Below are 63,782 nucleotides of genomic sequence, written 5' to 3'. Positions count from 1 at the left end.
TATTTTATAAGATCGGGTTCGTTAAAATTGTTTGGGAGGAGCAAGTAAAAAGGGTAAAATGCATGTTACAAAGACTAGACCCAAAATAGTATTAGACCACAAGTCACTCGATGTGGCCGGTGACATTTGTGTCATGTTTGGATAAAGCAACACAGGCTCTACTTTAAAGCCATCACATATTATAAAAACTGAAAACTTTCCTGATTAATACGTATGCTTTTGGGGTTAATTTGATGTTCTTTTGATACTTATGGAATGAAAGGGAATAAATACTGATTACTGTTGGAATTAGGGACCGGTTCGGGTAAGTCAACGTGGCCAACCGGGTTGTGACCCGTGAGAGTTACACCTTGGGCAACGAACTAAAATTCGCTCAAATTGTTTGATCGATAAATGACGAATTTAATATGACAAAATTATTATTTATAATCGTTATAGATAATATAGTGGTTCGGACTTTAAACGAGTGTTGGAAAGAGTTGGACTTTGGGCCCGGTTAGAATTTATTATTGATAAATAATAAGATTATTTATATTATAATAATAAAAACCCTTTTTTCTTTTACTTGGAGATGACTCCAACTTAATTGGAGTATATATATATATATATATATATACATTCACGTGAACACCAAAAAGGGGTATTCTTGGAGAACCCTTCTACCGCGACCAAAAGTCCAGCCGCCACTCCAAACTGTCGTAACCGACCACCGCTACAGCCAACAGCCGCACCGCTATCGTTGTCGTGTTGTTGCCGTCACCGCTGATCTGGTATTGCAGCCGTGTTCGCGTCACCTGCCGCCAACGCGCCATCACTACCAACCTTCACCGTGTTCGGTTCGTCACCTAGCATCGTTCGTTGAACTTCGGTGTCTCAACCAGTTATTCATTAGCCGAGGTAAACTTAAATATTGTCGTTGTTGATTTATATTTACTTTGGTTGTTTCGTTTAGTACTCGTATTGTATGTAACCGGATCCTGTATGGTTCCGTTTTTGGTGATTACTCGTTTTGTATTCCGCTGCGTATTCATTATTAATATGATTAATAATTATGAAATCTATTTATTAAAACCGGGTTTAAAAGTTAAACCGTTGACTGATCACCACTGGAACCCAACAGTGGTATCAGAGCCTTGGTTACAACATACGAGTCGAATCCGGTCTTTTCACCGGATCTACATCATAAACTTCAAGCTAGTTGAAGTTTTTGATCTAGATATGTTTTTTTTAGCAATCTTGGTTTGGTCAATTTTTATTTATTTTATTTGACCAAAATATTGCTAAACTTTATTTTTTATTAAATATGTAAATCTGGTCCGACCTTGTGTGATTGGTTGTTTGATTTTGGCCATATGGATGGGTCAAAGTGGTATTTTATTTTCGGTTTTATTTTATGGTTTTTGGCCACTTTGATGGTTCAAAATTGTAATAGATAGTGTTTAGTTTTTCATTACTTGTATTAGTGAATATTGTAATGAAGAAGACCCGAAGGAAAACCGAGGACGAGCTCACGGAGTTCTTGAAGCTAGTGGGAGTTAGCAAAGATGACGGGATGCACCAGGAGTCCATCCACGTGGTTGTTTTTGTGTTGTGACCCCTTGACCCGATTGGTCTTTCTAATAGGCTCTAGCAAGACCAATCACCTTTTGGCCATTTAAGTTTTACATATTCTTGTTTGTTATTGTGGTTGCTTGCTTTATTATAATAGGTTATAATACCACCAACCTAATACCAAATATATTAAAATAAATTTTTAATCAACCAATTGAGTTTTTGCAAAATTAAACTAAATTTGATTTTCCAAAACCTTATAACTTAATAGTTTACCTATTAACTTAAAATTGGTTAGTGATATCGCGACAAACTTAGTTTTAATAGGTTATTTAAAACTAAGTGTCCTGAGAGATGAAAGGGTTCATCAAGTTGTCCCGATTAATACAGTAAAACTGGACTTTTACTCTATTCGGTAAATTTTAAAATTTATCCCAATTTAAAACCAATAGTTTATGTCAATCCTACTACAAGTCACACTTGAGGCATACTGCGAAAATTCAAGTGTTTGGAGCTACAACATCGCACTTGTTTTCTAGCCTATCCCATCAAGGTGAAAGCGTTTCGTTGACACATCCGGCCCTTTCACACGTCACTGTACTAGGAAAACTATTACTTTACTCTCATGTTACGTGCTACAGCTGTCTGGAGACTTAAAGTAGACAAAGATGAGGCTAAACGTATCTGTACAGACAATCGTTGCTCTATAGGCCTCATAACCGAGAGTTGTGCTCTATTCACAATTGACAATTGTTGTCAGTCTGCCTAACCACTTATTAATGTTGTGTGCTACAGCTGCCTTTAATAACTGGAAGCCAGATTCTCATGCTCCTATTTCATTAATGTTGTTGGGTCATTAATAATAGGATTACAACGACGAAAATACTAATTAAATTTACTTTTGCTTTATTAATCAGATGTCATCAAACGAAAATTCACCCTACGCCCTTAAGTCTATCCTTGAGAAGGAGAAACTAAACGGCATCAACTTCATTGACTGGCACCGCAACTTAAGATTTGTTCTTACAATGGCAAAGCGCCTGTATGTTCTCGCTGGACCTGTTCCAAACGAGCCTGAAAACAACACAGCCGCTGCTCGAAAAGTTCTTAAGAAGCATAGGGATGACTAGGCTGAGGTCTCCTGTATTATGCTAGCCACCATGACTTCTGAGCTTGTTAAAGGCTTAGAAGACTTTGGTGCCTATGAGATGCTTGAGCAACTTAAGGGCATGTTCCAGAAACAAGCCCGTCAGGAATGGTTCGACACCATGAAACAACTCATTAGTTGCAAGATGGCATAAGGGTATCCCGTCAGTGCGCATGTTCTTAAGATGAAGGGGCACATCGATCAGCTCAAGAAACTTGATTATCCCCTGCCTGATGAGATGGCAGCGGATTTCATCCTCAACTCTCTCCCCAGCTCTTACGACCAGTTCGTAATGAATTTTAACATGAATGGTTGGGTAAAGACAGTGCCGGAGCTGCACAACATGCTCAAAACAGCTGAGATGAACATTCCTTCTAGGATCAATCAAGTTCTGATGATCCGATCTCCTGGTGTAAAGAAGCCTAAACCCAAGAATCAGGGTTATAAGGGAAAAGGCAAGAAGAAAGTTACTGTTGCTGCCAAATCTGCCACCAACACTAACAAGAAAGTTGCAAAGGCACCACCGCTGCCTCCTAAGGAGCGCCGGTGCTACAAGTGCAACAAGATGGGGCACTGGATGCGTAACTGCCCCGAGCATCTAGCTGAGCTAGCAAAGAGGAAGGCAAATGGTGAAGGCTCTTCTCGAGGTATTTCCATATACGTTATTGAACTTTTCACTGTCTCTAGAAACACATGGGTATTTGATACCGGATGTGGTTTCCACATTTAATGTCTTGCAGGAGCCTGAGAAGTAGAAGAAACTGAATAAATGCAGCCTGGAACTCATCGTTGGAGATGGGAAGAGAGTACCAGTTCTGGCAACTGGAGTTTTTCATTTTACTTGTCCATCTGGCCTATTTTTTCCTTTGAATAATTGTTTGTATGCTCCTGGTTTGACCAGAAACATCATTTCATTTTCATTGTTGCTTGAACAAGGTTTTAAGTACATTTTTAATGGCATGGCTATTTCTGCTTACTTAAATGATATCTTTTATTTTGAGGCTAAACCTCGAAATGGTATTTATGAAATTGATGTTCAAACTGATAATAACGTATATCATCTTTCAAAACGTATCAAGACTAGCATCAATGATACTGTTCTATGGCATTTCCGACTTGGCCACATAAGCAAGGCAAGAGTTAAAAGACTCCAATCCGAAGGGATTATTGAATCCACAGGACCGGACTCATTTGATGATTGCGAATCTTGTTTAGCTGGAAAACTCGCCAAAGACTCATTCACTCATAAAAGTGAATGAGCAAGTGATCTGTTAGGACTCATACATTCTGATGTATATGGACCTTTCAGAACCATGACTAGAAACCATAAAGATACTTCGTTTCTTTTATCGACGATTATGGCCGATACGCTTATGTGTATCTTATGAAACACAAGCACGAAACTTTTGAAAGGTTCAAAGAGTTTCAAAACGAAGTGGAAAAACAACTCGGTAAAACCATTAAAATGCTTCGATCAGATCGAGGTGGAGAGTATCTCAGCTTAGAGTTCATCATTCATCTAAAAGAGCATGGAATTTTTTCACAGCTCACTCCACCTGGCACACCCCAACATAATGGCGTGAGCGAGGGGAGAAATCGAACTTTGCTAAACATGGTTTGATCGATGATGTGTAGAACTAACTTGTCTCACTCCTTTTGGGGTTACGCTCTTATGACTACCGCCCGCATTGTCAATATAGCTCCAACTAAGAAGATAGACAAAACCCCATAAGAGATATGGCATAAGGGAAAGAAGCCCAAATTGTCTTACCTTAGAGTATGGGGATGTGATACTTACATCTCAAGTGAGTCTGATGACAAACTTGATCCCCGCGGCGTAAAAGTTGTTTTCGTCGGATACTATAACCAAAGCGGTTATTACTTCTTTCATCCTGATACAAATACGATTTCTATCAAGAGGAAAGGTCACTTCCTCGAGAAGAAATTTCTCAATCGAGGAACTGGAGATAACATTGTCGATCTTGAAGAAATTCGAGAAACACAAACAACCGCTGAGGAAGTTGGAGCGTCTGATCAACAAGTTGTTGTTGCTGATACATCAGACATGAACACGAGCGTTCGTAGAAGTAGTAGGACTCCCGTACAAAATTCTAGATACTTATGGCATCTAGATGGTCCCAAAGTCTTATTAGTAGCCGAGTCTGGCGACGAGCCTACTAACTACAAATCTGCTATCTTGGATCCTGAATCCGAGAAATGGCAAGAATCCATGAACGCCGAGATGCAATCCATGCAGGATAACCAAGTTTGGAACTTGGTTGAGCTACCCCCCGATAGTCGGGCAGTAGGGAGCAAATGGATTTTCAAGAGAAAACCGACATGCATGGAAATGTACAAACCTATAAGGTACGGTGATGTGCTCAAAACAGTCAATTAAATATTAACTAAATTAAACAAGTAATAAAAACTAGACCTAAGACTCAACTAAACAAAACACCGGCAAGTGAACCGATCAATTGTACTAAGCTAAGTAAGTCCGGAATATCGAACCCACATGACTCTATAAATTACGTTAATTAACTAATTAGACTCTACTTACGACACGACTATTTTATTATTAATGTTTTAAGGGGGATTTTAAAACTAATATTAAACTAAGAAAACAAATAAGCAAGTAAACGAGAAACAAACAACCAAACACAAGATCGGAACCAAATAGAGAAGGAATCTACCTAGGTAAGAATCCCATGCATCAACAATCATCAAGGAATGGACAAATAGCATGATTATGGAGACTGATTTCTAAACGTATTCATCTAATAAACCCTAAAGGACCCTTGACTGAATCAAATGAAATCCCAAAGAAAAATTATTAGATTATTAAGCAATCAGTTGAATTGAATTCCGCAAAGTTATCAAATAAGGTTAATTAATAGTATCATAGGCAAGCAATCTTACGAAACACTAAACCCTAGATAACTCGATAAGCTAAACATGACATCATGAACATGGATCAACACAATAAGCAAGAATATTGTCACTATCTACCCTAGCATGCAATTGACCAAGACACATGAATAACTCCTCAGCTTACAGCTATTGGAATTTAGCAAAACATTCAAAATCCTAATTAACAATTAACAAGCTTCTATGATCTAATGGGCCCATTCAATCACAATAATCAAAACACCAAGTAATGATTTAAACATAAACCCTAAATCTAAATAACACAATCAAAAGATAAAAGATATATGTGAAGCAATAGTTAATAATCAACCAAGATAATAAATACTTATACGCATCATGAAAACGAAACCAAGTCTTTACTATTGATATAACGAAACCATAATCAAAACATTATCCAAAGCAAGAATCAAATCTCAAGCATGTTCATCAAACCTAGGTAGACATAAAGTCTAGCCTAGCATAGTCTTAATCAAAGATAAATAACTAAAACCAAGAACAAAGAAAAACATCATGAAATATAATGAACAAGAACAAAGATAAAGAACGAGAGAACCCGTATTAATCGACCCTTGAACACTTGGATGAAATCTTGATTATCTTCCTTTATTACTAGCTTCAAAACCTTCACAAACCCTTGGAAAATCGGCTCAAATTATGTCTAACTCGGCTAGGTTTGCAAGAGATGTTTATATAAGCGAGTAACAGGCTTGGACTTGCAAAGATGGCTGACCAAGGAGCCCTAGGCGCCACGCGAAGGCATATTGCCTTCTGGCTTCGCATGTGGCGGCGCCCTCCTGGGGTGGGATTTCGGATTTTTGCTTTTTTTCTTGTTTAATCTTGATAATTATCTTCCTTAAACTCCAAGTAACGCTTAGAACCTTCTAGAACTTGCTTCCCTTGTTTCTCCAAGCCACCACATATATGAAAACATAACAAAACATTAGTGAAGTAATCATATAATCATTAACGAGCAAAACGAACTCAAACATATTATGAAATGATAGAAAGAATTGGATTTAACATGCAAGACACCAAAAGATGAAAAACACGATAAATATCAAATAAACTTGACTCAAGACCTTAAATAATAAAAGATTAACGAAACATGAATCAAACCGAACTCAAAACATTAAGTAAACATAAATTTACAAGAGAATCGAGATGTATAAATAGACGTATATCACACGGCTAGTCGCGAAAGGTTTTACTCAAACTCAAGGTATTGACTATGATGAAACCTTCTCGCCCGTTGCTATGACTAAGTCAATATGGATATTGCTTGCCATTGCTGCATACTATGACTATGAGATATGACAAATGGATGTCAAAACCGCTTTTCTTAATGGACATCTTTCTGAAGATGTCTATATGGTTCAGCCTGAAGGTTTTGTCGATCCGAAATATCCTAATGGGGTTTGAAAATTGAACAAGTCCATTTATGGACTTAAGCAAGCATCTCGAAGCTGGAATCTTCACTTTGATGAGAAAATCAAAGAGTTTGGTTTTATAAAAAAAATGAATATGAGCCTTGTGTTTACAGAAAAGCTAGTGGGAGCACTATATCATTCCTCATCTTGTATGTGGATGATATACAGATCATTGGAAACAACATTCCTATGCTTAAGGAAGTTAAGCACTAGTTGGAATCTTGTTTTGCAATGAAAAATCTTGGAGAAGCCGCATATATTCTGGGAATAAAGATCTATAGAGATAGATCTAAGCGGATTCTAGGGCTAAGTCAAAGTAAAAACATAGACAAGGTCATGGAACGCTTCTCAATGGTTAACTCCAAGAAAGGAGCTGTTCTCATGCTAAAAGAACCGTGTTGAGGAAATTGCAATCTCCGGCAACGGACATCGAGACAAAACACATGCAAGAAATTCCATATGCTTCAGCAATTGACTCTATCATGTACGTTATGTTATGCACTAGAAAATAACCAAAGATATGTTCTTAGTGTTTGGAGGTGTGGAAGATGAACTCACTGTAAGGTGTTACACTGATGCTAACTTCTAGAGTGATCGAGATGTTTCTCGCTCATAATTTGCTTGGATGAAGAAATTCATAGCCAACCTCGATCTGGTTCCAAGTTTAGGAAAAGGATTGACGTAATATGTGATAACACAGGTGCTATTGCTTAAGCCAAAGAGCCCAATTATCATCACATGGCAAGCACATTTTTAGTTCCACTATATACGGGAGATACTAGAACGAGGTGACATCATAATAAGAAAAGTAGACACAGATCAAAACCTAGCAGAACCGTTCACTAAGCCGATGACTCAGGACAAGCATGACCAACACAGGGATGCTATCGGTCTTAGATTATCTAGTAATTTGTTTTGATTTAGTATTTGGATGTATGAACATTTAAACAGTTATACTTTTAAGTTCACTTTTGATTGAATGGTTAAATGAAAATGTTGAATACTATAACTGTGTTTGTTTTAATACGTTTAATCCATGAATATTGTATTCTAAATTATCCGTAGTCGGTCAGACTCGTGGGAGCGATTCTGAATTAAGACTATTCTGACTTTGGACTCAAAGGGTTGACTTCCAAACTCACAGACCTCATTATGAATGACGTTGGATGTAACTCGCATCAAATCATCTTCATGGATCTTAGTCATAAGATGAATTTGATATTAATATGCTCATTTAGTATCCTTAGACCTGAGATACATATTAGAACTTTCGTTTACTAAAGGTATTCTTTGATCAATGTCAACCGTTGTCGCGTAACTGCCAGTCATAAAGGCATCGGTTGGGAGTATTCTGAAGTTCAGTGGGAGTTGTATGTAATCAAGATGGGATTCCGTACCTTTACATGATATGTAACAGTAAGACATCTTGGCGCCTTCGTTAATTCAAACTGGTAAAGTGTGAGGCATCACCCAAACTTACTGTGTGTTTGATTGGACCACTTTGACTCGAGAACGAAAACGATAATGATTGAACGCCATATGAGATTGATCTGATCCATGTCTCATTGTTCAATTGGTGTCGTATATGGAAAGGATAGATGACAACGATTACTATATTTTCATTATCTTGCAATAGTGTATTCCAAGATCTTTTGGTTAATGAATTTAAAATGTCATAACCTGTTGGGGGCAACCATGTGTAGCTAGAGCACCGCTGGTTGTCAGCGTTGAGAAACTTAACCGAATCCGTCCAAGTGGGAGGCTGTTGGAATTATGGACCGGTTCGGGTAAGTCAAAGTGGCCAACCGGGTTGCGACCCATGAGAGTTACACCTTGGGCAACGAACTAAAATCCGCTCAAATTGTTTGATCGATAAATGACGAATTTAATATGACGAAATTATTATTTATAATCGTTATAGATAATATAGTGGTTTGGACTTTAAACGAGTGTTGAAACGAGTTGGACTTTGGGCCCGGTTAGAATTTATTATTGATAAATAATAAGATTATTTATATTATAATAATAAAAACCCTTTTTTCTTTTACTTGGAGATGACTCCAACTTAATTGGAGTATATATATATATATATATACATTCACGTGAACACAAAAAAAGGGGTATTCTTGGAGAACCCTTCTGCCGCGACCAAAAGTCCAGCCGCCACTCCGATCTATCGTAAACGACCACCGCTACAGCCAAACGCCGCACCGCTATCGTTGTCATGTTGTTGCCGTCGCCGCTGATCTGGTATTGCAGCCGTGTTCGCGTCACCTGCCGCCAACGCGCCATCACTACCAACCTTCACCGTGTTCGGTTCGTCACCTGGCATCGTTCGTTGAACTCGGTATCTCAACCGGTTATTCATTAGCCGAGGTAATCTTAAATATTGTCGTTGTTGATTTATATTTACTTTGGTTGTTTCGTTTAGTACTCGTATTGTGTGTAACCGGATCCTGTATGGTTCCGTTTTTGGTGATTACTCGTTTTGTATTCCGCTGCGTATTCATTATTAATATGATTAATAATTATGATATTTATTAGAACCGGGTTTAAAAATTAAACCGTTGACTGATCACCACTGGAACTTAACAATTACAATTTCATTTATTTTATATTATGTGTTATATTATGTTATTCTAGTGTAATCTTATAATACAAGTACAACAAATGCGAAGCATAAAAAATAGAATAATGCATCTATATCATTTTCATGTTTGATAACAAGAAACATCTTGGCATATGTACTCTTTGATTAATTTATATCTTATAGCATGTGTGATTAAGGCCGTTCAGTTAAAAAAATGTGCGATTTAAGAAAGTGTCAGCTGATCAAATCCAGGTAAAGATGACGAGTCACCAAAAATAAGTAGTCAAAATAGTTCGTAATTCCTTTATCTTTAAACCAAATATTTTATAGTGATTTATAAATGCCAATTTGAGGAAAGTATGTCACAGTTTAATAGTTTATCATATCAAAAGATTTAATGTCATGCCTATCAAATAATTCATATTCTTTGTTGTCTTAAATCGACACATGTCTTTTTAAGAGATCAAAGGCACGAATCTTAACCATTCATGATTGTGCTTTCAAGATTGTTGTTGGCTTGTTATTGTATCCTAAAAAAACAAACTTCTATAATTCTCCACATTTTTAACACAATGAATCAATGATTGGATCGACATAACTCATATAATAAGCACACAAAAAGAAAAATAGGATGATTCCCAATATTATAACTAAGAGAAAGTATGACTCCCATACATATATTAGGGTGTCAAGACAACGCTCATAAGAGGATGGCAATGTTGTAAGAAAAATGATTGCTTTATCCTCATCATTTAAGACCACCTCAATATTCTCAAGATCTAACACAAGTTTATTAAACTCGTTTGTGTGATCTTTTAGGGATTTACGAGGATTCGTATTGAATGTATACAATCATTTCTTCAAGTATAAACAATTTGGAAGTGACGTTGTCATGTGCAAGGTCTCAAGCTTAGACCAAACCCAATTTCTATGATTTCTTTAGACACTTCACGACATACTCGATCTCCAAGACTCAAAGTGATCGTATTATGAGCCTTTTCAACATATCCTTCTTCTCATTGTCTGTAAGACCTTCAGGCATGTTTGGTTCCCCCGCAGAGCATCGGAGACGCCCTGATGAACCAACAATGTACGCATCTTAACCCTCCACAGACTAAAACAATTTCTACCATCAAATTTCTCCATATTGAACTTCGTGAACACTATCTTGATCTCTAGTTAAAGATTAATGGATAGAAATCGCCGAATCAAGCCAACAAGTCTCTAATACCAATTTTTGTGAAACACCAACGATTATGAACAAAATAAATATCAAGAACTACTCATAATTGATAATTACCAATAAACGAAGATTATATAAATATACGAAAGAAATAGAAACAAGTAATCACAAGTCACAACTAATTTGTCTATTGGCATATAAAGCCCTAATCACCAACTGTGTGTTTTAACTGCTACCAATTTACATCTTTAGCCCATCCAGTATCGAAACTGTTTTAATTCTAACCCCAAACTTGTAACTATCCAGAATTGACAATACGACCCCTCAAGTTAAGGAATACTAAACAATTAGGTCTTTTCCTTTAACAATCCGATGGATGAAAACTTGAAATTGATTCCTAGTTGAAAATTGGCATATTGGATTGGACTAAACTTCCTACTGGACTGGATTGTAGCCCAATAATCAACACTAAATCAAGCCCAAGGCAATTAATTATCTACATAAACCGATAAAGACAAAAAGAAGATAACGATAGAAAATGTTTTGTCTTCTATTCGTAATAACAATTTATTTTTGTTATGGTAAATTATGAAATAATTCATACATTTAATGAGCTCGAATTGCAGCTGCGGATAATAATAACGATTATGATGGGGGTAGTGACTGTGAATAATAATAATAATAATAATAATAATAATAATAATAATAATAAATAATAATAATAATAATAATAATAATAATGATAATGCTCCGTAATAGTTTATCATCATTACATAAATTTAAATCACAATTGATATTGTTGTTATTAGTTTTAAAATGGATACTTTTTTGGTTTATAATCTTAAATACCAATTAAGTATTTGATCAAATTGTAATTTTCTTACCATTTGACATGATCGAGCGTTGTATTATTAACAAATTATTTTAGTAGTTATCACTGTTTTAAATTACAATTATTGGCATAAGGGATTTTTATTAATTGTGGACATAAAAAAGCATAAACACAATACATGTTTTGGTATGGAAGAATTTGGGTCAGCCTGAAATGACAATATGACATATCAATAACAAACCCTACAAGACAAAGGAGTATTAATTCCATTAAATATCACAAAAAAAGAAGGAATGATCCAATAAATCCAACAATTCCCAATCATACATCTATTTCAAGAAACATTTTAGCCCCACTCTTTATAATGAACAACCAAACCACCAAAACTTATCCATCCTCTCGAGGAGGGGTGGGGTGGTGTTTTGTGGTGTTAAGCAAACCGTGACTAGAAGGAGGACGGCGACAAAGTTAATGGACCATGATTTGATCGGCCAAGGGTGGATGGGTTTAGTTTGGAGGAAGATTGACGCCAAAGTTAGGGTAGGTTTGGTAATGTGGTTGGTGCCATGGTGGTGCCAAAGCTCAAAATCTATTATGGACCATGGTCTAATAAAGGCTTGTGGATGAGGTTGGGTGACTAGCCATGGCTTAGTTAGAGGTAGGTTGATGTCCAAGTCCATCACCTATTATTTATTAATTTATCTATTTAATTTTGGTAAAAGGACCATGCTATTGAATAAAAAGAATACCATCATGAAATGAGATTACAAACAAGGGATTCTCTACCCCCTTGCCATCATTTATTGTTTTATTAGGGTAGGTTGGTGTAGTGGTGCTATGTTGGTGCCAAAGTTCATCATGAACAATTATGGACTATAGTCTAACAAAAGTTTAGGGTGTGTATTATTAGAGGGGAGGAATGTGTGGGGTGAACTTGGAAACCATGGCTTGATTAAAGGTGGGGTGATTCCAATGTCCAAAATCCATTATGGACCATGGTTCAATTAGAGCTTTGTCTTATACATTATGCCTTATTTCCTTGGCTTAAAGATACACTATTATGTGGAACAAACCAAGTACACATGGCTCATGAAAAGAGATATGTGGTGTAGAAAAAAAAATATTTTGATGTGTGTATATGTTATCAAACTTAATGGTCCTATAAAATTGTCTTTTTGATTAGGGATATGGCAGACTAAATAGAACCAGGTGAACTCTTATTTACTCGAGTTGTTTGAAATTTTAATTTCACATCAAAAAAAATTTTTACTTGCTAGCTAGTAGGTAATGGTATCAAAGTGTTAGATAAGATGAAGTGTTCTCGAGTGGTGAAGGCCCGGTCTCATTGTGGATTAATTAGTAGTAGATTATGAACATAGGCGAAGGATAGTTAAGGACAGGGGAGGCCCCGGCTCCCTCCATTTTTTTTTTGCGTAATAGTGTAAGTTCACCCATTTTCGTCCGAAACAACACTATTTTTAAATTAAGCATGTTTTAATTTTATTCGTTTTAATTATTATTTTTTTCGTTAGAACTTTAGTAACAAAATATTTTAAATATTGTTATCACAATTTTATGATGAAACCAATTGTAATGATACATGCAATAGCAAAAGTTAATAAAACTTAGCACTGAGTTCATTTAACTCGACATATTACACTTGGCATTACTCTAGTCTCTACTCCTATTTTCCTACATTCATTGAATAGAAATAATCATAATTTCAATAAGTGGATTCAGACGATTTATGCATATAGTCATGCACTCAATAATGTTAACTTAGCTTTTCAAGTTTTGTCTACTTCTATTTCTTTGTAATCCCCTTACTAATTATTACTAAATACTATCTTTAAATTTTGAAATTAAACAAATACTAAATGAGCTGTATATTCTAAACATGCATAATAATTCACTTCCATATAATGGTTGTTTACTTGTTTAAGAGAGAATATTTAAACACAAAATACAGAAAATGTTAACCTTTTAATTAAGTCCTTCAACTGGTTAATGATAGTAATGTTACGAGTGCTAAAATACAAATTATAGAGTCCATGTATACATATGATATTAGAGTGTGCCTAAAATAGGGCCACACCCTTCATATATGAATCCAACTATAATACATCCGTTAAAACTATCATTGACGAGCAAGATATACAAAGAATGTGATGTCTATCAATTAATCAATCATATTCAGTAAAATTACACCAATAACAAAACTATTAATAGAGTCTGAGGAAAGTTGGATGTAAATATACCATATCACTTACTCGGTCATTGCAACTCTCTATTTCATCACGTTCATTATGTTGTATCACTTATTTAGCATGCCTTTTTGATATGTTATTAAAGCTAGAATACCATAAAGATGCTTCCAAATCCTTCTATCTTCTTGAAGACTGTTGATCAATATAGAATTTTTCTGAATCATGATATAATCGACTTTTACTTAACGTATCACGAGTATAATTGTATTTTCTTACTTTATAAGGAAACTATTGCCATGTAGTTGAAACCTTGCATGTTGTAAGTTTGGGGCCACACTTCTCATTCTTAAATTCATCTCGTCTCTCTCAAATACACGCATGCATACTAACACGCATGTTGTGCTTTAAAGATAAAATATGAATAAGATGATTGTCCAATTACAAATAGCCGTCTTATCTTATGTATCAATGATTAAAATAATATATACAAGCGTTTATTTAGTTTCCTAGTTTTCAACTAATTAAAAACAGTTATATTCCCTAGATCGTTTGAGAATGTACCATCTTATAATCTTGTTAGTTTTATTCATCTTGTATATTAGATGTAACTAGAATTTTTCCTTTGTAGGGGTTGTGATGCAGTTTCGGAAGCAATCAATGACTTGAGAGACTCATAAGTAATCAAAAGACGATAATTGAACCGAAGTTCCAAGAACAATGTTCTTATCAATATAAAACTTAATCTAAAACTAAATAATACATAACCTTAAACCCTAACTTATACTAAAATAAAAATGAGATAAACTTGGAAACAAAATAAACACAAAATATTAAAAGATAATAAAAATCATAATTTAAATTAGGAGATGCTCCTGCATCATACTCCCCATCTTTGAAAAACTCGTCCTCGAGTTTTGCTTTTAGAATCAGCCCACACATGGGTCGAAAGGGATATCAACTCGATTCTTATTTGGTGTCATCACGACTTGCCCAAACAACTCAACTTCACAAATCATCTCGCGCGCCTCTGAACATATACCACATGGGTCTATTGGGTTGTTGGATCTCTCCACTTCCTTCTCCCCATCTTTAAAAAGGACTCGTCCTCGAGTCTTGAGAACACCGAAAAAATCGGTTTCTTTCTTTGCATTTTGATCAATATGGGAAGAGTGGTATAACAATCGAGTTTCCTCGTTCTCCACGGGTTCACCACTTCTCAAGTTGTAAAATAAATATTCATTCCACATATTTGCACCCATACCACAATTTATTTCGGTATTTCCATTCTCCAAAATAAAAAATACATTAACAGTAGTAGCTTGGCCTCCAATTTTCCCATGATCTAAATTCCAATTATTTATTTCCAATGGCGCTAAACTTTTAACCGACATTGTAGTGACTTGCCATGGGATTTTGAATCCATGTGGCCTACATGACATTATATCATTCATATCACATATTCCATCATCAAGATCATGTAAATCATCCACTGATTTAGGTATAATCTTTGTATTAATTTGAATGGGAGATTTCAAAAAATATCCCACATATTTTGTCTCGGCGTTCCATTTAAACACAACTACCGGCATGACATTCGGGCTTTCTAAACAAACCGGTTTTACGTCGGTTTCAATCTGACCACAATAAACCACCATTGAGCCACCGATGTTAACCACATTGCAGTCCCACTTATCTCTTTGCGGAGGTGGTTTTTTTATTACTACCGGGCCTGAAGAAACACTAACCGACCCCGGGCAGATTACAGGTAACCTAGGGGTTGAATAGATGTTTCCCACGAGGGGTTAGATCCGGCAAAGATGGTTCTTCTGATAACCTGCAAAACAGACACCGTGAGCTCGTCACTGAGAAGGGGGGGTTCCTCCTTGTGACCACCCTCCGGCGTGAGAATCAAACTAGATTGCTCTTGAATATAAATGTATATTAAGAGATTGCTAGAGCAGATATCAGGTATAATATGTAATACGAGATAGTATATGATGATAAGATGATAAGATCATACCATTTGGGGTATTTATAGCCGAATGTAGGTTTCCAAGAAGGTGCAGCCGGCTGAATAGTATTCCTGTTCTACCAACTGTGGCCTACGCACGTGCCATGCTGGTAGTTGGTGGGTAGGCAGCGGCCGACAGTGACCAGGCCTGCTGTGTACTATTCCTTTTCCACCAACTGCCGGCTATGCACGTGGTATGACAGGAGTTGGTGAGTAGGCAGCGGCTAATAGTGACATACAGTACAAGAGCATGCTGCTCGCCACACTGTTGTCAATGAGCTGTCGTATCTTTGGTCAGATCTTTTGCCCATACCTCGTCAGGTACAATACAAAAGATCTTCCCGTATCGTACGGACTGGCTTATTTGGGCGGGAGTATTCCCCCTCCCGCCTTTGTGCGGGATTGTTCCCGGCTTTGCTCATTCCTTCAGGTGACAACTGAATTATTGAGAGCTAAGTGCCTTGTGCGTGTAGCCTTGCTGCGCGGGTGGCCTTCCCCGATGGCTTGTATCCGCAGCTGCGGGAACAGGCAGAGTACTTCACCATTGGGAGGCATTTCCTGCGGGAACAGCTTGCGTACTGCGCGTAAGGACGTCACGTCTCTGAACATGGTGGGTCCTGCGGATCCAGTTGGTTTCTGCGCAGACGTCTCTCTTCAAGGTGAGTCTTGCGGGTCCAACTAGGCTCTGCTGGGACCTACCTCTTCAAGTCCCCCCAGTCCAATGTTCTTCTCATGAATGTTTAATAAAGTGAGGTGAACTTTTGGACTTAAGCAAAGGGTTTTGAAAAGGGTTTAGTTTTAAGGTTTTCCATGGAGATTCTTCCCGCGGAAGTCCTTGTCACTTGCAGAAATTCCCGACTTTCCTGCTTGATCTTTGGGTATGATGCGGTAGGTCTGTAACCTCCTCGCAAGTCAGGAGCGTTGAGTCCCACTTGTGTGGATTCTCCATGAGGTTTTGGTAGTTTTGAACATAGTGATCAATTATGTTAAAACCACCAATTCCATCCTGGAGCTTCAAATAATGTAGTTCTCGACGTTCCCGCTATGCGGGGATGTTATTCCCGTTTCCGCAAGCATTGTCCAGAAGATCCTTCTTGGTTTCAATTCCCTGCGGAGCGCTAGGTATGTGAAGGGGTTTTGCCTTAACACTGTACCCGCGCTCGTCTTACGGTTACTTTACTTCCAAGGTATTCCTGGCTTCAATTCCCTGCGGGTGCTAAGTATGTGAAGGGTTTTGCCTTGACACTGTACCCGCACCCGTCTTATAGTTACTTGGTCGCCAAGGTATTCCTGGCGTCAATTCCCTGCGGGTGCTAAGTATGTGAAGGGTTTTGCCTTAACACTACCCGCACCCGTCTTACAGTTACTTGGTTGCCGAGGTATTCTTCGCTTCAATTCCCTGCAGGTGCTAAGTATGTGAAGGGTTTTGCCTTAACACTGTACCCGCACCTGTCTTACAGTTACTTGGTTGCCAAGGTAAGGGGTATTTTCCCGCTTACTTTTGAATCTTTTTGAAATTTTTTGAAATTCGAAGAGTTGGTGAAAGGATAAGAACAGTCCAATCCTCTGAAACGTCGTGCGACAGTTTCTTCTGACTGTGTCAGGACGTGCAGGAAGTTATGGTGACGTGACAGTACATGGTCATTCCAGACGCTTTTTCAGGCGCGTGGGCGCGATTTTTCGGGCGCGTGGCCGCGAAATTAATGGTACGCGTCCTTTCAACAGCTGTTGCCAGCTTGCTTTTTGCCACGTGTCATAGTTTCATTGCACCTTCGATTTCTCTCTCTTCCGCATTAAATTCATTGCATTAATTGCGATTAGTATATAAAGGGGGAGAGGGTTCTTTGTAATCCACACTTTCACTTTTCTCTTCATCTTCAAAACGATTTCCGGCGAATACTCACCTTTTCAGTCGAGCATTCTCTTGAAATCGTTTTCTTCTTTCATCTGCAAGATGTCTTCTCACGATCTCGAAGCTACAGCCCAGGAGGCTGGGGTGTACGCCGATGACAAGAGTACTGCTGGCAAGTGCCAGTGTGCTCTGCCTGTCGATCTATATCAGTACATCGTCAGGAAGTTCATGCTCGAGTCTCTCGAGCCTGAGTTTCCTGAACCCCATCAGACGGTGTATGATGCCCCCAGAGGCAAGATCGGGGTATATGCTGCATTTTTTGTTTATTGGAATCTTAGGTTCCCATTGACAAAGTTTGTGTACCGTGTCCTGGAGAGGCACAGTGTGCACCTGACCGAGGTGCACCGATGGCGATCGCGAAGATTCGCCACTTCGAGTGGGTGTGCCGGATTCTGGGCATTGAGCCCTTCGTCGATCGCCTGATGACCTTCTACTCTTGGAGGTGCATCCAGGGGTGGTATACTCTGATAACCCGGATCAAGGGTTTGAAGATTTGCGCAACCGAGCGCAGTCTTCGCTCATGGAAGCGGGAGTTCTTTTTTGTCTCCGCTCGCGCCATCCCCCTTGCCATGAAGTTCAATAATGGGCAAGCACTCCCCAGCCTTCACGCCTCCAACTACCAGGAGGCGGAATGGTTCTCGAAGATATCCCGAGTCCAATCTCCGGTTTACCGGTTTGCGGAGTCCGGGATGGTGATGCTCGGGATGAGCCGGGTGTGGAAGGATGCGGATGCGCAAAAGATCCCGATCGTCCTCGAATACGGTTTGAACTCTGTTCCTTACGGTATGCTCTGTTTCTTTTTGTTGATTTAGAATCTCTTCTAGCTTCTTTTCTGTTTAATTCAGAGGGGAACGACTTGCAGTCGCTCCTGTATCCGCGGGAGGCTGACAGTCCCGCTCGGATGGGTACTCGCGCTCTAGATGAGAACGAGTTGCCCATCCTTGAACAGACGGCGGATCGGTTCGTGGAGGTCTACCCGTCAGGCCACGAGATCCTGAGCGCCAGGCGGCCAGGTAAGGCGTTATTCAACCCTCGACCCCTCAATGCTGAAACCTCTGCTGGAATTCCTCTAATATTATGTTCTGATGAGGAATCCGCAGATGGTCCTCCGTTGGTGCGGAAGAAGAAGGCTGTCGGCGGGAAGGGGAAGGAGAAGGTGGCCTCCACTGCCGATCCGGTGCCTCGGTCTGACTCAGAGGCCGAGAGCGAGGAGGTGGCGGGGAACCCCGGTGGTGATAAGACCACCGCTCCGGAGGCTGCGACGACTGTCACCTCCTGAGAGCCCAGGATGATAATGGTGAGCGGCGTGAAGAGGCCGGCTCCATCGGGTTCATCCCCGCCTCTCCGCACTTTTAGGCTCAAGAAAACCCGTAAGTACAAACTTTATTTTTAACTTCATAGTTTTCCATCATTAATACTTATCTTCTTTGTGCAGGCGTGGATGTTGACGCATTCCAGGGTGGAGCGCGGAGGAGTACCCCCCCCCCCCCCCGCCCATGACGGTAGGCTTGGTCAGCCTACCTGAGGCGACGACCCAGGCGGCTGCGCCTGCTTCCGCTGGTTCAGTTGCTCACTCCATTGAGCCAACTGTTCCAGCTGTGATGACATCACCACCGGCTGTCAGTGCCATTTTTACCGCATCTTTCACTGAGCCGGCGGTTACTTTTGCTGCGGATTCCGCAGCGGCGACCGCGGCGGCTTTTACCATGCCTCCTCCGTCATCGGCAACGACGGCCGATCCTTCAGGTATGCATGGGGCTTCTCGCCAACCTCTGCCTCATTCCCATCTACCTGACCTCTTGGACGGATTTCCCTTGGGTTCAGGTGATGGGTTTGGCGGCTATCGGCTTGTTATTGACCCTACAGGTGCGTAGGGTTCTCTTGGCCTATTATTATTATTATTTTTTTTTTATATATCATCTTTTCCTAACTGCTTTTTGTTTTTTGCAGTGTCGGATTCCAATGAAGTGTATGTTCCACGATGGAACATCCGCCGAGGAACAACCCTTCGCACACCTGTGGAGTGCGTGGAGTGGGCTCGTCACGCAGCTCCCAGTGGTGCGTTGGGGGAAGCCATGGCTAGCTACCAGGAGGGTAGGCTAACCAATGAGCTTCGGGTTCTCCTGGCCCGGATGCAGCCGCGCGTCGAGCTGCTTTGTCGTGAAAACGACAAGTTAAAAGCAGCTCGCATTCAAGAAGTAGCTCAGGCGCGGGCTGTCCGGGAGGAGAATAGGAGGCTCTCCGCCGCGGCTGCGGAGAAGGAGAAGGCGTTCAAGGCTCTTGAAGTTGAGGTTCAGGCCCGTCTCGAAGCCCGTTCCAAGGCTGCCCAAGCTGTTAACGAACAGCTTCGGCTGGCTAAGGAAACTGCTAGGAACGCAACTGAAAGGGCCACCAAGGCTGAAGCTGTTGCCGAGCCTCTACGCCTCGAGAATGAGGAACTTAAAGCTAAATTAGAGGCGCTCCAACAGGCTCATGATGCCTTGGCGATGGAGGACGCGAAGAAGCTCCAAGAGATCCTGGACCAGAGGGGCATGCTTGACCACACTGAGCGGAAGCTAAAGGGCGTCGAAGAGGCTGCTGCAAAGGAAGTGTTGCTTGCCAACCTCAATAAAAGTGAAGCCGAACGCGCCTGTAACCAAGCTCAAGCCGCCCTCCAAGAAGCTCTGGTTGCCAAGGAATGGCTTCTTCGAGAAGCGTTGTCTCAGGTATGTTTAGCTTCATGTCTTCACGCTTTTCTTTGTAAATAGAAAAGGTTTTGATACTTGTATTTTTTTTTTCTTTTTGTAGGTTGTGCATCGGGTCTTCACGGAGACATCTTATGACGATGCTATGAGCGCAGCCCTCAACGCTTCTCATGAGGATGGGGAAAAGGCCGGTTTCCTGCTTGGTCTAGGGTTCGTTGAGAAAGGCATCCCGCCTTCCAAATTCCCTTTATTTGATGTAGATACTGAAGCTGTATACGACCAAGCAGTGAATCAGTATGCCGCCTTCCCGCATCCGGTGGTGGAGAAGGTGAACGAAGTTGCTGCTGCTGATGATGGGCTAGCTATCCTTAAAGCTTTCCTTGAACCGCCACACTCTACTGATGGTGCTGGTCCAAGTGGAAGTGGCCCTGAAGCTTGATCCTGAAGATCCCTTCCCACTGCTAGGATAGATTTAGCTTGTATAGATTTATATTCTTGTAGGCGGGTAGTTACCCGGCCATTCTTGTAATGAATATTATGAAATATAAATCTTTGTGCGGGTAAGACCGCTACTTTCACTGGATTCCTTGCTTTATAAACGTTATATGACTTGCATACTTTAGTTTAAATTAGCAATTTTCCAAGTGTTTAGAATAAGTTAACCTTTTGAACGTGGTAGATAATAGGTTGAAGTTTTGCTTCCTCTTTCGTGATTGTGCGGGTAGGACCGTCACTTGCACTTAGTAGGATGGCTAAACTTTACCTACATCTGACCTGCGTGGAGGTTTTCCTCATCTTTTTAGAAATTTCTAAGTGTTTAGGATAAGTTAACCTTTGAACGTGGTAGATAATAGGTTGAAGTTTTGCTTCCTCTTTCGTGATTGTGCGGGTAGGACCGTCACTTGCACTTAGTATGGCTAAACTTTACCTACATCTGACCTGCGTGGAGGTTTTCCTCATCCTGTTAGAAATTTTTTATAAGTATTTTGAATAAGTTAACCGTTCGACGCGCGGTTGTCAATAGGTTCGGTTTCCTCTCATGATTTGTGCGGTTAGGACCGGCACTTTCATTTAGTTGGATGACCAAAGTTTACCTATGACTGACCTGCGTGAAGGTTTGCCGTTTTTTGGGTTTATGCGGGTTTTGCCGCCTTCCCCACCAACGACTTTCACACTTATGTATGCGGTGAAAACCGGCATCAGTGTTGAATAAATTAACCGTTCGACGCGCGGTTGTTAATAGGTTAGTGTTCAGTTTCCTCTATCATGATTCATGCGGATAGACCGGCACTTTCATTTAGTGGGATGACTGAACTTTACCTTTAACTGACCTGCGTGAAGGTTTGCCATTTTTTTGGTTTATGCGGGTTTTGCCGCCTTCCCCACGCAACGACTTTCACACTTATGTATGCGGTGAAAACCGGCATCAGTGTTGGAAGTTCATAAAAGTATAAATGTAAAATCATCAGCGTCGATGTTCTAAGGAGAATCATTTCCATTAGAAGTGGCTCTGGGCCTTTACAAATTTGGAATTGATCTACATGCAAACTGTGTAACTGAGCTCCCTTCCATGTTGTTGGGATGGGAGTGCCATCGAGCCGATATGCACCTGGTTCGGGATCTCGTTGTTTACGCAGTATGTAGTCTCCAACATTGAAGCTGTAATTTTATTCGTGTTTTCCCCAACTGGGGTTCTACACGCATCAGCCTGCTCAGCGTTCATTGCGCCACGAGGTGCGCGAGCGTCCCATCTCTGACAAATGCTTCGACCATGTCCTTAACGTCTGTGCATTCTTCAGTGTTGTGGCCTTTTGTCCTGTGAAAGTCACAGTATTTGCTCCGATCAGCATTGTGACGATGTCGGATTATTGGAGCCTTTGGCCATGGGAGCTCCTCAGTGGCGAATATCTCGGTGACGCTTTTGGTGAGTGGCGTCCATCTGGAGTTCTGGTTCGACCGTACGTTATCCCTTCCGCCTAACCGATGTTGCAAGCCGGATGAGGTGTCAAAGTTTACCCTTGACTGCCAAATGCCTAGCTTCCGCTTTTTGTTTAGTCGGGCGGTAAGGACGTTGTCTTCTCTTGTTTTCTGGGTGTAGAGGTTTGTGCTCTGGGGGAGATCTCTACCCAGTTGCTTCTCCGTTTCCGCAAAGCGTTTTGCTGCTGTCATGATGGCATCCCATGTGGATGGCATGCCATCTTTACCCGTTAAGGTGCGGATGAGCTCTGGGTCGTTCGCGCCCTGGATGAAAGCAGCGCGAACAAGATCTTCGCTAATATTACCCAGACTTAGCTTCTTTGAGTTGAAGCGAGTGATGAAGTCTGGCAAAGATTCATCTTCCTCTCGAATGCATTTGAGGATTGTCCATTGTTCCTCGGTATACTTTCTTTGCTGGCTGAAGTGTTGGCTAAACTTTTGCTGGAAGTCTTCCCAATCGTAGATGTGGTGGACCGGTAGACGATCGAACCACGCTCTAGCTGCCCCAACAAGCGTCATTTGGAACATGTAACACCACGTAGGTTCCGTCCAACTACTGACGGTTGCCCCCGCTATGAACCTGTTCAAATGATCGTCTGGATCAGATATACCATCGTAAGTGCCGATGTTGGACATCTGTTTGGCACTTTTCGGGACGATTGCTTCCGCAATATCCCTTGCAAATTTGGACGTTCCCGCCTTTGCAGCAGTTGGTGTAAATGTTTTCGAGAAGTCACGTGGATTTCCACCTGTGTTTTTTGGTTTGAAGGTTTCTTCAAAATGCCTTCTCGGTTGGGAGTCCGTTTCCTTACGCTTCCCATTCGCCCTATGACGAGGGTTTGCGTCACTATCGGATTCCTCCGAATCATTGTCCCAGTACTCTCCGAATTCGTCAGCCTGTTGGACGGAACGCAAGCGTTCGTCCAACTCAGCTTGGAATTCCTTCTGACGTGCCTCCGCCCACGATTTAACTTGTTCAAGTGTTTGGCGGGGGAGTCTCGTCTGTTGTCTTTCCGCCTTGGTATTATTGAATCCCAGGGGATGGTTGTTTACTGCACTTGCCCCAGCTTGGGTAACTGGGGTAGTGTTCGAAAAATTTACTGCACTTGCCCCGGCTTGGGTAACCGGGGTAGTGTTCGTAAAAACTGTGTAGTCGCCGGTATCCCTCCCAGTAGGTGGGGTTGTGGTTACCGGAGTTTCTTTAACCATCTTTCCAGAAGTTTGAAAAAACTGAAAAGAAATGAAGTTCTAGCTTTTATGCACGGATGGCGCCAATGAAGAAACACTAATCGGACCCCGGGCAGATTACGGGTAACCTAGGGGTTGAATAGATGTTTCCCACGAGGGGCTAGATCCGGCAAAGATGGTTCTTCTGATAACCTGCAAAACAGACACCGTGAGCTCGTCACTGAGAAGGGGGGGGGGTTCCTCCTTGTGACCACCCTCCGGCGTGAGAATCAGACTAGATTGCCCTTGAATATAAATGTATATTAAGAGATTGCTAGAGCAGATATCAGGTATAATATGTAATACGAGATAGTATATGATGATAAGATGATAAGATCATACCATTTGGGGTATTTATAGCCGAAGGTAGGTTTCCAAGAAGGTGCAGCCGGCTGAATAGTATTCCTGTTCTACCAACTGTGGCCTACGCACGTGCCATGCTGGTAGTTGGTGGGTAGGCAGCGGCCGACAGTGACCAGGCCTGCTGTGTACTATTCCTTTTCCACCAACTGCCGGCTATGCACGTGGTATGACAGGAATTGGTGAGTAGGCAGCGGCTAATAGTGACATACAGTACAAGAGCATGCTGCTCGCCATACTGTTGTCAATGAGCTGTCGTATCTTTGGTCAGATCTTTTGCCCATACCTCGTCAGGTACAGTACAAAAGATCTTCCCGTATCGTACGGACTAGCTTATTTGGGCGGGAGTATTCCCCCTCCCGCCTTTGTGCGGGATTGTTCCCGGCTTTGCTCATTTCTTCAGGTGACAACTGAATTATTGAGAGCTAAGTGCCTTGTGCGTGTAGCCTTGCTGCGCGGGTGGCCTTCCCTGATGGCTTGTATCCGCAGCTGCGGGAACAGGCAGAGTACTTCACCATTGGGAGGCATTTCCTGCGGGAACAGCTTGCGTACTGCGCGTAAGGACGTCACGTCTCTGAGCATGGTGGGTCCTACGGATCCAGTTGGTTTCTGAACAGACGTCTCTCTTCAAGGTGAGTCTTGCGGGTCCAACTGGGCTCTGCTGGGACCTACCTCTTCAGGGCCACTAGAAAAATTCAAGTTACCTTTTATCGTGGTTCGACGATCTCTAATTATGACTGAACCACCATTCTTTGCCATCGTCTCGCCACCAGAGACCACCGTATCACCACCAACAACTACATTATCCTCCTTCAAGAAATCGAAAAACATGCTAGGAGGCTTTCTCGTGTATTCTGTCATCTTCGTCATCTTCTGGTCCAAAGATTCACCATACATCCATGAATATCAATCCTCGTCCCGGTAATCATCATACACGGGCAGAGAATTATAGATAGTGTCACCACTAGGAGGATGCTCCTCATCCCCGGTTAACTCGTCCCCGACGGGTTCTTCCGGTTCCGTTTCCTTCCAAGTCGATGATGCCTTAAGATCTTGGATCCGTTGCTTGAGTCGCCGAATCTCGTGCCGTAACTCGAGGTTGTGTACTCGTTGTCGGAGTCTTTTAATCTTAAGATCCCGCGGGTCGGGATAGATTCCATTGCTGCCTCTCGTGGCGACTCTGCAAGTAGAATACCAATCTCTACCGTGGGCACGTGAATCAAATATACTTATGTCGTTGCCTCGGGCGGCGAATCTACGAGCAAACAAGTATTCATCATCACGTCGAGCCATTTGAGAACCAAAAGCTCTTATACCAAATGATGCAGTTTCGACTAGCAATCAAATGGCTCAAGAACACAATGATTTCATTCAAACAATTCGAACCGAATGGTTCGGTTAACAAGCTTAAAATCTTACAATCTTTATTCAAAATAATCAACTGAGTAAACAAAAGACCTAACACCCTATTTATAAATAAAAATAAAATTGGGCCGGGCCGACTTAATGGACTAGATGCTCCTGCATCATACTCCCCGTCTTCAAAAAAACTCGTCCTCGAGTTTTGTCTTCGGACTACACCCTTAGCCCCCTAGATCGAATGGAACATCAGTCCGTCTTTATTTATTATCATCACGACCTGCTTAAAAAACTTCACACGTCGTCTCGCCCAAGTTGAACACGTACCACCTGGATCAAAAGGATTGTTTTTATATGTTGGAGCCAGGGGCGGACCTACATAGTAGCCGTCGGGGTCCCGGGACACCAATGTTTTTTAAAATTTATTTAGAAGCGATATAGAAAATTTTTGAAGGACCCCATATAAATTAACATTTGGACCCCATATCAATATTACCATTCTAGTCTGGTGGAAACCCCCTTCCAATACCACACGAATGACCCGAGTTCGAGCCTTGCTCTTTCCCGTTTTTTTATGTATTTCGTTTTTTAAAAAATTACTTTATATTAATTTTAGTTTTGACTTTTGGCCCATGGGTTTTAAGTTTTAACATATCCCAACCCAAGTACCTAACCCAGTAACCCAACTCATCAGAAATTCAGACTAACACCCTCCTGGCCTCCACACACATCTCAATTCTATTTCTCAACCCCACTGGCCACTGCTTATCCAGTTATCCCTAACTCACGCCTCTCCTCTCTCAGTTTTTCCGGCCAGCCTCCGCCCATCTCCGTCCATATCCGCCAGCCTCCGCCTCACTCCAGCCACTGTTCACCCCTCTTTGGTCTTATAAGTCTTTGTTTCCTCTGATTTTGTCTCAAACTAAAGGTAATTTTAGGGCTAATTAGTTGATTGATTTTATATATAATTATACATTTATACTCATGTTGGTTATTGTATGTTGTATATTGTTGTTAGATTGTGACTTAGTTTTCTTAAAAACTTGAACTTTAGGGTTAATTATGCAAGAATCATTGAAAAGAAAGTTTGAGCCCTCGTCTTCTTCAAGTAATACATCTAAGAAAATTGATTTGGAAGACCTTCCATCAGATTACGTTCATGTTTTTCGGGTATGAATTAAAAGTGTATGTTTCATCTAGTTTCTAATTTAGATTCTTTCTACTTACTCGTTTCCAATGACACCATAGTTCCGTGTTTTATTATGTTCCTCGCCTCGACCCGACCCGAATAACGACCGACCCGAAAAATTTTGTAAACCGAAAAATTGGGACCCCATCGACAAAAAATCCTGAGTCCGCCACTGGTTGGAGCAACAATATGTGACATCAACTTCTTCATGTCAACTTCATATATTTTCCCATGCAATGCCCTTGAATGTTGAATTAATGTACCCAACCCACGTTTGTTATTCTCTTGCATTCTAGCCTCCATATAAGAAATTAAATCTTTATCTTTAGAAACCAAGATATTTTCTATCATTTGAATATTAAAGTCACCTTTATGATCGGGAAAGTCAACCATAATTAAAGGAACAAATTTTCTTTTTTCAGATGAGATCTCATATTCCTTTGGAATTTGAATAGCCAAATTTTTTTGATGGATAATCACATCCGACGCAATATTCTCCTTTAATTTATGACCTTCCAAACAATCATAGTAATTCTCATCAGCAATCATGCTACTGATAGCCACCCTAGAACCACCACCTTCAACACCTTCAATTGGTTGAACGATAAAACCGTTAAGAGCCATGCGCACCAACAAACATTCTTCTTCATCGAAATCAATACCGTCTTCATCATACTTTGGTTCGTCTTCCGATACACTCTCATGATAGATCGGTTCGTCAAACCGAGGTGGGTGATGGTAAAACGGATACTCCTCTCCGTCGTCACCTTCGTCCCAGACGACGGTGCTAGACTCGGTTTCCGCCTTACGCATATCCCGTTGTAACTCGAGATCACAGACTCGTTTTCGGAGCCGTTTGATCTTCTCAAGATCACGTACTCGTTGTCGGAGTTTTTTGATCTCCTCAAGATCGCGGACTCGTTGTCGGAGTCGTTTGATCTCGTAATCCCATGGGTCAGAATAGACTCCACCGCTGCCTCGTTCGGCGAATCTGCAAGTAGGGTGTCGATCTTCTACACGGGCACGCGAATCACCGATGTTCTTGTCGATGCCTCGGTCGGCGACTCTTCGAACAAGAAAACAACCGCCTTCACGTAGAGCCATTTGAACAACCAAAGCTCTGATACCAACTGATGCAGTTTCGGAAGCAATCAATGGATCGAGAGACTCATAAGTAATCAAAAGACGATAATTGAACCGAAGTTCCAAGAACAATGTTCTTATCAATGTAAAACTTAATCAAAAACTAAATAATACATAACCTTAAACCCTAACTTATACTAAAATAAAATGTGATAAACTTGGAAACAAGATAAACACAAAATATTAAAAGATAATAAAAATCATAATTTAAATTATAAGATGCTTCTTCATCAGGTTGAATACTAATTTGCACTTAAGTGAGATAGGTGATGATGATTTGAATGATAATTGTCTTGTTCCTGGTGACATTCATCTTTGTTTTGAACTTTGAGAGTGTCGGACCCATGTTGTTGATAAGCAACAAACAACAAATATGGACAAATACCCGTCGACAAAAATAACCAATCATCTTCATAATTTATATAACATTTTGCTCTACAAAAGGTTATAGCAAAAAGTAAGCCACGAAATGTATTTTTGTCATAATGGAATTGTAGTCAAGAAACAAAGAAGAAATTTAGCACTATGTTAAAGATAGATAATTATATATGAATTAAGAATGTGATATATATTTTATTTGAACGGTTACACATACTCATCTACTCCTGAAGAAACCCTAGGTGACCCCGGGCAGATTACGGATAATCTGGGGGTTAAGTAGATGTTTCCCACGAGGGTTATGTCCGGCAAGATGGTTATTCTTCTGATGACCTGCAAAACAGACACCGTGAGCTCGTCACTGAGAAGGGGGGGTACCTCCTTGTGACCACCCTCCGGCGTGAGAATCAGACTAGATTGCTCTTGAATATAAGTGTATATTAAGAGAATGACTAGAGTAGATATCAGATAATATATGAAGATATAAGATGTGATAAGATCATAATACCGTTCCAAGGTGTTGGAGTATTTATAGCCGAAGGTAGGTTTCCAAGCAGGTACAGCCGGCTGAATAGTATTCATGTTCTACCAACTGTGTGCTACGCACGTGCCATGATGGTGGTTGGTGGGTAGGCAGCGGCTGATAGTGACCAGGCCGGCTGTGTACTATTCCTTTCCCACCAACTGCAGGCTATGCACGTGCCACGACAGGGGTTGGTGAGTAGGCAGCGGCTGATAGTGACATAAAGTAGTAGAGCGTGCTGCTCGTCGTACTGTTGTCAGTGAGCTGTCGCTGCTTTGGTCAGACCTTTTGTACTATACCTTGGCAGGTACAGTACAAAAGGCCCTCCAGTAGCGTACGGACTGGCTCATTTGGGCCGGAGTTTTCCCGGCTTTGGGCGGGAGTATTCCCGGCTTGCTCACTCCTTCTTCAGGTGACATTACTGAATTATTTAAGAGTTAGTGCCTTGTGCGTGTAGCCTTGCTGCGCGGGTAGCCTTCCCTGATGGCTAGTATCCGCTGCTGCGGGAACAGGCGGAGTACGTCGACCATTGGGAGGCTTTTCCTGCGGAAACAGCTTGCGTATTGCGCGTAAGGACGTCACGTCTCTGAGCATGGTGGGTCCTGCGGATCCAGTTGGTTTTTGCGCAGACGTCCCTCTTCAAGGTGAGTCTTGCGAGTTTAGTCTTTGCGCAGACGTCCCTCTTGAAGGTGAGTCTTGCGGGTCCAACTGCGCAGACGTCCCTCTTTGAGGTGAGTCTTGCGGTTCCAACTGGGCTCTGCTGGGACCTACCTCTTCAAGTCCCCCCCAGTCCAATGTTCTTCTCATGAATTGTTAATAAGTGAGGTGAACTTTTGGACTTAAGCAAGGGGTTTTGAAAAGGGTTTAGTTTTAAGGTTGTCCGTGGGGATTCTTCCCGCGGTTTCCCTAATGTCACGTGCAGAAATTCCCGACTTTTCTGCTTGATCTTTGTGTATGATGCGGGTAGGTCTGTAACCTCCTCGCAAGTCAGGAGCGTTGAGTTCCACTTGTGTAGATTCTCCATGAGGTTTTGGTAGTTTTAAACATAGTGATCAATTATGTTAAACAACCAATTCCATCTTGGAGCTTCAAACAATCTAATTCTCGACGTTCCTGCTATGCGGGGATGTTATTTCCGTTTCCGCAAGCATGGCCCAGAAGATCCTTCTTGGTTTCAATTCCCTGCGGAGTGCTAAGTATGTGAAGGGTTTCGCCTTGACACTGCGGTTTTGCCTTGACACTGTACCCGTACCCGTCTTATAGTTACTTGGTTGCCGAGGTATTCTTGGCTTCAATTCCCTGCGGGTACTAGATATGTGAAGGGTTTTGCCTTAACACTGTACCCGCACCTGTCTTACGGTTATTTGGTTACCAAGGTAAGGGGGTAAAGTCCCGCTTACTTTTGAATCTTTTTGAAATTCGAAGAGTTGGTGAAAGGATAAGAACAGTCCAACTATTGAAGGGACGTCAGCGTGGTCTGACGGTTTCTTCTGACAGTTTCAGGACGTGCATGAAGTTATGGCGACGTGACAGTATATGGTCATTCCAGACGCTTTTTCAGGCGCGTGGGCGCGAGTTTTCGGGCGCGTGGCCGCGAAGTTTACGGCACGCATCCTGTCAACAGTTGTTGCCAGCTTGCATATTCCACGTGTCATAGTTTCATTGCACCTGCGCTTTCCTCTCTCTTCCGCATTAAATTCATCGCATTTATTGCGATGAGTATATAAAGGGAGGAGAGGATGCATCTCAACTCACAGTTTCACTTCTCTTCTTCTTCTAAACGATTTCCGGCGAATACTCTAACTTTTCTGTCGAGCATTCTCCTGAAATCGTTCTTCTTTACATCCAAAACATGTCTTCTACTCATGATCTTGAGGCTACCGCCGAGGAGTCTGACGTGTACGTCGAGAACCCATCGTCCACTTCTGACAAGGACGATAAGAGTACTGCTGGCGAGTGCCAGTGTGCTCTTCCCGTCGACCTCTATCAGTACATTGTCAGGAAGTTCATGCTCGAGCCTTTCGAGCCTGAGTTTCCTGCGTCTCATCAGACGGTGTACGATGCCCCCAAAGGCAAGATAGGGGTATATGTTGCATTCTTCGTCTATGGGAATCTCAGGTTCCCATTGACGAAGTTTGTATACCGTGTTTTGGAGAGACACGGTGTGCACCTGACGGAGGTACACCCAATGGCGATCGCCAAGATCCGCCATTTTGAATGGGTGTGTCTCATTCTTGGTGTGGAGCCCCATGTCGACCGGCTGATGACCTTCTACTCCTGGAGGTGCATCCAAGGCTGGTACACCTTGGTCACCCGGATCATGGGTTTGAAGATCTGTGCTACCGAGCGCAGTCTTCGGTCTTGGAAGCGGGAGTTCTTCTACATCTCTGCCCGTGTCGTCCCCATAGCGATGACATTCAAGCACGGGAGAGCACTCCCCAGCCTTCATGCCTCCAACTACCAGAGGGCGGAATGGTTTGCCAAGATTTCCCGGATCCGGTCTCCGGTTTACCGCTTTGCGGAGTCCGGGATGGTGATGCTCGGGATGAGCCGGGTGTGGAAGGATGCAGGGGCAGAGGCGCCGCAGATTCCCATCGTCCTTGAATACGGTTTGAACTCTATCCCTTACGGTATGATTCACATCGTTTTGCTGATTTAGGTTTTTTTTTCTAACTGTTTCTCTTTTTATTTCAGAGGGGAATGACTTACAATCGCTCCTGCATCCGCGGGAGGCTGGTGGTCCCGCTCGGATGGGTACTCGTGCTCTTGATGAGAACGAGTTGCCCATCCTTGAGCAAACGGCGGATCGGTTTGTGGAGGCCTACCCGCCAGGCCACGAAATACTGAGCGCCACGCGGCCAGGTAAAAGATTATTTAACCCTCGCCCTCTCAATGCTCAAACCTCTGACGGAATTCCTCTAATTTTGTCATCTTCTGATGAGGAATCCGCAGATGGTCCTTTCTTCGCGAGGAAGATGGCTGCTGGCGGGAAGGGGAAGGCGAAGGTTGCCTCCACTGCCGATCCGGTGAATCGGTCTGACTCAGAGACCGAAAGCGAGGAGGCGGCGGGGAACCCTGGTGGTGGTGAGACAACTGTCTCGGAGGTTGAGACAGCTGCCACTTCCGCGCGACCAAGTTCCACGACGGTGATTGGCGTGAAGAGGCCAGTTCCATCGGGTTCGTCCCCGCCCGTCAGATCCTTCAAGATTAAGAAAACTCGTAAGTACTTTTTGTTTCTTACCCGTAATTCTTTCCGTCATTGTTTTTAATATCTTGTCTTCATGCAGGCGTGGATGTCACTGCATTCCAAGGTGATGCGGGGAGGAGCAGTTCTGGACCCATGACGGTAGGTTTGGTCAACCTACCTGAGGCGACGACCCAGGCGGCTGCGCCTATTTGCAGTATTGGTTCAGTTGCTCATCCTGTTGAGGCAACTGTTCCAACTGTAACGTCATCTCCGCCGGCTGTCAGTGCCATATTCACGGAATCCTTCACTGAGCCGGCGGTGATTTCTCCTACGGGTTTTCCCGCAGCGACGGCCACGGTTGTGAGTTCACCTCCTGTGAGTTCACCTCCGTTGGTTTCTACTGCGGCGGCCTCCACCATGCCTCCTCCGGCGCCGGCGACTACGGCCGGTCCTTCAGGTATGTTCGGGGTTGGGGCGTCTAACCAATCTGTGCCTCCTTCCCGTCTCCTTGACCTTTTGGATGGATATCCCTTAGGTTCAGGTGATGGGTTTGGCGGCTACCGGCCTGCTGTCGACCCTACAGGTGCGTAGGGTTATCTTGGCCTCTTTTTTTTATCATCTTTTCCAAACTGTTTTTTGTTTTTGCAGTGTCGGATTCGAATGAGGTGTATGTTCCGCGGTGGAACATCCGCCGGGGAACCACCCTTCGGACGGCTGTGGACTGCGTCGAGTGGGCGCGCCACGCCGCCCCCAGTGGTGCACTGGGAGAAGCTATGTCAAGCTACCAGGAGAGTAGGCTGACAAACGAGCTTCGAATACTCCTTGCCCGGATGCAGCCGCGCGTCGAGCTGCTTTGTCGTGAAAACGACAAGTTAAAGGCGGCTCGTATCCAAGAAGTAGCTCAGGCGCGGGCTATCCGGGAGGAGAACAGGAGACTCTCCGCCGTTGCTGCGGAGAAGGAGAAGGCCTTCAAGGCCCTTGAGGTTGAAGTTCAGGTCCGTCTCGAGGCCCGTTCCAAGGCTACCCAAGCTGTTAACGAGCAGCTTCGGTTGGCTAAGGAAACTGCGCGGAACGCAACCAAGAGGGCCACCAAGGCTGAAGCTGTTGCAGAGCCTCTGCGCGCCGAGAATGAGGAGCTCAAAGCCAAACTAGAGAGGCTCCAGCAGGCTCATGACGCCTTGGCCATGGAAGACGCCAAGAAGCTTCAAGAGATCTTGGACCAGAGGGGTATGCTTGACCATACTGAGCGTAAGCTAAAGGGCGTTGAAGAGGCTGCTGCTAAGGAAGTGTTGCTTGCCAACCTTAACAAAAGTGAAGCCGAACGCGCCCGTAACCAAGCTCAAGCTGCCCTCCAGGAGGCTCTGGTTACCAAGGAATGGCTTCTACGAGAAGCGTTGTCGCAGGTAAGCTTAGCTTCATAACGTCTTTACGCTTTTCTTTGTACTTAGAAAAGGTTTTGATACTTGGTATTTTTGTTTTGTAGGTTGTGCATCGGGTCTTCACGGACACATCATATGACGATGCTATGAGCTCAGCCCTCAACGCTTCTCATGAGGATGGGGAAAAGGACGGCTTCCTGCTTGGTCTAGGGTTTGTTGAACAAGGCATCCCGCCTTCCAACTTCCCTCTGTACGATGTAGATACTGAAGCTGCTTATGACCAAGCAGTGAACCAGTATGCTGCCTTCCCGCATCCAGTGGTGGAGAAGGTGAACGAAGTTGCTGCCGCTGATGATGGGCTAACTATCCTCAAGACTTTCCTTGAACCGCCACAGCCAACTGATGGTGCGGGTACGAGTGGGTTTGGAGGGAGTGGTCCTGAAGTTTGAACCTTGAGATCCCTTCCCACCTTTAGGATAGATTTTTTTTTGTATAGATTTATATTCTTGTATGCGGGTATGTGCCCAGCCATTCTTGTAATACTTGAATCTTGATGGAATATAAATCATTTGTTAATGCCTTGCGTTGTAAACCTTATATGTTTTGTTTCACGCATATTTTGGTTTAGCTTAGCAATTTCTTGAGTATTTTGGATAAGTTAACCTTTCAACGTGGCGGATAATAGGTTAAAGTTTTGCTTCCTCTTTCGTGATTGTGCGGGTAAGACCGTCACTTTCACTTAGGATGGCTAAACTTTACCTACATCTGACCTGCGTGGAGGTTTTCCTCATCTTTTCCTTAGAGATTTTCTAAGTGTTTTGAATAAGTTAAACCTTTCGACGCGCGGTTGTCAATAGGTTAATGTTCAGTTTCCTCTATCATGATTGTGCGGGTAGGACCGTCACTTTCATTTAGTGGGATGACTAAACTTTACCTATAACTGACCTGCGTGAAGGTTGTCCTCATCTCTTAGAAATTTTTGCCGTTTTTTGTGTTTATGCGGGTTTTGCCGCCTTCCACACGCAACGACTTCTTTTCACACTTATTTATGCGGTGAATACCGGCATATCAGTGTTTTGAATAAGTTAAACCTTTCGACGCGCGGTTGTCAATAGGTTAATGTTTAGTTTCCTCTATCATGATTGTGCGGGTGGGACCGTCACTTTCATTTAGTAGGATGACTAAACTTTACCTATAACTGACCTGCGTGAAGGTTGTTCTTATCTGTTAGAAATTTTTATCGTTTTTTGTGCTTATGCGGGTTTTGCCACCGTCCACACGCAACGACTTACTTCCCCACTTATTTATGCGGTGAAAACCGGCATATCAGTGTTTTGAATAAGTTAACCGTTCGACGCGCGGTTGTCAATAGGTTAATGTTCAATTTCCTCTATCATGATTGTGCGGGTAGGACCGTCACTTTCATTTAGTGGGATGACCAAACTTTACCTATAACTGACCTGCGTGAAGGTTTTCCTTATCTTTTCTTTAGAAATTTGTCGTTTTTTTGTGTTTATGCGGGTTTTGCCGCCTTCCACACGCAACGACTTTCTTTCGCACTTATGTATGCGGTGAAGACCGGCATATCAGTGTGGAAAGTTCATAAGTATAAATGTAAGACCATCAGCGTCAATGTGATAAGGAGAATCATTTCCATTAGAAGTGGCTCTGGGCCTTTTCTTTACAAGTTTGGAATTGATCTACATGCAGACTGTGTAATTGAGCTCCCTTCCATGTTCTTGGGATGGGAGTGTCATCGAGCCTTTCGAGCCGATATTCACCTGGTTCGGAATCTCGTTGTTTACGCAGTATGTAGTCTCCAACATTGAAGCTGCAGTTTTATCCGTGTTTTCCCCAACTGGGGTTCTACACGCGTTGGCCTGCTCAGCTTCCTTTACGCCACGAGGTGTACGAGTTCTCCATCTCTGACGAATGTCTCGATGATGTCCTTCAAGTCTATGCATTCGTCGGTGGTGTGGCCTTTTGTCTTGTGGAAGTCACAGAATTTGCTTTGATCAGCGTTTGGACGCTGTCGGGTAATTGGAGCCTTTGGCCATGGAAGCCTCTCGGTGTCGAATATCTCGGTGACGCTTTTGGTGAGTGGCGTCCATCTGGAGTTCCGGTTCGACGACTGCATGTTATCCTTTCCGCCTAACCGAGGGTGCGAGCCGGATGAGGTGTCAAAGTTTACCCTTGACTGCCAAATGCCTAGCTTCCTCTTTTTGTTTAGTCGGGCGGTAAGGATGTTGTTTTCTCTTGTTTTCTGTGTGTAGAGGTTTGTGCTCTGGGGAAGATCTCTACCCAGTTGCTTTTCCGTTTCCGCGAAGCGTTTAGCTGCTGTCATGATGGCATCCCACGTGGATGGCATGCCATCTTTACCCGTTAAGGTGCGGATGATCTCTGGGTCTTTCGCGCCTTGGATGAAGGCGGCGCGAACAAGATCTTCGCTAATAGCGCCCAGACTTAGCTTCTTTGAATTGAAGCGCGTGATAAAGTCTAGCAAAGACTCGTCTTCCTCTCGGGTGCAGTTGAGGATTGTCCATTGCTCTTCAGTGTACTTTCTTTGTTGGCTGAAGTGCTGGCTGAACTTCTGCTGGAAGTCTGCCCAATCGTAGATGTGGTGGACCGGTAGACGGTCAAACCACGCTCTAGCCGCTCCAACCAGCGTCATCTGATATAACACCACGTGGGTTCCGTCCAGTTGCTGACGGTTGCCCCCGCTATGAATCTGTTCAAATGATCGTCTGGGTCGGATATACCATCATAAGTGCCGATGTTGGACATCTGTTTGGCACTTCTCGGGGCGATTGCTTCCGCAACGTCCCTTGCAAACATGGACGTTCCCGCATTTGCAGCAGTTGGTCTAAAGGTTTTGGAGAAGTCACGTGGGTTTCCCCCCGCATTCCTTGGTTTTAAGGTTTCTCCGAAATTCCTTCTCGGTTGGAAGTCCGTTTCCTTACGCTTCCGTTTCGCCCTATGGCGAGGGTTTGCGTCGGTGTCGGATTCCTCCCGATCATCGTCCTAGGACTCGCACTCACTGCTCATGTTGAGCTGTTGTCGAGTGCTTCCGAATTCGTCAGCCTGTTGGAGTGAACGCAAGCGTTCATCCAACTCAGCTTGGAATTCCTTCTGACGTGCTTCGGCCCACGCTTTAACTTGATCGAGTGTTTGGCGGGGGAGCTTCGTCTGTTGTCTCTCCAACTGGGCATCGGTGAATCCCAGTGAAAGATTGTTTACTGCACTTGCCCCGGCTCGGGTAACCGGGGTAGTGTTCGTAAAATTTACTGCACTTGCCCCGGCTTGGGTAACCGGGGTAGTGTTCGTAAAATGTGTGTACTCGCCGGTGTTCCCCCCAGTAGCTGGGGTTGTGGTTACCGGGGTTTCTTGGTTACTCCCTGGCCTTGGGACAGGAGTAACGTTAACCATCTTTCCAGAAGTTTTGAAAAAACTGAAAAAGAAGTAGTTCTAGCTTTTATGCACGGATGGCGCCAATGAAGAAACACTAGGTGACCCCGGGCAGATTACGGATAATCTGGGGGTTAAGTAGATGTTTCCCACGAGGGTTATGTCCGGCAAGATGGTTATTCTTCTGATGACCTGCAAAACAGACACCGTGAGCTCGTCACTGAGAATGGGGGGGTACCTCCTTGTGACCACCCTCCGGCGTGAGAATCAGATTAGATTGCTCTTGAATATAAGTGTATATTAAGAGAATGACTAGAGCAGATATCAGATAATATATGAAGATATAAGATGTGATAAGATCATAATACCGTTCCAAGGTGTTGGAGTATTTATAGCCGAAGGTAGGTTTCCAAGCAGGTACAGCCGGCTGAATAGTATTCCTGTTCTACCAACTGTGTGCTATGCACGTGCCATGCTGGTGGTTGGTGGGTAGGCAGCGGCTGATAGTGACCAGGCCGGCTGTGTACTATTCCTTTCCCACCAACTGCAGGCTATGCACGTGCCACGACAGGGGTTGGTGAGTAGGCAGCGGCTGATAGTGACATAAAGTAGTAGAGCGTGCTGCTCGTCGTACTGTTGTCAGTGAGATGTCGCTGCTTTGGTCAGACCTTTTGTACTATACCTTGGCAGGTACAGTACAAAAGGTCCTCCAGTAGCGTACGGACTGGCTCATTTGGGCGGGAGTTTTCCCGGCTTTGGGCGGGAGTATTCCCGGCTTGCTCACTCCTTCTTCAGGTGACATTACTGAATTATTTAAGAGTTAGTGCCTTGTGCGTGTAGCCTTGCTGCGCGGGTAGCCTTCCCTGATGGCTAGTATCCGCTGCTGCGGGAACAGGCGGAGTACGTCGACCATTGGGAGGCTTTTCCTGCGGGAACAGCTTGCGTACTGCGCGTAAGGACGTCACGTCTCTGAGCATGGTGGGTCCTGCGGATCCAGTTGGTTTTTGCGCAGACTCCCCTCTTCAAGGTGAGTCTTGCGAGTTTAGTCTTTGCGCAGACGTCCCTCTTGAAGGTGAGTCTTGCGGGTCCAACTGCGCAGACGTCCCTCTTTGAGGTCGGTCTTGCGGTTCCAACTGGGCTCTGCTGGGACCTACCTCTTCAACTCCTAAACTCCTCAAGAGAAAAGTCTACTATAACATTCGGTTTTGAACCATACTTTTCATATATAAACAAAATTTAAATATTAAGGTGAGTTGTAGCTATATGTTTTGAGGATAAAGAATTTCAATATGAATGATCTTGACATTTAAATTGTTTTACATATTAAAACGTTAAATAGTTAGTTTATTTATATACTTTCTTGTACCTAGGAATAGTATACTTTTTTGTTCCTGAATATAGACTATGTGTTATATCATGTTCCATTCCTCGGCGTAAAGCACTACTAGAAAACAAGTCATTTTTTAACAAAAATTTCCTATAAATTTCCTATGACAAATAGTTCCAACAGATTTCCAACAAAAAAAATAAGCTCCAACTTTACTACAATATTATCTAATAATAAGTCAAATAGTTTTTGTAGGAAAGTTGTAAGAAGTTTACAACCACATATTTTTGTAGCAATTTTGTAACAAAAGTTGTTGAAAAATGATTGAAAACGATTTTTAAGCATTTGTTTTTCCAACAACTTTTTTATTGAAAAACTGTTAGAAACTGGATTTTTCCAACAAGTTTCCTACAATTTGATTGTAGAAAAACATCTATTTTTCTAGTAGTGAAGCTTATTCATTATCCACCCGGTTTGCGAGTTTCTCCATAAGTATAAGGTATACTCGATTATAATCTTATGAGGATAAAAAATACCCTCCAGTATTCTTGTTACCTGTAACCCGAAACTCAAATCATTTAACCCACCCATATGGTATGGTTAAAAAGATAGTAAGCATACGAAAAGAAACCAAACCTAATTACTCTTTTAAGTTTTTAACAATGATGTTTAAATTTGTACTTTACCCACGTATGTTGATCTAGTATTTTAATATAGTTTCTTTTTTTTAATTTTCATTGTTTACTTACGCATATATACACATATATATAGGTTATAGGTTATAGGTTATATGTATGTAATATGCAACACATGTAATACATCATCATCGTACTCATTATATCTTACTAATAGCAAAGCTATGGTAGGGTTTGAGAAGGGTAAGATGTAGACGCCTTACCTCTGTACCCTTTAGGAATAGAGAGGCTGCTTCCGGTGAGACCCCCGACTCGATAGTAGTTTTGCATCAAACCTTGGACATAAGGCACATAGCACTCAACCATCGGGGCAACGCCGACTGGTACATGTACCCTTGTCTTTCGGCTATCAGCGGCACCACATGATGCCTGATTAACCTTCCGTCGCTTTTAACGTTATTTTCATGAGATTAGTAATATAACATCAAAATTAGTACAATCTCACTTTTGCTCACCCGTGAGTACACACAGATATACATTATATTACGTCTAGCTAGCATTGTGAATTGATCATCTAAACCCTATATATATTCATTATTATATCTTTATGTGTCTTTCTTTAATTCTTCTTAAGTTTAATCCATCATAATCTTCCACTTGCAATATCCAAAATGTCCACCAATAAAAAAGGAGTCATGCATGTATACAAACTTGACACCGGCAACCATCAACCATCAACACCACCATCAACCACCACCAAGAAAATAATAATCCGGAGCTTAGGATCACTACTCCGGCGATCAAAAACCTACCGCGAAACCAATCACAATCATATTAATAATAATATTATTAATAACAATTTAACCAAAGAAGATACAAAAGAAGTGGTGTTAGAAACATCAAGAAAATCACTTCCGGCGGCGGTGGACGGCGGCCGGAGACCGGTTCCGGCGGTCAAAGATGGCCGGAAGTCGGCTTCGGTGGTGGAAGAAGGAAAGAAAGGGAAAGTGGGAATTGAGGTAGGGGTGGTGGCGGGGCGGCGGTCGGCGGAGAATAGGGCGGAGATGGTGATGATTAATGTCGGCGAAGTGGCGGATTTGTATCAAGTGAAGGTGTTGGTGACGGACATGCCGGCGTTCATGCAAGTTCATGCATTCCGGTGTGCTAGAAGGACGTTTGATAGTTTGGATAAGTCTAGTCCAAGGCAAATTGCTTTTAATATGAAAAAGGTACGTATTTTGTTATATAAGATTATATAACTTTTGAAAGTTTTTTATTGGGTCTATTATGCACACGTCATCTTTAATAGTCATCTTTAATAAAATACCATACAGTCTTTTGAAATTTTGTCAAACGGTTGTTTGAAGGTTAAGATGTTAAATCATAATTTCTCTACTTTTTAAACGGTTGTTTTAAAGGTTCGTTAAATTGTAGTCATTTAGTTTTTCAAACGGTCATTTGAAGAATTTTCAAAAGACTGTCTGAATTTAAGAGTATCATACCCGTTTAGGGGTAGTGTAGAATAGTATTTGCTGTTTTTATAGCATGATGTTGACAAAATGACTACTATCATTTTTGTTCTCCCAAAGTTTAGAATAAAATAATAAGTTATTTTTTTTAGTTTAACATAAAATTGGCAAGTGAAAAAATATACAACTTTTTTTTTGTCTGTATTTCTATTTCAAGTTAATCAAGTTGCCCTTGATATTAAATTGATTTAATTTGTTAGGTGTATAAAAAGATACGAATAAAGTTTACAAAATAAGCATTTTATTGGTTTTATCTATACGTTAATATTTATGTCCCCTACAAATTTTTTTTAGCTTTATAGCATGAAATACGTTTTTACATGTCAACTCTATATGACTATATCATAAAGTCATAAACAAGTCTTTGAAAGCACAATATTACGCACTTTTTATTTTCTTTCATTTCACTAATTATATGCAACTTTTTATCTAAGTTTCTGTTTTTTTAATTTCATCAAAGTGCCTACTTTAACCTATAAGTAAAAATGTTGGTATTTTTATATTTAAAGACGTTTTTAATAATGACAACAATACAAGGTTCTTTTTATAACATCGAATGTTATCTATGTTATCCCTAATAACTCTTAAATTGCACAATAATCTACTCATTTTCTAGGACTGTATACAAAACCTCCAAGGGGCTATACATAAATTCTATAATGTAAAATATACTATGAATATGGCAGACAAAATCAAGTAAATATAAAAAAATAAATATTTTAATTTTATTTCTCACGATTGGTGGTTTAGGCTACCAACTCATCATGTGGATATGATTCAAATCTTGCTTTTTGACTAACCCATGTGTTCTAAATATAATATTCTGAAAAAAATAATTGTGTATTTTACGGTGTTAATTAAACTGATTTTATTTTTTTATTTGATTATTTTGTTTGAACAGGATTTTGATAAAGTGTATGGGCCGGCTTGGCATTGCATTGTGGGCTCAAATTTTGGGTCATTCGTGACTCATGCAACCGGTTGTTTTCTTTATTTCACCATGGAAGATTTATATGTTTTAGTTTTCAAGACAAAAGTTAGAAAAGATGTGAAGAATTCACATTAAAAAAAACAAAATTATAAATTTTAAAATATTGATATGGATATATAGTTACAATTTTGTTTTCTTTTTTTCTTTTGTTTTGTTTTCTATACATTTCAGTTATTTGTGTTTGATCATGTATAAAGGATGATGGTTTGACATGTAAATACATTTATTTAAATTGTAAGATTAGGGTTTCTACAAAATAAATGTATTTCCCTTCATATCGTGTATTTTTAAAATATAAGAAAGAGGATTATAGGACATAAAGCATACGATATGGACTACTCGATCATTCACAATAAAGTATATCAGTAAGTTAAAAACTCTGGGCACCCGGCTAATGTATAGTTTAACCGTATGTCAACCACAGAAAGAGTTGGTTGAAACATAAGGAACTAAGTAACAGAAGAACCACGGCCAATAGATAAATTGTCATTACATAAAAGAAGTTGATTTTTGATTCCTCAAGTTAATGAGTCTTCAATCATTGTGTTCATTAGACATCTAGTTAAAGATTGGTGATTTGTTTTTAAACTAAGTTTAAGACTACTTAAAAATGAATGTATTTTTTATAAAACTCATAAACATGTATTTAGAAAATAAGCTAAACCTTTATAAAATAATCTAACAGTTTATTAAATGTTAGTTCGAATGTTCTAAACTACCTTTATAAACTACCTACAAACCCCATTTTGGAGGCCCATTATGTAAGGCCCAAATTGTTTTAACCCAAAAAGAAAATTTGTTATTTTTTTATAACACCCACCATTATGCTAGGAGAGCCGTGTTCGCGGTTTGTAGGCTACACGCACTGTAGAGGTGTACAAATCGGTTAACTATTAACCGGTTAATATGCTAACCGGTTATTAATTTGACGAGAAACCAGTTAGACCGGTTTTTCGGGTCGGGTAGTAACTGGTTAGAGAAACGGTTTTGACTGGTTAGACCGGACCGGTTAACCGTTTAATAACCCGGAAAAAAACCCGACTTTTAATAAAACAATAATTAAAAAAATCGGTTAACCGGTTTGAAATCAATAATATAAATCGGTTACTAACCAGCGGTTAGGATCGGTTAGTAACTGGTTATGATTGGACCGGTTACTAACTGGTTACAAAATTGGATACAAACCGGTTAACCGGTTTCTATGTGCACCTCTAACACGCATCGAGACCTCTACGGTCTCTTAAAAGGATGATTCTCTTCCATAAGACCCAACTTATTTTCTTATTCTCATTGTTCTCTCCCTATAAAAAACATTCTTCTTTTAATTTCCACAATTTTAATACTTTAACCGATGCCTTGAAAAGTGAGAAATAATATGTTCCCAAGCTACATCGATTTAGTTAATGTTAAGTCTTTCTCCTAAAATAGGATGTCAATACTGAAAACAAAACAAAATAAAATAATAATAATAACCACCGACTTCACCAATTTTAATAGAGGAATACAAATAAGTATTTTAGCCATTCACATTGGTATTACCAATTTGAATTCAAGTAACCCAAACGCTAAGAGTAGAAAAAATAATAATGCTTAATTGAAGTATCTAAAAATATAAATATATAAACGGTCTGATCCAATCAAGATTATGATTGTTTTTTTGTTGTAAACTGTAAACAAAACCATTTGTATGTTTTGAAATTTTTTAAAACTGATGATTGTTTGGATAGTTTTACGGTATTAAACAAATTGTAAACACCCCTAAGTATTAGACAGCCCCCTTCTACCTAAATGATTAGTTTGGTGGAGTTTATATCTGTGTTTTTAACTTCGGTTGATTTGTACTCTTTAATTTTGTATGTTTATCTCAACAATATTATCTTACTCTTATAAATATTTAACCTTTTTAAGGTAAAAGGAACTAATGAATGTCTGTCTATAAACTCTTCTTTTTATTATTATTTTGTTTTCGTTCAACTACTACTTTTTAACAACTTTATATTTTATTTTGGATTTTTGGGTGCAGTGTTTCCAGACAATTGTTAGATGCATTGATACATTTTGGACCTCCTGGGCAACAAAGGTTAAGGAGAAGGATGGGTGGTAATATTCATGATAAAACCCTTTTCTCACCTTTTGTTGTTTATTTAATTAATATTGTGTTCTGTGTTTATCCTGCTTTGAGGTTTTTAAATTGCATAAGGTAATGAACATAAGAAGAAAGAAATGACTCAAGCCTTCCTTCTCTTCTAAACCACGTTGATCATCTTGCAAGCTTAAAAAGACAAAACAAGTCATTTTACACTTTATGCAATCTGTCTTTTCAGTTTTGTAGTAGTAAATGTAAACTAATTTTTCAGGTTGCTGCAAGGTTATAACTCAGGGCGATAAAGATGAGTCGTTCATCTTAATACACTTTGATAGGAAAACACAAGAGTAAGTTGAAAGAATTGAATGCATATGTTTGATTTCAACACATGTTGTAAACTACGTGCAGATCCGGGATCAAATAAACAGATGACGTATGCGCTACCACAAACTTTTTGTCGAGACGGTAACAACTGGTTCATCGCGTCGTTGCAGCAAATATAGAACCTTTCCTTTTGGCAGTACACACTAACATGTATTGAATACCAAATGAACAGTTTTTTAATTAATGTCTTGTAATTAGTAACATTTTGTTAGAAAGACACTCAACTGTGATGTAAGGAAGGGTTATAAGTTTGCTATGTAAAACTTCGATTATGCAAGCCAAGGATGTGCTACTGCTTTCGTTAATAGTTATCGACATACCCCGCCGCATCACGGCGGGTCAATCTACTAGTTCATATATATCTAGAAAATGACTTTCATACTACTTTTATCACTAATTTTTATAGCAATTCGAAATCAAATATATATCATAAATAAGTATGCTACAATTTTTGTTGATGTAAATCTAAAGTTTTATTTTAGGGTTTTTAATGTGACTTAGATCATTGATATGAGCTTTATTAGTCTTATATAAATTCAGTAATGGTTTCAAATCCTGACACAACCCGAAACCCGATACAAAAAATATAGGTTTTGAGTCGGCTGACACGACCTGTTTTCTTAAAAAGGTCAACCCGAACCCGATACGTTTAAAAAAACATGTCAACCAGAACCCGACCTGTTAAAAAGTGGGTTGACATGTTAACTCGTTTAACAATTTTAGAGAAGTTAATATTTTTATTTAGAGATAAGATGTTTTAAATTTTAAAGTTAAATACTTAATTTGTTAATTTTTCATATGTCACACCCCAACCTACGGCGGATATGCCGGGGCGTGAACCGTTTGTTACAGCTCTCAAGGTACTATCATGCAATATTAAATGTGGCAATATCTATTAGATTTAATTAAATAATCATTTACATCAAATTAACCAAAGTACATAAATTAAATTTAATCAAATAAAACAAAATCGAATATTTTAATTCTTGTATCTTCTTCTCTAGCATGCAACCTAAGTTTTCTTCAAATACAAGCTTGAGAATCACATCACACGATAACCTGCATATGCGTTAAAAATACAATAGGTTTTGTCAACACAATGTTGAGTGAGTATAACACCATATTTGAGATACTATAATATAATAAGTAAAAGTGCAAACTGTTCCTGTGAGATATACAGATAAGCCATAGCACATAATAATCATCACAACTATAAAGAAAGCAAACCATAAAGAAAGAGCTCAACCAATCCATATAAATGGACATTGGCTACCAAGCAAAGACTAAACTGTACCATAAAAATGGACATCGGTTGCCGAATTAAGCAAATAGCGTTCAAATAAAGCAAGTAAGCAAATAGCAAGTTAGGCATAAACCGATATACACACAAGGATTAACAGTTGCGGTTTTGAATATTAGATAATAGTTAAATATATAAGGTACGCACATGTTCCCAAAAAGGTTTAAAATAAGTAAACATGTGAGTGAAATACTCACCTTAGCAAGTAAGCAAGAGTGAAAGTGCGCGATAAAAATGAAGATATAAGAGACGTCACGCTTGCCGAGACGTAGCAAAGAAAGTCCTAACAGGTATAATAACGAGGAATACGACATATCAATGAATAGATTAATAAAAAAATGAGTTATGGACGAGTTTTGAGGGTATACAATAATTTATTTAAAAGTTTATGATTAAATAAGATTACTTATAAATTAATATTGTATAAAATATAATTGTTTATAATTATTTGTACTTATACTATTAAATATATAATTTTTATAAAATTACCTCCGGTTTATAAAATACCTAACCAAATAGTTATAATAATAAGGTATATTTTTTATTTTAATTATGAGTTATAAATAAACACCTTTTAAAACGTTCATTATATAAGCATTTACTAACTTTTAAATAACTTTGATATATACACATATATATATACACAAACACATAGATCTAACCGAGATTTGGAAAAAAACTACGAGTTAATAAGTCGGTTTTAGTAAAATATCGATTAATTATGTACTTATAATAAATATAATTAGATTGATTAAACATGTTATTAAAATACTTTAAATTAATTAAATCAAAGAATACTGTAACATCGTGAAATTTTCGAGTTCAAAATGTCAACTTTCCAAAGTATAGGGACTGAAAATGCCAAATTCCAAACCTTAAGGTTTAAAATAAAAAATCTGATTTCTTGTCCTATCGCGATACGCGATGGACAAAAGGATAAGCTCATCGCGTACCGCGATGGAGCTTCTGACACAACGTGACACGTGTGCCACGTGGCACACGGTGGCATCACCTGCTGCCACGTGGCAACACTGTCGCGACGTGGCAGGTCTACGCAGTGAGTCATCAGACCTATATCGCGATACGCGATAGGTCTGCCCAGGAACTCATCGCGTACCGCGATGGGGTCCAAAATATTGTCTATAAATAGCAGGTCCGGGGTATTCACAATTCACACTTCAAATACACACATATATCTCTCTCTAGCTTCTCTCTAAACCCCGAGAACCCGACTCACGATCCACCTCGAAAATCGTGCCATAGTTTCCTTGATTTACGTGTCCCGAACCTTCATTTGTGTACCAACGTTTCCTCGAAGTACGTGCCACCATCCACCCACACTCAATCAAGAAGGCGTTGTTATCATGGCGATAAGTCTCGAAGAATGTGCCAACAAGTGTTGAAGATTTGGCGTTCGTTGATTTGTATATCAAGAAGTAAAGCGGCATCAGAGTGCTGCTCGTTTTCGTAGGGTTTCTATTACGCCAATAAGGTTAGGCGTAACGACAATTCAATATAATACAATATTATATTCAAGGCTTAAACCTTAAGTCGAGGTTATACTCGATACCTCGATAAAAGAAAAGAAAAGAAAACATAACAAAGAAATGAACGAAAGTATGATTATTGAATATTGTTAAATACATATATATGTGTGAAAGTATGTATGTATACTCTTTGTTATGAAAATATTATTTAATGAATAATGAGTATTCTTAAATAATAGAAGAAAAAGATTACGTTTCTTGGAGAAGAAGAAACGTCGGGTTTTAAATATAAACTAAAGGTTTATAATTACTTTTAAACTAAAGGTTTTTAAGTAAAAGAAAATGAACTAAAGGTTCATCGAGGTTGAGATATAAAATAAGACTAAAGGTTTTAAGCCGGATCGTGTATCCGACTAACAAATATTTATACTCGTACTATAGGTGCGAGATAAATAAGGGAAAGACCCTTGGACGGTGAGTGAAGCCGATCCTAAAGCGAAAAGGTGAATGCGCCCCCAAACTTTTATAAACTTGTTTTCAAATAAATCAAACGTGTTATATGAAATTGTTTACAAGGAACTATGTGTTCCTAAAACCATTATAAATAAAGGTATGAACCTAGCTCTCAGGCTGTGGTATACGTGTGTCTGGATTCTTACATAGGTGGTACTACGCGATGAATGGGCACATCGCACCACCCTTGGTCGTAGGATGCTCTCCTGCAGGGAGTACGACCGTTGTGTATATTTACGAGAACTTAACTAAGTTGAACGCTGCGGTGTTTGCTGAGGTGACCTAGAGTAGAGGCTCGAGTTTATAATGTGTTATTTAACTTTGTTATTCCTAAGCCACGTTGGGCCGAGGCAGGCGTAGTCTCGAGGGGTAATAAAGTAAAAGAAAATATTTTTACGTTAGCGTGTTCACCAGCATTTGTTGCTGACGTATTTTCTTACATTTTGCAGGTGAACAAGTTTAGTGCTTGGAGTATCGAAGTGCTACTTATATAAATCCGATGGCTCGGATTTCTTTTGTAAACTTAACATATTAATATGATGGTTTGTAATTATAAAAAAGTAAATGTTTTGTTAACTCAAACGGGTATTTTATAACCCCGTCTTTTGAATGTATATATATATATATTATACTTTTGATCCTTAAAGTTTTATAAAACTTTCGCAAATTAACGCAACTCTGATTTATTTACAATTATGGTACCAACTATTGGATCACACTCCTAGGCCTTAGATGGGGTGTGACAAATACAAAAAAAAATACGGGCTAGGGGGTTCAAACCCATGACCCCAGCCACACAGATCTTAACCTCTTAACACATGCCACCTGGGCTGGCTTGCAATTTGCTTAAAATGTCATAACGAAACAATATAAGCAGATATTTCAATAAACCCAAATATCTATGAACCCTAGAATTAAGAATCGGCCATAATTTTAATTAAATGCCCGATTAATGATAGGGGTTTTAGAATACAGAAAACGGCGAGCACAATGATGTAAACAATTACCGCAAACGCTGCTTGAATAGAGATTAATTACGTATAACAGTCGTCGGCCAAGAGAGGATCAAGAACACCAGAACCGATTGGTTATAATGAAATTAAATATAGGGGTAAGGACGATTAGGGTTGGATGATTGTGACTGCAAATTTAATTAGGTTTATATGGACGTTTACTTGCATAACAAGATCAATCTTGATGTCGGCTGAAATATAATTAGAAACGAATCGTGTTTGATCGATTTAACCAAATTAGTGTGTCGGTTAGGCCGAGAATAGAAGGTATAACATAAGATTGATTCAATTTCCAAGTTAGTAGCGAGAATTGAGGTCCAAGAAATCATAATTGTAACCGGGTCTTCATGAAAACGGGTTTGGGTTTTAAGAAACGGGTTAGGATATTGAGAAACTTATAATTTGCATCTTAGTCCTTGTAATATGATGAGGGAAACAATCTGGACTTATAGTTTGGTTTTTGGGTGGTTTTTGTCAAGGTAAGAAAATATATATATATATATATATATATATATATATATATATATATATATATATATATATATATATATCTTATATAAATAAATAATAAAAAAAATAATATAATAATAGCTTATCTTCTCGATAAACGCGATATTTGTAAATGAAATAACCCGAATATTGAAGCGGGTGGGGTTTTCAATAAAAATAATAATTTAAAAAGTCCGAGTTGCTACATCATATATCAATTAATTTTTAAAATTAAAACTAATTTTCTTTTACACTACTTTATCTACTTTTTACTTCTAATAATTTCATTTTATAATTAGTTTTAACAGTATACTTTCATTCATTTGTTCTTATCTTGAGCTAAATATGTGAACCCAAGTTTATTAATTAGGAATAAGAGATAAATATACAAAAACAGTTACGTTTATCATTAATTATTTACAAGTTTTATATAAATAAGAGTAATTAATTATTTAATTTATTATTAAGTAAATAAATATTACTCATATTCGTATATGAACGTAAATGGGTTAACCCGAAACACAACCCGAACACGACACGAATTTAAATGGGTCGACACACCTGACACGAATAAAAATATGGGTTGGGTTAGGGTTGAAGAGTCTCAACACTCTAACCCGCCAACCCGAAACTCATCAATTCGTCAACCCGCCAACAAAACACGATTGACACCGCATTAAATTGGATTGAATCGGACTAGTTCCACCTGTTATTTGAGAAACCGCTGGTGATTTACTTATGAGATAATGGACATGGCTATAATAAAAACCTATTAAAACCATAACAACTAGTTCAAATGGGTGAAAAATGTCGTTGAACGCCTCATCGCTAACTTTTGAAGACTAAATAACTTGTTGTCATAGTGTTGATTCAATTTAAAAGAAAAATACTATTTTTTCGTCAATACTTTTCATAAGTGCTAAACAAAAATGAGAGTATTATAAACCCAAAAGATAATTGATAATTTGATATAACGCAAGACATGATTTGATTGTGACTATGTAATCATATAACTAATGTAACAAGTAATTTTGTTGTTTCTTTATTCGTTTTAAATTCATCTATGTATTTTACATAATTTCACTTATTGACAGAATATGAATAGAATTTCCTAAGTTTTTTAGTTGCAAATTATTCTACTTAAATAAAATAATAACTTGGTTGTCAACTCCTTAGATGTGTGTTGTAGTCATGATATTAGACAACACAATTATTTAAATTGTACATTTAATTACAAAGATAATCTTTCAATAAAAATAATAGACACATATGTAGATATAAATCTATGACTCAACAAAACAAAAGAAAATAATGAAATATAATATATAATAACTTTTTGAACGGGCAATTAATCCCTTAAATGAGATACTGGTTAAATTTATCACATTGGGATATACCTCCCCTTTCGATTCAAGGAAAACCCCAGCCTAAGGCCAATGCCTGTGAACACTCGCCCGAAGGTATGACAGTGCGGTGAGATAAAACTCGTTTAGTTCAAGGATCGAACTAGTGAATGACATTTACTCACCTAGTTTCTCATCATCACATGGTGCCGCCGCAACTAAATTATGGGTGCCGGAATCGAACTTGTGTCACATGAAATATCAAACCTCTTCCTTATCACTACCACAAGCTCGTTCGCTAATAATAATAATAATAATAATAATAATAATAATAATAATAATAATGTCTTTTCCAATGTGATGTAGTGGTTGGAAGTTTGGGTTTTTAAATGGAGACTCACGTTCGATTCCCACTAACAACACTCTGGGGAAGCATGGGTGGCTCAATGAAGGAGATCAAGATCTTTATGATCTCCGGTTCGATCCTAAGGGCGCATGGTTGCAAAAGTCGTTAGACGCTCTCAAGGCGGTCGACTAAGGAGTTGCGAGTACTCGGTCTAGACGGGTGTACTCGGGGAGTACTCGGGCATGGTATCTTATAAAGAAATTCATTTTTCGAAATTATATATATGTCAAAAATCAAAAGTTTACTAAATATTCTACAAATTACAAACGAACAATACAAAAACAATCAATAGCACGCACATATTAGTTCAAGAACATGTCTCAGTTGATGAAAGACATACATCAATCGAGCTTAAATAAGAGGTTTGCGAGTTTAGAACTTCGAATCGAATGATAACAGTGGTGGTTGTGAGTTTAGAACTGGAATTATGTTGCGTCTTAGCGTGGAAAGGAAAAAAAGCAGTGGTGGGCTCTTGGAGAAACTGAGTTTTTTTTAATAAAAGTCAATTTTTGTTAAGACTGAGTTGGACCGCCTAGGGCCGTTCAAAGTTTTTTGACCTTGGAAAAGAAAAGCTGTGCAGTGAAGTGCCGAGGAGTGCCTAAGCGCCGAGTACTCGACCTCTTAGACCGAGTTTTACAACACTGTAAGAGCGTCTGAGTTTTTTCATCAATGAGCCTTTGGGCATGTGGGTTTTTTCTCGAAATTGGAGATAACTTGGGGGCGTCTCAAGGCTTTGTACGGCTAGGTTGGTTCAGCTGGTGGTAACATTTTGTCATTGGGTCACCCCATGCGTAATACCTAGTCAATTATCTGTTTGTCGGTCGTTTAAATAATAATAATAATAATAATCTTTTGCATTAAAAGAAAAAAAAACCCAAGACAAAAAAAACAAATCTTTTGTGCCAAACTCGTCCTCCTTGTTTCCACCAGCCGTTGCCAAGATCTTCTTCACACCTTAATTCCATTAAAATAACATCAATCTCTGCTTCAATCATACTAAAAACAAAAGTTAAAACCCATCTGGGCTTTGTTTTGTTTTGATTGATTTCATCAACAAAGCACCCAGATAATGGGTTTTTAATTTTTAATTATTTAATTCCAATTTTATTAATTTAATCAATTCTTGATGTGGGTTTGCTGAGATTTGAGGAAATTAATAATGGGTTTTATCAAAGATCATGGGTTTTTGAAATTGAGTTAAAATCTTGAAAATCTTGAAATTTGTTCTGTATTTCAAGATTTTTGATAATTAAGTTTTAGGGTTTCAGTATGCCTTTGATACTGCTCCATTAGCTTTAAAGCTTCAATCTTTATATAAAATTTTCATCAATTTTGTAAATTTTAAGTTTTTGGAGCAGTGAAATTGATATTTTTTATTTTTATCTTTTATATAAAAATATTGAAATTAAAATATTAAAATTATTAAAATGTCTGGTGGAACACCAACTGCTGGTGGACTAATGAGGCAAAGGCATAGTCAAGGGTATGCAAGTTCAAGTGGTGATGATCTTGAAGATGATGCTTGTTCAAGAATTCGGACTCAATCGCCTCGGGCTCAATCGCCGCCTAAATTTGTTGAAACGAGAACATGGATTGAGGTTTTAGAAAATGTGATTTGGCTTGGTTCCGCGGTTTTTATAATATATTTGGGAGATTGGCATTCCAACTTTATTAACATCTTGATTCATGATGACAGGATTAAAAGGTTAGTTTTTTATATGATTATGTTGTATTTTGTCAAAAAGTATGATGTATTTTTGTGCTTATGTTAATGATTATAACAAATTTGATTTTTTTTGTAATAAAGTGTTGTTTTATGTAATTTGGACTCTAATTTGATGTTTAAGATAATTGAAAGAAATTGAGTCATGGGTTCTTTGGTGAAGTTATGCACATAGGGCTGTAAACGAGCTGAACGTTAAGTGAACCGTTTGTGAATTGTTTGTCTGGAAGTTCGTTTATGAACAAAACTTTTTGTTCATTTAGTTAAATGAACGAACATGAACACATGTCTCGTTCGTTTATGTTCATGAGTGTTCATTTATTATGTTCATTTGTTTACGTTCATTTATGTCCATCAGTTTAAGTTCGTTTGTATATCCATCTATTTTTTTAGGTCCATTATGTTTTATTTTGGTTTTATGAAATTAATATATCATCTATTACGATTTGTTTTAGTTAAAAAAGTTAGAATCCACAGATTAATGTTCATATTTACATTTAATTGATGTTCCGTAAGTTATGTTCCTTCATACATGCTCAATTATGTTCGTTCGTTTACATTCGTGAGCCGTTCATTTATACATTAAAGAACGAACATAAACAAACACGGACACTTTCATATTCTTAACGGACAAGAAATCCCTGTTTGTTTAGTTGTTCGTGTTTGATCGTTTTTTCAGTTAAAGTTAAAACGAACGAACACGAACATATCTCGTTCGTGTTTGTTCGGTTCATTTACAGGCCTAGATGCACATAATATAGAATGAAACTAGAAGATAGAGCTAATAAGGGATATTCTACTTTTTTTTTTGAAATATTCTTGATTTAAAGAAGTTGTATTTTTTCCTTTCATGATAGTGTAGTGCATAAAGATAATCACATAATTTTAAGTGGCTTATTTCATCGAAAGGGTAATTTTGTAATTCTGAACCAACAAGAATAATCATATTGAAACAAATAATCCTAAACTGCTTATCTCACCAAAAGGGTAAATATTTCATGTTTTTTTTTTGTTTGTTTGGCTTATTGTTTATATCTTGTATGCAGAACACCATTATATCTTGGGTTATTTGGTGTCAGCTTAAATGTCGCCTATTTCGTGTATACAAGTATGTTAGTATTTGGTGTCCGAAAATCAAGTGAAAGGTGGGAGTTATCCAGTATAGACGCCCTACCATATCTTACAACAGTCGGACTCTTATCTTTTTGTTTGTAAGATTTATGTATCCTTATGTCTCTAACTCTCTAATATGGTGTTTGGATGTGCATTTAAACTGATTATAAGATAAATGTAAAATTACCAAACTACCCCTAACGACTTCCAAAACACACAGAAGAGCATGTTTTTTTTTCAAGTTTTAATTTTTATTTTCTTTTTCCATATCCATTTGCAGGTTCTGTTTTGCTTTGTGGCCAATTTGGAGTTTCTTGACTCTCCCACTTGTGGTAAACGAACACAATCACTCGTTACGGTCATAATTTGAAAAATGGGCAATTTCATATGTAAACAAAATGATATCAAATATACCCATTCTAAAAACTTAAATTTCATATTTTCTCGTTTCTGTAAATAAATATTATCGTATGACCATTATACCCTTCTCTTTGTTTACTCTCAAAAACTCTCATGTTCTGATGCCAGTTTTAAAGGAAGGGTATAAATGTCATAAATTTGAAAGTGCGTATAATTTGATGTAATAATTTTTTTTATTGGGTAATACTGTATGATACTATGCAAAGTTATGAGGGTGTATATGAAGTTGTTCCTTTAAAGTGTGAATTACCAAACTACCCTTAACATTCGGCTCTCGGTTCTTTGCAGTTCACATTGTTCATGGCAGGCATGGTCATACTGCCATACATGGTTCTTGGGACATTGAAGCAGCAGCAACCATCAGATATGTTTCGTATCGATTGAGAATCATTTGTGCATATTATTCATAGTAAACGATACTAACAACAGAACAGACGAGTGTTTCTTGAATCAGTCGACGTCTTTTGTTTTAGAAAAACAGAACAGAAATTTGAGGAAGTCGAAAGAATCCCAGGTCAGATTATGATAGAACAGATAGAAATGATACGAGGTTCGTAGTAATTGATATATAGGTGTTATATGCCTCTGGATTTTATATATGATATGAATGCAATGATACACAAACTTTTGGTACAAATATTTGAGATGCTCATTATGTTTGGATGTATGATTGATTACAAAAGAATAGAGCTATACACACACTTCATACCTGCATATGAATTTTTTGCCATATCACACGGGTCGTATGACCTATATGGTCTATGATATGGTTCAAATGGACCCGTGTAAGGTGTTGTATGAGATGAGTTATGGGCTTGTATAACTTTATTGAAATTGATTGATGTGATGGTGGTGTGTTGTGTGAGAAGTCATACAGGTCGTTTATATGGCCTGTATAGTGTGACAGGTTTGCAGTTTGCAAAAATCGTATAGCTCATATAACCTCATACGGCTCATATAATGTGACTAACACATATGATATGACAAGCATGATGGTGTGCAAGTTTGGGGGTAGATCACCGTTACAGAGTCAATACGGCAATTCTTCCTAATCATCGCTTAACAATACAAATAAGTTTTTGAACGAATATTATACTTGTTAGAATGAAATATGATGTCAAAAAGTTTAGTAATTTTCCGTTAAAAGAATATAATATTTATTTTATACAACTTAAATTATTTTATAAAATTCTAGATTAGTTTATAAAAGACATATATATAAGCTTTATAAATATCTTTTTGTTTTTAAGTGATCAAAACTCAATTTAAACACATCAATGTCTTAAGTTTGATGTCTTGAATGTCCATTGATGTGTAAGCTTGATGTTTGACTTGAAATCGAAGTTCTAACTCGTTTGGTTGCCCATCAATTCATTGAGACCTATATCTTCCCATCTTGCTTATTCGTTGTGTGATTTAGATATGTGGTCGACATTTTAAGAATATAGATATTGAAATCTGACTCGATCAATTCGCCCATACTCGGTACAACTTCTTTTCTTGATTTTTCAACAAATGTTCGACTCGAACATGATTATTCATACATACCTAACAATTGTATCTCGTTTTTACATTTTCATGTTATACTGGTGCAAAATGTCACAAAACTTCAATATATTAATAGTTTTAAATCGTTATAACTAATCATAAAAGCCCAACAAACATACAATTTAACAAAGAGTATATAATTATTGTCATTAGATTCACAATGTATCACACAATTACAAGCAACATATAAATGAGTTCAAATATAGAGTTCATGATTACAATCAAGTATACAATCAACCATCTTCAAATTGTTTTAAAACCCATTTTTATTATATATTTTCCTAAAAAGGTTTTAAATGATTTAAATCTGAATGTCAGGATAAATAGATGGTAGATTCTAAATGGTCTTAGATTGAGATAGGTAAGATTTAGCCAAGATTTAGCCAACGAGAAACACTCGTTTTTTCGCCTCTTATATTCGTTGTATCTCGGGAAGAAATATTCAAGATAATTGAATTCTTCAATGTCTGACATTTTCGCCTGCCATGTAATAATTCAAGCCGTTAAGATATGATATTAAAACACGTGTTCAAAGTCTAGGATAGACGGGTTAACAGATCAAACAGGTCAAATGAAAAATAATGTCCCAAGATTATTGTCCACAATACACAAAAACACAATTATAAGATACGTGCAATCTAGGGGTGTTCATTGGTTTGATTTTCTGTTTATTTGAGTTATTTGATTCTGTTTGTTCGGCTAAAAACCAAACTAACCACTTTTAACCGATTATAAGCAATATGACACTCTTTAGCATATCCTAAGACCTAAAACCAAAATAAAAGTACAAAACCCGAAGATAGTCATAAAAATAAAAAAAAACTTTTATAAACGCAGGTAGTCGATTATTTAGTTAAACCGAATTAAACAAATTGCATAACCAAACCGAATAAGAATTCGGTTTGGTTTTCGGTTTAATCGGTTCCTAACCAAATGGACACCTCTAGACTACAATCAATGCATATTTCAGTTAGTATAATGACAAGTTTACCCTTAACGAGTTTAAGATATCAGTTGATGTGGAAAACTGTTAAAGGAATTACTTTTGATGAAATAAAAACTTTAAAATATATTATGTTGATCTGAAAACTAAATATTTATTTAGAAACAGAAAATGTTTCAGGTCAACCCAACATATTTTGATGTCTTAACCAACCCATTCAACAATCAACCCACCCAAACATCACTTTAACGATAAAGTGCTTCAAGATCGTTATCCAGTACCTGGATTAAAGCCCATAAAGCCCAATACAAGTGTGAAGCCAGCATGTAGCATGTAGTCTCAACATAGAGTGATTCAAGATCGTTATCCGGTACCTGGATCAAAGGGTATCTTCGTCATTCTCCGAAAGTGTTCTTCACTTTCAAATGATTTTAATCTTCTATATTGATTCATTCAAACAAATTATATAGCATTTTAATAGCATAGTAAGTAAATGTTGTTTGGTCAACACAACCATGCCCGACCCGTTGACCCGCACAAAAACTACCCGTTAAAAGAGCACGCGTGTATTACATACCTCGTCCGGTTTATCAGGGTTCAAGTAATGCCTGAAGAAATGATATTGTTCATCCTTTGACGGGTAACTGTATAATTTATAACTTCATTAATTAAGCAATTAAAAAGGTTTACATTTAAATATATTTGGGATGGTGTTTGACCCGTTTAACCTGCCCCACCCGACCCGTTAGACATTTCATCAAAGAACAAAGAGGATGGCTTACAAGGTGTAGTCACATTCAAAACCTGCGTATTCGTTGAAGTGATTTCCAATGTCAAATCCTCGGTAACTATACGATCCATATTCAAAATCTATGAAGTAGAGTTTTTCTGTTCCAAAATAATATAAAAAATAACGATATATTGCAACTATAATATTTTTTTTATATAATCTAAATTTTCATTAAATGGGCTTAAGATTGTTGACTTACCTTCATCATCATTCAACATTAAATTCCCGGAAAGCAAGTCGTTATGAGCGAACACCACTGGAGCATTAAGATGACCTGTCAATTCCTGTCTCATAAATCACCAAACATTTCTACACGAATAAACTCTGGTTCTTTTAAATTTAAAGGAGTTTAACATAAAAAATGTATAAAATGAGATTTTTTTTAACTTAGAATAAAGAAAGTGATCTTGTGAAACTAATATAGTAATAAAATAAAATTACCTTGAGATTGTTAATTTCAGCCTCAACTTCTGTAAAGGAAATTTTCTTGTACATATTCTGCTTCTGACGGTCATCAAATGTAAGATTGGATGCTGTAATTGAAAAAAAAATTAAAAATAAAAAATTTACTCGATATTTCGGCACTTAATTAATGATTTACTGCAGGAAGAACTAATAAGAATGAAAAAAAAAATACCTTTTTTTAAAAATCTAAAGATGTCATTCCACAGCTGTGGTTCCTTGGATCCAGGAATATCTACTTGATGGAAACTTTTAAGTTGTTTTGCAATTTCAGCAGCCAATTTAGGCTTTCTTATATCTGTAAAATATATAGAAATTAAAAACTATAACAAAATATAAATGACTCTAGTTCAAATGGTTATGTGCATAGTGCATCAAGCCTCACAGGCATCTAAAACAATGTTTTGCAATCACAACTATCATTGTTTATCAAAACAATTAGGCATTTAAACGAACCAAGCATTCAGTGAACCATTTGTGAACCATTCGGCGGGAGTCTGTTGATGTTCACTTATTCAATAAACGAACGAACATAAACAAAACTTCATGTTGATTTAGTTACACGAAAAAAAATAAGAGCATGCCTCGTTCGTGCATTTACGTTCAGTTATGTTTGTTCGTTCCTTTACATTCATTTATGTTCGTTAGTTTACGTATGTTTAAGTTTGTTCCTTTATGTATTCATTTATTGTTAGGCCCATTACAATTCTGTCTGGTTTTATCAAATTAAAAAATCATCAATTACAATTTAGTTTAGTTCTGTTAGTTTTAGGCCCAATATATTAATATTCACATTTACTTTCAATTGGCGTTTGCTCGGTTATGTTCATTTATAATCGTTCATCTATGTTCAGTTATTAGTTCATTCATGTTCGTTTACGTTCGTGAACCGTTCATTTATACTATTAACGAGCAAACATAAACAAAACATGTCCATGCGGTTCGTTTACATGCCTAAAGACAGCATTCCAAAAACAACACATATAATAGTTCTTAACTTCTTACAAACTTACAGAACTATGAAATTGCTAAAATATTAACTTTTATACCAATTTAACATGTTTACCTGGCGTATCTAGAGTGCGAGCATGTATAAACGATTGCACCATCCCGTTATCAAACGTTCCTAGTAATTTGGGACCAAATCCAGCAGCCGAGAGGTGAACAATTGCCTATACAGAAAGACAGTAAATAATAGTTACAAAGTGAAAATTAAGTATATGTAACATATTCCAAAAATTACATTGAAGACAACTCGAGTTAAAAGAAAAGAAAGTACACTTAATTTTATGACCATAAGACCAAACTAGCTCTTGCATTTCTTGATTTTCTCTCTTTTTAAGATCATATGTGCTGACATGCAACAATTACATGATATGATATTGAAATTATAATATACTTAAAGAGCAGTTCCAGACAGATAAGACATGGATGATTGATTTTTATTTACCGGTAAATTTGTATAAATACATTTGGAGATCAAGATTCAGACACTAACCTTCAATTCCCTATCACGATTTATAACATATTCGGTATTTGGAACATAGACTCTAACTGTCACATGCACCGTATTCCCATTTTCTTCTTCTATAGATACCTTATATACTGCAGTAAAAGATATAGTAATAAATAATAATTAATACACACACATTCACAGGCAAGCATACATGTTGATGTATAGATAGAGTATAAAAGATACACACATTTGTTTGTAATGCCACCAGACAATTTTTCAGCAATGAAGTGTGATTCATCCAAATTTGACCAGTGCTTGAACAGATCCTTAAAAAGCTCTCTGTCAAAGTCAAAGTCAAATCCAATCAAACACAATAGATAAAACTAAATATACTGGAATTCATAAATCTAGAATATTGTTAAGTATGTTCCCTTTTTTATGAACAAATATATTTGGATCTATCATTTTACTTGACTCAAGGGAACATGAAATGTTTCCAATATAAAATTGTTCTCTAATTTATTTCCACATAAAATATTTGGAGGAAACATTAAAAATCAAGCTATGAGCTATATTAAATATTAATCAATTAATTACTACAAAATATTGTATGTTAGGTGTTATCAATTGAGTGGACCAAAAAGGCATATATTATATTTGTTTTGACCAATTCATTTCCATATAAAAAAGTTATGGAAACATCAGCAAGCAACCTCATTACAATAATAGGAAAATCAACAAACATGAAACGTGTGTTACTTTATTAATTTGTTTGACAAAAAGAAGCATTGAATAATTTACATGTGTTTCAGCTTCATTTTCCTCATCAAAAATTGGATGTTAATCATGTTATCAGCGATCGTTAATGTCCATGTATTTTGGAGATATTTAATTAGTTTGTAACGTCCGTGTCTGAACAACGATGCATTCAGACATCAAACTAGTTAAAACATCTCAAAAATGCTCTGACATTTCTCCTAATTAACATAATAAGTTAATGACTCTCAGTTACAAAAATGATTATTTCCTTCATTCGTTTTGTAATCAAATTAAGCTCCAATATGCATCAGAACACATGAACGAATCCACAAATTAACATAATACCTGTCTAACTAGAACAAAAACAGAACTAAGAATGATATTGTCAAGTATGTTCCTTTTTTTCTTGACACATAATTTCTGATTTTTCACTTTACTTGGCTTAAGGAGACACAAAATGATTTGAACATAAAATTGTTATACCTAACTCATTTCCACATAAAAAATTTGGAGGGAACATTAACAAATCACGTTATATTAATTAATTAATTAATTAATTAATTAATTAAGTAATTACTATAAAATATCAGCAGATATGTTTGGTGTTATCAATTCAGTTGACCAAAAAGGCATATTTTATATTTGTTTTGACCAATTCATTTTCACATAAAATAGTTATGGAAACATCAGCAAGCAACCTCATTACTATAATATAAAAATCAGCAAACGTGTGTTACTTTATCAACTTGTTTGACAAAAGGAAGCATTGAATAATTAACATGTGTTTCAGCTTCATTGAATAATTAACATAACATGTGTTTCAGCTTCATTGAATAATGTCCGTGTATTCCAGTGATATTTAACTAGTTTGTAACGTCTGTGAATCGATCCTCATCACATTTTAGTAACGATCGATTCAGACGTGAAACTAGTTAAAACATCTCCAAAATACACGGACATTTCTCCTAATTAACATAATAAGTTAATAACTCACAGTTACAAACACAATAATTTTCTCCGTTTGTTTTGTAATCAAATTAAGCTCGAATCAAGTTGAATTCATCCGAATGCATGAACGTGTCTACAAATTAACATAATAACTAATAACTGTATAAACAAAAACAAAACTGAGAGGAAATTCAATAAATCGAATCATCGAGTATTTGATTAACAATCAAATTAACCTAGATGCATCAGAACTAACATAATAACCATTGAATTTGAACAAAATAGAACCGAGACTGATTTCACTGAATCGAATCATCAATTAACAATCACATGTACCTAAAATCTATGTAAAATTCATCATAAACGTATAAACGAATCCACAAATTAACAAAATAACTGTCTAATTAAAACTAAACAGAACTGAGAACCGAGACTGATTTCAATCATTTTCATTGACTCGAATCACCAAATTAACAACCAAACTAACCTAAAATCAAGTAAAATACATAAAAACACATAATTGAATCCGCAAATTAACATAATAACCGCCTATTTAGAACAAAATCAGAACTGAGACAGATTTCAATCATTACACCACCGATTTAACAGCCAAACTAACCTAAAATCAAGTAAAACGCATCATAAACACATAAACGAATCCGCAAATTAACATAATAACCATCTAATCACAACAAAAACAGAACTGAGAGTGATTTCATTAAAACGAATCATAAACATAGAATCAAATTAACCTAAAATCAAGTAAAATGGCACCACAAACGCATGAACGTGTTCTCAAACTAACATAATAACTGTCTAAATATTGAACCGAATAACCGATTCAGAATCAAATAAACCTAAAATCAATTAAAACGCATAAAAATCACATAAGAACGAATGTACGTAACCGCAAATTAACATAATAACCGTCTAATTCAGTAATTACAACCTAAAATCAAGTTTTATTTACACTAAACACAATTAAATGAAGCTAGGGGTCAATAAGCTTACACGAGATGAGGTTTAATCTCCGGTAATGTAAGCGAGTGGTTAATGGCGAGTGGAGAATTGACGACGTTAATGTCGCCAGAGGAGGCTTCCGTTATGTTTCTGATGTCTACTGCAACCATACCTACCACCATCCGTTAGTTTTCCGTTAAATATATATAAATCTCCGGTGAATGTGAAGTTTGGAATCTAAACGGAAATTGGTGTGTGTGTTGGGTTACGTAGATTTCAAAGTAATGAGGCACACGGGCTATTTTTATAGTAATAATAATCATTATAAAATAATATAATAATAACAATCCCAACTTAAGTCATGCATAGGAACGGCAATGAAACCCGAATCCAATGGGAAAACCTGAAACCCGATATAAATGGGACGGGTAATATCTGACCCATTAGGGTTTGGGATTTGTTTTGAAATTTTTCGCGGGTTTGGGATTTCTAATATACCCGATTACCCGACCCGATTACCCGATAACATAAACCCATTTACCCGATTATATACCCGATGTGCTCGATGTAACTTATTATATTATATATATGCTATATTCCAAATATATTATATGTCGAAATTTGTGTATGTCAATTATTTAAGATATTTTATCTTTATATTTTGTCAAAACCCGAGTCGGATATACCCGACGGGTATTTTCTTAAAACCCGATAAGAAACCTAAAACCCGATGGGAAAACCCGAAACCCGACGGGTAATTACCAGATTAAAACCCGATGGATTTGGGACGGGTTTGGGACGGACTTTAATAACCAGGTATGGGTTTGGGAATACCTAAACCCGACCCAGACCCGACCCATTGCCATCCCTAGTCATGCATGTGACGGTGCCAACTAAAAGGGTATTTTCTACCATATGAATTAACGGAGTTTATATGTCATGTCTAGTTGTTAATCTATATCTATACCTATACAATATATAATGCATGAGTGAAGGACCTCTTAAATTTTAAGAGGTACAATCACTATTGCTTAAAGTATAATCACTAATGCAACTAATTTTGAAAATCTAGGGATAGTATAGTCTTTGCTTACTAAGATCATCGTTAAAGTTTTAACAATTTAGTTTGAAACATACTTACAATTATGGTCCTTAAACTTAAGGGTAAGTTTTGTTAACTTATTAAATAGTTACATATCAACCCACTTATTATAAACCAACAACCCCACGAAGTTTTAACAGCCATAATTTTTTTACAAGTTAATATTTTTTTTAAAAAAATTACACCATAAAAACGAGCATTTTATTCTCTTTAATTTGAGTATGATATTGCTATACTTTTTAAAATTTTAAAAATAACATGTTACGTGACATGCAATTAGGGCCGCAACAGGTCTGGTGGGCTTGGGTCATGTTTCAGATCGAGTTACCCGTTCACCGACGAATGGTTATACGTCCGACGTCGCATTACATGCATACTATAGTCAGGCTACATGCGTGCTATAGTGAGGTAACCGCTTATGCGTTCGATGTCGTGTTTGAGCTGTGTACCTCACTGCATCACGCGGGCACCAAGCTAATAAATATCTATGTGCCAGCATAAAGTGGCTAAAATAATTTGTTTCTTTTTAAGAAAATTGGTTTTGAATCATACAAGATAAAATGTATACTTTTTCCAATGACCCGCTAGGTGTGTCACGTAAGCAACAAACTAACAGTGTTAACCATCCGTTAGTCATGAACCATTGGAAAAAAAAATACGCATTTAGTTTAAACCGTCATCAGCCAAGTATGAAGTTGAGATTTTTATTTACATAATTAATATAATTAAGATTATTTAAAACTATTTTTCCTAATAACAACTAGTTTTTAGGGCCCGTCGTAATGGGACTGTTAAACCAAACCAAAAGAAAAATGAAAAGCGTTGAATCATGCGCGTGTGTTAACTCGTAAAAGTTAGACTGAAACGTAAATTATAGAAAAAAAGTTATGGTCTGACAGGGCGGTTAAAGTTCTTTAAAAAAATGTGAAGAAACTAAACTATGCATGCGCATTGCAACGTGTTAACTTGCAAAAGTTAGACCGAAACGTAAAACATAGAAAAAAAATGAAGATGTTAAACTTCAATATAACATACATAAAAAAGTTGAACCACGTACCATGTTAGCGATATCTTTTAACTATAACTATCAATGGCGGATCTAGGAAAAAATTTTCACAGGGGCCGGAAGAAGGTCGATGTTAAAATTTTACAGGGTTCGATCAGGATTTTGACATTTATATACCTTAAAAAAAATTTATCACATGAGTCGGCCGACACCTACACCTACATCAAATCAAAGGTGTAGGTCCACCAATGAAAACTATAGGTCAAAGAGCTTACACGACGCATAACTGAAATGGTACGTCGATTTCAAAGTAATTAGGCACGGGACTGTTTTATAATAATAATATTCCGTTGGATAGTTTACGGAAATAGCCCTCAGAATTTGTATATATTTCGTTTAGCCCCTTCAAGTTGAAGTTGTATCATTTTTAGTTCGAATATGAAATGGCAA

General features: G+C 38.6%; 3 protein-coding genes across 3 annotated transcripts; 2 read left to right on the top strand and 1 right to left on the bottom strand.

Moving 5' to 3' along the window:
- Positions 1–39,134: 39,134 nt before the first annotated feature.
- On the top strand, positions 39,135–41,190 carry LOC143588484 (uncharacterized). The gene is made up of 2 exons (XM_077069473.1): positions 39,135–39,790; positions 40,992–41,190. The coding sequence occupies exons 1-2, from the start codon at positions 39,233–39,235 to the stop codon at positions 41,154–41,156; spliced, it is 723 nt and encodes a 240-aa protein (XP_076925588.1). The 5' UTR covers positions 39,135–39,232; the 3' UTR covers positions 41,157–41,190.
- A 9,808-nt stretch (positions 41,191–50,998) lies between these two features.
- On the top strand, positions 50,999–54,297 carry LOC143588473 (uncharacterized). Its single transcript, XM_077069467.1, has 4 exons — positions 50,999–51,807; positions 52,872–53,036; positions 53,219–53,270; positions 53,647–54,297. The coding sequence occupies exons 1-4, from the start codon at positions 51,530–51,532 to the stop codon at positions 53,740–53,742; spliced, it is 591 nt and encodes a 196-aa protein (XP_076925582.1). The 5' UTR covers positions 50,999–51,529; the 3' UTR covers positions 53,743–54,297.
- A 725-nt stretch (positions 54,298–55,022) lies between these two features.
- On the bottom strand, positions 55,023–61,456 carry LOC143588465 (putative ethanolamine kinase). The gene is made up of 11 exons (XM_077069459.1): positions 61,276–61,456; positions 58,805–58,896; positions 58,600–58,706; positions 58,168–58,273; positions 57,277–57,399; positions 57,081–57,172; positions 56,839–56,923; positions 56,632–56,737; positions 56,427–56,493; positions 56,131–56,223; positions 55,023–55,386 (listed from the first exon to the last, which is right to left on the bottom strand). Exons 1-11 carry the CDS (start codon positions 61,404–61,406, stop codon positions 55,150–55,152), a joined length of 1,239 nt encoding a protein of 412 aa, XP_076925574.1. The 5' UTR covers positions 61,407–61,456; the 3' UTR covers positions 55,023–55,149.
- Positions 61,457–63,782: the final 2,326 nt, after the last annotated feature.

This window comes from Bidens hawaiensis, unplaced genomic scaffold, assembly GCF_021521415.1.
Source record: "Bidens hawaiensis isolate Kalapana, Puna unplaced genomic scaffold, B.hawaiensis_p1.1 tig00001576_1, whole genome shotgun sequence".
In the NCBI taxonomy this organism is placed as follows: Eukaryota; Viridiplantae; Streptophyta; class Magnoliopsida; order Asterales; family Asteraceae; genus Bidens; species Bidens hawaiensis.
Note: the sequence above shows the minus strand (reverse complement) of the source record. Positions and strands in the feature narration are given on the sequence as shown.

Coding starts and splice junctions, on each gene's coding strand:
- LOC143588484 (XM_077069473.1), top strand. CDS start 39,233: ATGTCCACCAATAAAAAAGGAGTCATGCATGTATACAAACTTGACACC. Junction 39,791..40,991: donor TTGCTTTTAATATGAAAAAG/GTACGTATTTTG, acceptor TTGTTTGAACAG/GATTTTGATAAAGTGTATGG.
- LOC143588473 (XM_077069467.1), top strand. CDS start 51,530: ATGTCTGGTGGAACACCAACTGCTGGTGGACTAATGAGGCAAAGGCAT. Junction 53,037..53,218: donor GGACTCTTATCTTTTTGTTT/GTAAGATTTATG, acceptor ATCCATTTGCAG/GTTCTGTTTTGCTTTGTGGC. Junction 53,271..53,646: donor TCTTGACTCTCCCACTTGTG/GTAAACGAACAC, acceptor GGTTCTTTGCAG/TTCACATTGTTCATGGCAGG.
- LOC143588465 (XM_077069459.1), bottom strand. CDS start 61,406: ATGGTGGTAGGTATGGTTGCAGTAGACATCAGAAACATAACGGAAGCC. Junction 56,924..57,080: donor CTGAAATTAACAATCTCAAG/GTAATTTTATTT, acceptor TTTATGAGACAG/GAATTGACAGGTCATCTTAA. Junction 56,494..56,631: donor TTTGAATGTGACTACACCTT/GTAAGCCATCCT, acceptor TAAATTATACAG/TTACCCGTCAAAGGATGAAC.